This window comes from Malania oleifera, chromosome 4 (assembly GCF_029873635.1).
Source record: "Malania oleifera isolate guangnan ecotype guangnan chromosome 4, ASM2987363v1, whole genome shotgun sequence".
In the NCBI taxonomy this organism is placed as follows: Eukaryota; Viridiplantae; Streptophyta; class Magnoliopsida; order Santalales; family Ximeniaceae; genus Malania; species Malania oleifera.
Window position 1 is genome coordinate 13621926 of NC_080420.1, and position 72089 is coordinate 13694014.

A 72089-nucleotide genomic window follows, 5' to 3' on the forward strand; every position below is an offset into this window, starting at 1 on the left:
TTGTAATGGCCTCTAGAACTTTTTCTGCAAAGTTTGATGTTGTCAAGTTCGATGGAATAGGAAACTTTGGTTTATGGCAGAGAAGGGTGAAGGATCTATTAGTGCAGTAAGGTATGGTGAAGGCTTTATGTAACGATCCGAAGAATAATATTATTTAAATAATAAAGAGGGAGGGAAATGAAAACAGGAACAGAAGGAGGCAGCAGACTTTGTCGACGAACGCGAACAGGGGTTTCGTCGACGAGGGTTCTTCAGGATCTCGTCGATAAGGTCTCGTCTAGTTGATGAGGTCCCGTCTCGTCGACGAGAAGATACCGAGATAGGATTATTGCGAAGTCTGAAATTCATCAACGAGGGGGTAGTTTTGTCGACGAACTTTCTACAGGACTCGTCGACGAGGTGACGTGACTCATCGATGAATCCCGCAGTATAAATAGTACAAAACCTCGGTTAAACACAGAAATTCAGCTCCGCGTTTCCCTCTTTCTCTCTCCTATGGTTCTCCTTCCAACTTTCTTCGATTTCGGCCCCGTCAGTCACCGGATCAACGATCTGAGGCCACCACGACGCTCCTAGCCGAGTTCTCTTCAAGTCTGTTGGGGCGGATCATCGATGGGATTAAGTCGAATTTCTCCCCAGAATCAGGGTAAGGCATTTTATTTAGTTTTTGACCTTATGGCAGTTGTAGGAAATGATGTAGGTCAAGAAATATTGATATTCTGTTCTGACAAATGTGGTTTTCAAGGTGTGGAATAGGCAGCCCTGCAGGTGTAGGATCAGTATACGATAGAGGCTTTTCGACAGTTTAGTAAGGGAAACATGCTATGCTAGGAAAACCTAGTATGATTTCAGTATGAAGTTTATGTTTTTACCAGATTATTATTCAGAGCAGAAATTTATACAATTTATTATTGAGATTAAAGTGTTTAAAATTATTGTGTGGCATAAGAGTATGAATATAGTATAGAAACATGTTTATACAGTATTTTCAATAATATGTTTCACAGAATATACAGACAGTGAAATGCGCTTACAGTATCTTTCAGAATACCATAATTTTACAGTTTTACAGCATCATAACAGGTAGATTTACAGTTATCTCAAAAAAATACAGTTTATATTGTTACGGATTATTACAGCATCATGGTTTAAACAATTATTACAGAATCATGGTAAAACAGTTAGTTGTATATAGAAACGTATTATATAATATCAGACCCTGATGGATCAGACAGCAGTGCATGGTACCGTAGCTACAGATATACAGATAGTCAGTTCAGAGTGCAACCACTTAACTCAGATAGTAAGTGGAATGAGGTCGATCGTGCCTAGTTGTGGACAGGCTCCCCATCAAATATGGGTTGAGGAGGGCCGATATGACCGAGGAGTAGAGTGGTTTACCTTGGTAGGCCAACCAGGATAGATCTAGCCTTCGGGCCGCACAACCCTGTCATGAGGGGTTAAATCATGACATACAACCATCCAGGGAAATATTCTCAGATATTATGATATTATCAGATTTTCCGAAATAGTAGTATTATTACAAAAAGTAATTTCATACAGTTTGATATGTTAAATTATGTAGTTAAAGGTTTTATAATATGTTATGTAGTATTAGAATTTTCAGTTTTAGTTATTTGTACTACTCTTAACTCAGATTAATTTTTACAGATCCACATCTTAGTAGCCACACACTAATGATAGCATGTTTCGTCTTATTGAGCTTTGGCTCATTCCAGTGTTGAATTATTTTTCAGGTGAGTTAGTTAGGCAAGCGGGGTAGGCTCGCAGATAAAGCAGCTGTTAGTATGTTCTTTTTTAGGGTGAGTGTTTTTGGGGTACAATTTTGTTAGCCCTGATATTAGTAAGAGTAGTTCTTGAGGATACAGAGAAATATGTAAGATTTGTAGAATATGTAGACACTCTGGTATTGTATATATATGAGATTGTGTTTCATGTTATTTGCTTTCCGCTGTGGAGGAAATTGTTTTAATTTAAAATAGTAGAGAATTTAAATTTTATAAGGAGGTCATTACACTTTATACGAAGTACAGCCGAATGACATGGATGAAACAAATTGGAAGGAATTGGAAGCAAAGGATGTGACAACTATCAGGCTTTGTTTGGCCGATGATGTTTTGTATCATGTCATGGAAGAGGATTCTCCTGTGGCTGTTTAGCATAAAAACTTGAAAGCCAATATTTGTCCAAGTCTTTTACAAATAAATTATTTCTTAAGAAAAAGTTGTATTAGCTTAAGGTGGTGGAAGGTTCATATTTGAACAAGCACATCAATACATTCAATCAAATTACAAGTGATTTAATACGGATTGATGTGAAACTCGAGGAAGATGACAAGGCATTGATGCTATTGAATTCCCTACTTGCGTCTCACATGTATGAAAATTTGGTTACGACTTTAACATGGGGTAAAGAAACCCTAAATTTGGAAGAAGTAACAAGAACTTTGTTGGGCTTTCATCAAAGAAAGAAAGTCAGCGATGAAATTTCACAAGGTGAAGGGCTTATGATAAAGGGTAACCATGAACGCGGGAGATCAAGTGTTGACTTTGTGAGTTCAATCTTTGTTTTAATACTGACAAAGCACCAGTTTCTTATGTGTGTTTTTAAATGCTTAAACAGGTTTACTATTCAACACACACATAAGGCAAAAAGGAAATGGAAGCCAAAAGACTTAAAGCTTACTTCAACTGGCGCATTCCATGGAGTGAAGAGCAAAAAAAGAAGACATATTGTATTTTAATTGTATTGCATTTAAATTTTTTATATATCTTTGGTCGGTAATAGTGCATGCATCTGTATGATATGTTTTAATGCTCAGATGACCATAAGTTGACCATAGGACACCTAACTTTTCACCAAAAACCCTTTTTTTTCTAAAAAAACTAAAATCATACAAAGTTTTTGGAATAGTTTTAGGGGCAAATTAGGGCTTACAAGATCGACCGACTCTAGAAATTTTGGCTTAATTAAAAGCCTTGGTTGACCAAACCCTTATGGTTCAAATCTGCTCAGTTGACCGAACACACTATAGGCCAAAAGTCAACTTGTTAACCATGCCTCGGGCGACCAACCGTAAAATGAACGTACCTTCCATTGTCGACCGAACCATGGAGCTTAACTTTTCTACTATCCCCGGACGACCAAACTTATAGTTCAGAAACGATTTGGTTGACCGAACCATTCACCAGGCAACCAAAACCACGAAACTTTGGACCCTATGCTTCAATTGGATGCAATTTTTTGTAGCATGCTCTTGAACTCCCATACGATACTTACAAAAAGCTTTTGGATTGAAGTATCACACTATATCTTGAGGCTTCCATAAGATAGGTACTATTTTTCCTTGGACGCCAATTTTCTAAAGAGTTTTGTCAAGGAGACAAGCAACAAGGTGAGCTCTCAATGAGACTTCTGAACTTTGGGAGAGACAATTTCTCAGGTGGGAACATTATACGCTTTCTTGCATTCCTTTACTTTAAGTACTATAAGACTTTGCAGAGGAGGGCGAGGGGCATGTTTAACCTATGATAATCAAAGGATTAGGAAGATTAGATTGGTGTACCTGTGAGGGCTCCTGGTCTGGTAAGGTAAGGTGGAGTAGGATCATGTAAGCAACCAAAGGGCTACCTGAGTTGTCAATAGGATCTTTCCTTTAAATGGCCTTTACAAATTCTGACAAAGTCTTTTCAGTAGCCTCGTCCCTTTTCTCAAGATTGGTAATGCTAGTTAGTTGTAATGGAGCCTCGCCAACATTACAAAGATTCCTTCCTCTAACCTCGATCAATAGCTAAGTCAATTTTTGTTCAAGAACTTCCACCCTTTTCTCCAAGCTAGTTGCCTCTGCCAAGTGATTGCTTGATCCCGCTTCTCGGGGCTCTCTAAAAATGTGCTCAATCATGTTTATTGAGTGCTCTCTCAAGTCTAGCGGTAAGCTAATCCTTACATTTGTTCCTTATTCCCAAGTTGTTTGGAAATGTAAAACCTTGGCATCTATCAAATCTTGTACTTGGTGCCTTACTGCTTTGCATTTTTCTATGAGGTGACTAGGGACATTTATATGAAATTCATAGGATACCTTGGGATTGTTCCACTTTGAAGATGGTCGTATAGTTAGAGGCACTAAATTAATCTTGCCTTGGGAGGCCAGTTGATGGTATATGTGTTGATCAATGACAAGGGTAGTGGATTGAATTCTCCTTTTGGTTTTGGAGTTTTATTGGATGGTGTCAGCCATAGCTTATGGACTGCTAGGGTAGATTGATATTGAGGTTCTAGCTTTGAAAAATATGCTAGGGAAACATATAGTTGAGGATGGATTGGAACTTGAGGATGGATGGTGGGTTGGGCATGAAATTGAAAAATGGATTATGGTTTTGGTCTTGTCTTTCTGCTGCCCCCTTGATTAATAACCCAAACTTCTTCAGCCTCTTCCCTATATGTTGGTTCTTTCATTTTCTCACCTATTTATACAACATTCACATTTGTTTCCCTATTATGTTCCAACAACCTTTCTTATTAGATCCCTTCCAAGGTTCTTATAAAGAGGTCCACCAAATCTTCTTGTGATAAAGAAGAGTCCACTTCAGCTGCTAACCTTCTCCATTATTGCGTGTATTCCCTGAAGATCTCTGATGCCTTCTTCTCTATGTTTTGCAAGTCAAGATGGTTGGAAGTGACATCTAGGTTGAATTTTTATTGCCTTAGGAACTTATTGACCAAATCCTTCCAATTTTGTATGCTATTTTTTTTTTTCCAAAGAGGCATACCACTTCAGTGCTAGACCCGTGAGGCTTTCATGAAAGACATGTATGAGTAGGTTCTCGTCCTTAGAGTAGGTGGTCATATTTCTTGCATACATTTTCAGGTGGGTCTTTAGGCATCCAATTCCATTATACTTGTCGAAATCAGGCATTCTAAATTTGGAAGGGATTCTTAAGTTAGTAAGTAGGCATAGATCTTCAAATTCTACTACTTCCACATCCTGTATGTTTTAAACTGCTCTTAGTTGTTCTTCAATGAAGCCCATGTGTTACTTATTGCTGCTTGCCTGTTCACTTTCTTTATATCATTTTCCTTGTCCTACAGGGGTATCTTGTCCAACTTGGTTCTTTGATGGTGGAAGGGGACCTGTGTAACTCAATGGTGTGTTGCCTTTGCTCAGCAAAACCAACTTTTATACTACTTTCTTCAACGCTTCAAACTATTGACACCCTATTAGGATTCTGGCAGATCTATACTTTGGACTCAAATTTAAAGGATGAAGAGGGATGAGATGGGATTTTTTACACACAGAAAGCCCTAATAGCCTGTGTCGCGACATCCCGGGAGCACGTGTGCCCTGGGCGGCGAAATAAAAATCAATTTTAATTTTCAAGAAAAAATAGGGAATGTCAGAGTCGCCACTAACCTTTTAGTGTGGTTAGAACACATGATTACTACCCCGTTAGGGGTAGAATGGGTCTATGTTACGAGAGTTGGGGTCGGGAGTTCGGTTATGCGAGGGGAAGGTACGAGCACCCCCTACGCGCCCGTTCTTACGAACGGTACCTAATTAATTTAAAATTATCCCTAAGTTAATCTAAAAAGTCTTTAAAATTACTCCTCTAATAAATTTATTAATACACGTGCAAAGTGAATAAATAAAAAAGTAAATAAATAAATAATACAAAAATACATGTAAAATCTAAATATTTACATATTCCCTCAGAACTAAAGGTACGTGAAGCCCGAAGGCTCATATCCCAGCATTAAAATCATAGGAATAAACATACACGAAAATAAATAATACTATAAAATAATAAAAATAAATATCATAATACGTGATACAAAATATAAATATACCCAAGGAACAAAAATACTAAAAATATTTAACATTAGTACTAATTAAAAGTGATGACAATATTGACAATAATAAAAACATATTACTATAATAATAGTCCTATACTAATAATATCATATTAATATTGCGACGCTACACTATAATAGTAGTATATAAAATCATAATAATACCATACTAATATACGAAGTAAATATAATAGAAATAACAACGAATAAATAATAATAGTAAATAATAGATATGATAATAATAGTAAGTAATAAATGATAAGGATAATAATAAATAATGATAGGAATAATAACAATATTTATGGTAATAGTAATATACATATTTTATTTACCTTAATATTGACACTCAATTAAAGATTCAATACACACATATATAAGCAATTAATTAATGGAATAAATCAAATTAAAGACAAACAAATAATGAACTTATGGAAACCTATTCAAGCTATTACTAATATGTAAACAATGAGTATGGTAACTTCTAGACTTATAGTAATAAATCAAATCAAATTCGATATACAATCCTAAATAGTTAACATGATAATAATACAATATTACATGGTCAACCATTATATTACGTACAATACAAAATAATGAATTATATCATATACATGATAATAGAAACAATATAATAAATCCTAATATACCTAAATTATATATGCATAACAACCTTATAACCTAATAAACCATAATAATAAAAATAATATGAAATAATATATTACCATATTACCTAAATATATACATGACAAAAATACCAATAAACATCAATATTACAACATACCCTAAAGAGCACAAATTCAATAATAATATTTAAATATCAAACAAATATCTAATATGAACAAAAATTCTGCACCCAAGAAAAATAAATCAATTAGTATTTAATATGCATAAACAAAAACGATAAAGATTTAAATATGAACAAAAATTCTGCATCCAAGAAGAATAAATCAATTAGTATTTAATATGCATAAATAAAAATGATAAAAATTTAAATGTGAACAAAAAATCCTGCACCCAAAAAAGAATAAATCAATTAGTATTTAATATTATTAAACAAAAATGATAAAAATTTAAATATGAGAAAAAAAATCCTGTACCCAAAAAAAATAAAACAATTAGAAAATAATATTAACAATACTAATATTAACAATCACAATATCAATATATGCATGCTGACTAGAAAATAAGACATACATGAGATGCATACAATAATCATAAAAATATATACACACATATATATATATATATATATACATACCTGTTGGTCGAGGAGAGTTGTGTTGTGTGTGTTCTGGTACAGCAGGAGCTCAGGTCTGGTCTGAGAGTTGCTGTGGCTGGCGGCAGATGGCCGGAGCAGAGGACTCCGCCAGTGGGATGGAGGAGGTGTTGACGGTTGCAGCAGATGGAGATGGAGGCTTGATGTCTGGCAGGAGTAGTAGTGGCCAAATGAAGAGGTGTTGTGGTTGCTGTGATGGGCCACCAGAGATGATGGCTAGGCTGAGGAGTGCTCGGAGGAGGTAAACTTGCAGAGGCCTGTTGATTTCTGCTGAAGTGGCTTCGGCTGGGGATGCTCTGCTCGTGATCTACAGAGGCTACTGCGGTGGTGCTCTGTTCTGCTGTGGAGGAGTGGCTCAGGCTCGTGCAATGCTTGAAGGCAGGGAACAAAAGGATTTCAGGAGAGGTTGGGAAAGGCAGAGAGGATGGACAAAGATGGGAGTTGCAGCGGCTATGAGTCGGTGGAGAGAACTGCTCGGGAAGAAGAAGAAGAAGAAGAAGAACCGTGCTTTTTTTTCTCTCTTTGGCTGTCCTCCGCGCCCCTTATATAAAAAAAAAAATTCTGAAAACCCTAAAAAAAAACTTCCTTTTTGATTTTATTTTTATTTTTCTGCTTTTACTATTATGGTAATAATGAAAATAGTAGTAATAATAATAATTATTATTATAATAATAATATAAGGATCAATAAGATAATAATAATAATAATAATAATAATAATAATAATAATAATAAATAATTATAGTAAAAATAAAAATAATAAAGATACTATCAGTAAAATAATAATAATAATACTAATAATAATAATAATAATACTAATAGTAATAGTACCAATAATAATAATAATAATAATAAAATAATAGTAATAATAATAAGTTACTTATATCAATATGGGAAAATAATTAATAATAATAATAATAGTGAAAATAAAAATAAAAATAATAATATAAATAACAACAATAAAAATCATAGTAGTAGTAATAATAATAATAATAATAATAATAATAATAATAATAATAAAAAAATAATAGTGATAATAAAATAATAATAATAAAAATAAGGTAATAATAATAATAATAATAAAAATAAGAATATACCCCTTGTTCTATCTGACTAGGGCAAAAATAGGGTGTCTACAGCCTGAATGAAGAAAGGGAATATACAAGGGGAAATAGTTAGGACAAAACAAAATAAAGTAAAATATGCAGGCATGAATGAGGTTTTGAAGTCAGTATGTTCACTTGGGTTGCACAATCTCTCAGATTTTTGGTTTTGTAGCCTATACGGGAGCTTTTGCCCTACCAGGGACATACTACTATGTTTCTTGAGTACGAGAAGGGTTTGTGTTACCGCTCAAGACTTCATTACTTTAAGCATTCATGTAATAACATGTAATACTATGATATAATGACCTCAGTCTCTTTATTACAAGCTCCCTAGTGTCCTAACAGTTATGTAAAAGGATGGTCATCTACCTTATAGCTGTTAGGGATAAAGGGTTATTAGTGCAAAGTTCTAGCTCTACTTGAAATTTGAAGGGTTCTCACTATCACTAATGCAAGTTAATAAGGTCCCCAATCCTCGCCCATTACAAGCTTTGAATGGAAAAGGTTTAGTTTGAGTGGAGAGATTTTCATGAGGCCTATACAGAGGATGAATCCCCATGAAGGTCTCCTTACTTCTCACATCTACTAATCCTAATAGGTGGAAGTCAGGGTATAAAACTCATACATTGTCAGTGTATAGTGTGTGTAAGAAGCAAAAGAATGAGCGAATGTAGGCAATGATGCAGAAATATAAGATAACTCTACAAAGTAAAGGAATATCCAATCTAGAAAAGAGAAAGCATAAAAAATGTAGAGCAATAACACATTTGCACTATAAGATAGGCAAAAAACACAAGGCAATCAAAGCTAACTACACACCAGATCACACAATTATTCACAACAAACATGAACAAAAGGAAGGTAGCATATACAAATGGCTTGAGGGAATGTAGTCACTAAGCTAGAAGTGTCCCTAATGGAGTCACTAAGCAGTCAATGTCGGATTCTATTCAAGGTGCCGACGAAGAGGGAATGCGATCCCCAAATGAGAAAGAAAGAGTTTTGATGAAAATGGGGTAAAAATAGTTAAAAATAGAGATGCCACCTTATTTTTTTGAAAATGTAAGGAAAATAAAGAAAAACACTGAAACGGATATGTGAAAACCAAATTTAGAGTTCGAGAGTACATTTGTGTAGGGAAGGTGATTAGCAAATCATCTCAATAATTACTCGTTTGCTGAACGGTTACCATAATTACATAGATGTTACCTTAAAAAACAACATAACATAAAAGAGAAAAGACCCCTTTTGATCCTCAAGTGACCGTATCACTGTTTGAACACTCCAACATGACTCTAAGAAGCCCAAAGTGTCGCTTTAAAAAAGTTGACCTTAGAACCCTAACTTTTAATTAAAACATGATGATGATGATGATGATGATGATAAGATGAAAAATTATTGGTTTAAAAACGCCAGGCTTGTATTATCAACCTAGAAAACCAAAGTTTTGCAAAAAAAAAAACATAAGGCTTGTATAACTAGTATTTGAAAATGGAGAATAAAAGGAGAGCGTGAAAATGATTGTAAGTTGAAAAGTTTGAGGAGATGCATGAGTTTAGGGAAATCTAAGGCTTCATCATCAACCTTTTGAAAACCAAGAAAAACACAATATATATATATATATATATATATATATATTTATTTATTTATTTATTTATTTATTTATTTTATTTTATTGAGATTTTTGTGAAAATATTTTTGGGAAATGGAAATTCTTACACCAAATAAACAACATATGGTTTGTTAAGTCTAATTTTATTTATTGGAACCCAAATCATTTTTAAATCATATGATTCTCAAAGATTGAAACTCCTTCCATACCTAGGGATAAGGGGAAGAAGGCGCTACACAGTTGAATTCCTCCCTTTATCCCATTATCAACCAAAATCGAACTGTGGGGACAATTTTTTTTTTTTTTGTAATTTTCACACTATTTTTATAATTTTAAATGAAAATGAGACAAAACACACACAAAAACACTCACATATGCACAAACACAAATACACATATATAGACATACATACTTGCATGTTCACATACATTGACCTGCATATATATATACACATACTATATATATATATATATACTAACAAAAGTATATTGAATATCTACTTATATACATACACATAAATGTGTACATATTAACATAAATACGTATATAACATACATACATGCTAATGCATATATGTATTCCTTAAAATCGTCATCGACGCCAAAATCATTGTCAAATTTCACCTAACCATCTATACCGTCCTGGATCACCCAAGACAATTAAAAATGGAGAAAAATATAAGAGTAGAAAAAGGCAAAAACACAAAGTAAAAGGTAAGAAAATATAAAAAAGTTAGTCAATCTCTGTTTTGGGCATTCAATCAAAATGACCATCGACTTGTTTATATGCCAATGCTTCATTTTTCTTGATTCTAGCTCCTATTGGTTAGGGATGAGTATAATTCAGGGAAACCCAAATTAACCAAATTAACCGACCGAAATTGGTCGATTCGGTTCTGTTAAGAACATAGGATTGACCGGTTTGGTTATGGTTTTACAAAGTTTAGTTAATTGGTTAATCAGTTTAGTTAAAATGAATGTTAATTTGGTTAACCGAAATAAACGATTTAATAATTAATTAAAATTTAAATATAAATTAGTATATGTTAATTTGTTAATATGTTAATTAGTATATGCTAATTTGTTAATATGTTAATAAGTATATGTTAATTTGTTAATATGTTAATTAGTATATGTTAATTTGTTAAAATGTTAATTAGCATTTGGTAAAAAACAATTATGTTATGTTTTTATTAATTAATTTCAAATTAATTTAGTTAAATTTGGTTAACCGAATTACCCAAAAAGGTAATTCCGTTGGTTCGATTCGGTGAGGCCCCTCTATTTGGTCGATTCGGTTAACAATTCTCATTAATCGAAAATTTTGGTTAATTCGGTTAATTAACTAAATTTGATAGAATCGATCATTTGCTCACCCTTACTGTTGGTTATAACTTAAGAATGTGACCCTATTTTTTTTTTTGGGAATCCTTTCCTTCGAAATTTTCACTTTGATGACTTTATTATGAAATTATGAGTATCACAACTCATTTTGATGTTCTGGAACCTTATTTTTAATTAATGGGACAATGATAAAAACTATATATTCCTAAAATTCAAAACTCAAAACTCAAAATCAAATTGATAATATTAGGCAAGAAGAGAATAGAATCTTCAAAATGCAGTGTTGATGATTGCGCTATTTTGGATCCTATGAAGAAATTTGGGAACCTTGTACTCCAAATGTGAATATAAAGTCATATAATGCGAATTAAGTGGCAATCTTAGGTTATGTTTGGTTTGTGGAATATCATTTTCCAAGAATAGAATGGAATAAGGTGAAAATGAAATAGAAACTGTATAGGTGTATTAGGTATAATAGTTTTATGAGAAAGTCGCTCATACAAAAGCAAAAAGCTTGTATGACTTCATCTAATTTTGAATAGGATAGAAGTAGACATTCCCATGGCAAAATTTAGAATTATTCATAATCCATTCTTTGTTGTGCATTAATAAACATTGCTCCTTTGTCATTTGTTTTATGATGAAAATGCATTTTCTTTTATCAAATATCAAGTTACCATACCATAATAATTCTATTCATAAGAATAAACATTTTGTAAACCAGAGTAACCTTATTGTTGTTAACCATCAATGTAAGAAGGACATAGATTTTACAAAGATTTAGTTGGAATGCAACTATTATGGTAAGCTAAGGACAATAATCCCCACGTAAGTCTGTTTCTAAAAGAAACTTAGGCATGAAGAGAACAGAATGATTTATGTGCATTTCATAGTAATACATAAAAATTGACCTTCTATATGAACAAACAAGAATACCCAAGTGCCATCTTGAGTACTAACGGTTACATAAAATTTTTCACACTATAATATAGGAGAATATCTTGATTAAAGTGTTGTGTAAATTGGAGGACTTAATAATTATGATATCTCTCCCCCTATTTACAATAGATACCAAGTACAGCACAATGATCACATTATCTTCACTAATTAATAGTTAGTTAACAACATAGGTAATAATTCCCAATAACGAAGAATCAATAACACTACCTCTACAGCTAGCATAAATATTATATGCTCCTACCTTGTTACAAATGGGTGGTTTCATTAACCTTTTTCACAACTTTCTCTTGGACAAAATGAGGATCAACTTCAAGGAGTAGGTAGCGCAAATAGCATCTTAATTATCACACATAAAACTCCATAGGATGAGAATGTGTTAAATTAAGCTTTTCCAATATGCTCTTCAGAAAAATCAATTCACATATAGTGTGCGCCATGGCCTAATGTTCAGATTGAGCACTTAATTGTTTATTTCTTACTCTTCCAAGATACTAGGTCACCACCAATGGATGTGAATCATCTAAGGCACATTAGCATGGGGTACTCCTCCAAACACACAATACCTAGTAGTGGATCTCTTATTAAAGGGTTATCCAACTTAATTTCCATCTATATAACCCTGTTTATAAGTCGGACCATAATCCTAATAGGAAAGGCCTCTTCCCGATGCACCTATAAAATACTGGAGTATATGAATTGTAGCATCTGAGTTGCTTGTTCAAGGAGAATCTAGGAACTAGCTTTCAGCAGTTGTTGTAAAATATATGTTTGATTATGTGATTTTGAGGAAATCTAACTTTCCAACAAGCCTATTTTTTCATCCATAATCAGCCAACAAATCACTCGTATATGGTAACAATTTATTTTTTGGTTACATAGATGCAGATTCTTTGGATCTTAATGCAAAATCTTATCTAAAATATTTAAACATACTTTCTATATGATATGATGATTCCTATGCCAGATATGGATACTTCTATCGAAAATTCCACTAGTGATTTTATCTTACATTAGAAAATTTGAGTAAATAATAGGTGCTTATATTCGTATCTGGGCTTAAGACTAATGGTTTAAGCTTTTAGGTTGAGGTGGTGCTCACCCATGTATATTACACCAGCCAATGAGGTCTCTTTTGGTTCTAACAAAAGTGGTAATAGAGTCAATTGCTTGAATTGGGCTTGAGTGTTTCATGTTTGCATTAGTGCAAATGTATACCCATCGAAGATAAGTGGTTGGATCCCACATATGCTAATCCGATAGATGAATGAACTCCTATGAGTTTCATGCCCTTTCCCATGGTTGGGTAATGACTCCTAGTTGATTGCATAACAAGTAATGACTTTCATACAAAGGGAAGTGGTTGGAACTCACAGGGGAGATTGTTGAGAATTCCACTAGTGACTTTGTCCCACATTAGAAAATTTGACTAGATGATGCGTGCTTATACATGGTTGGGAGCATGACCTAATGGTTTAAGCTTTTGGGTCAAGTTAGACCAACCCATTTATATCAAGCTCGCTCGTGAAGACTCCCATTGTCCTAACAACTTCTATATCTAAGAAGTATTAATCAAACCCAAATCTTTAGTTTGACACTTTTTTTTCTAAAAAAAACTGCTTCAGACTCTTGATACCTTGATGATCATTAGTAATCACAATGCCATCAAAATATTTAATTCGAAAAGTCCTACTAGTGACAATATAGAGTAATGCAATATACTATTGTTGAAGGCCAAATTCAAGCACAACTGCATTGAACCTGCCAAACCATGCTATAGTAGATTGCTTTAGACTATATTATGAAATTTTAAATGACACACTAATGTCAATGACTCCCCTTAAGAGAAAAAAAACAAGGTGATTGCTCCATGTAGGCCTCCTCCTAAAGATTACAATATAGGAAGACATTCTTCACACCTAATTGATGCAAATCCTAAAGATAGGTAGCGGCTAAGGATATTAACAAACGAATAAAGGTTAGTTTGGTGCCACGGGGAATAATGTGTCAGAATAATTTAAATGTTTTATGGAACTAGTAAGGTTGACCTTCGCGGTATACACTGAATGACATCCAACCATAGAGAGTTAGGTTTGAGATCATAGTTTTATATAAAAATGGATTAGCTCTCTAAATGACAGATGTTTCACAAATGATAGTAATTAATTATAGATATTACTAAAACCTCAACTAAAACAGCCTTTGATTTTTTATGTTTGAACTTCTTGGAGGTGGGAAAAGGTAAGGGATGGGAGATAAACCTTTTTCCTGTGTGTAGCCCAAGCTTTATGGTTATTCGTGGACCCCCCCCCCCCAAAAGCTCCCACTCAATATTATATTCTCATACAAGTTTTTTAATATTTTTTGAACTTATGCCAATTATTTAGAGCTTTTGTGGGTATGCTATGACACCAATTTTGGATTTCGTCATTGAAGTGCACAAATGAGCGCATAGGTATACTGTACAAAGAAGACATGTTCATAATGGCTATAGAGAGCTACCATGCATCCTATGATCCACAAAAAAATCAACCTTCATACCTATTATGGTAGCTACAATCTAGTTAAAGTGGGTGAGAGACATCCAATGATTATATCCCACAATAATGATTAATTCAACCATCAAATCTCAAGTACTTTGTTATAATTGTTAATGAACAACCAATTGAGAAATTACAATGTACTTGCCTATTATTTAGATGCAAGGTATGTAGAAACCCCACAACCATTGCCCTCTTGCGGCTGTCCGACCCTTAATTGTTAGATAGGCATCCAAGGATTTTCTCAAAGCCTCACTTTACTGTGTGTTCCTTTGTGTAGAAATCCCAATCAGGAAAGGCAATTCAAAAGAGCTTGTAGCCTAAATTGCTAGTTGTCTACATCAACTTATTTAATGTGAGTATCTGATGTACTTCTGACCCATCATAAACTGATGAAATCATTTGTACCACTGTCTTGGAGACTATTTTAAACCATACAACGATTGAACCAGTTTACATACCCATTTTTCTTTTCCAGCAACTTGAAATCCATCTAGTTAAGTCATATAGATTTCCTCTTCCAAATCACCATGAAAAAATGTAGTTTTTACATCGAGCTAAACTAATTCAAGATCAAATTGTGTTACCAAAGCCAACAAAATTCGAATGGAAGAATGTTTAACAATTGGAGAAAATACTTCATTATAATCAATGCCTTCCTTTTTGTGCATAGCCCTTAGCTACCAATCTAGTTTTGAAGTGAACATTATTTGCATATGGAAATCCTTCTTTTTTTTTTTTACATGAACTCATTTGCAACCAATTGCTTTCTTACCCTTGGGCATGTGGGCTAGCTCCCAAGTCTGATTCTAATGAAGAGATTGCATTTCTTCATCCATCACTCTTTTCCACCTATCTGATTCAGAGTTCCTTATTGCTTCTTTGAAAGTGTAAGGAATATTATCCTCCACAGCTGGAAGTGCATAGGCCACCATATCAGTATACCGAGCAGGTTTTCGAATTTCTCGTCTTGGCCTATGAGCAACAATTGATTCTTGTTGCTGTGAAGATTCTCAAATTAAAATCTCCTCTTCTTGTATACTATTCCCTACCATAACTAGAGAGTTACCTTGTGTAGTCTCATTTCTCACTAGGTTTCCCAAAATTGTCTCAACCTCCACCTGTTGTTGAGTACCACTGGTCTTTTCTTCAATTGGTGACTCCTTGCGTATTGTTTTCTTCATCATCACAAGTTCATCAAAAGTCACATCCCTGCTTAAAATCATTTTTTTTGTCTCAAGACACCAAAGATAGTATCCTTTGACTCCTACACTTATCCCCAAGAATATTGCTTTCTTGGCTCTTGGATCCAACTTAGATTCTTTAATATGATAATATGTTATAGTACAAATACATGCAAAGAATCATAATCACTGGCAGGCTTTCCAGACCATACCTCATAAGGTGTTTTTCCCCCCTATTGCAGATGATGGTAGACGGTTGATGAGATGACACGCATATCTAATAGCCTCAGCCCAAAACCTTTTGTCTAACCTAGCATTAGACAACATACATCAAACTTTCTCTAGCAAAGTCCGATTCATGCGCTCTGTCACCCCATTCTGCTATGGCGTATCTCTAACTGAAAAGTGTCAAGCAATACCTTCATCCTGACATACCTTTAAAAACGAGTCACTCGTGTATTCACCACTATTATCTAATCTAAGCCATTTAATCTTTTTTCCAGTTTGAGTTTCAACTAATTTTTTCCACTTAAGGAAAATATCACACACTTCATTTTTATGCTTCATAGAATACACCCAAATTCTTTTAGAAAAATCATCAATAAAAGTGACAAAATAATGCATACCACCTAATGAAGCAGTTTTTGTGGTTACATTCGTATGGATGTAGTCTAAAATACCTTCAGTCTGGTGGATTGTAGTGCCAAATTTCACTTTAGTCTGTTTTCTCATAATACAATGCTCACAAAATTCAAGTTGTACACCTTTGAACCCTTCAACAAACCTTGCTTAACTAATTGTAGCAAAGATTTTTCTCCTGCATGTGCTAATCGCATATGTCATAACCTGATTATATCTGAACCTGTATTTTTCTCAGAAACAACAACTGTTGAGTCAATAACTGTACTACCTTGTAAATAATACAAGTTATTTTTCCTTATTCATTTCATCACCACCAACACACCTGATTTAATCTTTAAGGTTCCATCTTTCAAAATGATAATGAACCCTTTAGATTCCAAGGCACCCAATGAAATTAGATTTTTCTTTGGACTTGGAATATACCGAACATCAGTCAAGGTTTTAATAGTTCCATCTTGACATTTCAACTATATTGATCTTATTCCAGTTGTTTTACAGGTATTATCATTTCCCATAAAAACAACCCCACCATCTAATATTTCAAAATTAGAAAACCATTCCCTATTGGAACACATGTAATAGGAACAACTAGAATCCAAAATCCACTCACCAAAATAATGTGACAAAGATGTTCCAACAAGAGAAAAATATGACTCACTTCCATCATCATTGGCTATATTGACATTAGAATGTGCTTTACCTTTATTCTTCTGCTGTAATTTAGGGCAATCTTTCTTCCAATGCCCTCTCTCATGACAAAAGGTGCATTCATCTTTAGCAGGTCTTTCACGAGATTTACTCCTCCTTCTAGTCTTACGACTCTAAGAACGTCCCCTTATTGTTAGTGCTTTTGCTGTTTCCTTATAGACCCTCTGATCCTTCTTTCTGCTTTCAGTACTAATCAATGCAGTACAAACAACATCAAAAGTAGCTTTATCTTTCCCATACAATAAAGTGGTGGTCAGATGTTCATAATCATCAGGGAGAGAATTCAGTAACAATATGGCTTTATCCTCATCTTTCATCTTTTCATCCAAATTTAACAAATCGGCCAAAATTTTATTAAAAGCATTTATGTGGTCATTAATCAAAATACCTAGTTAATACTAGAAGCAAAACAATTTCTTTTTCAAATAGAGCCGATTTTCCAGACTCTTGGTCATAAATGTATCTTCCAATGTATTCCACAATTTCTTTACAGATGTCTCCTTCATAACACAATATTTTTTATTTTTAGCAAGACACAGACGAATCATACCACGTGTCTGACGATTGATCTTTTCCCAATCTCTGTCACTCATATCCATTGGTTTATCATCCAAAGCAATATCTAACTCTTACTGATACAGGATGCCCATCACCTCACATTGTCACATACCAAAATTATTGGCACCATCAAATTTCTTCACCTCAAATCGAGCATTAGCTATCGTCTTTGATAATGATGCCAAAGTCGAAGGGGTTGGAGTTTGTGTGGACAAAGTTTCTTCTACTGCTGCACTAGTTTCTGCCATCTTCTATATATTCAATAGCAACCAACAAAGCAAAAGGTCTAGAATGAATAGTACGTACTAACTGTGTCTACTTTGTTTTATCCTATGAAATTTCACTTTGACCAAGCTGACCTCCAAGGAGCGACTGAGCCGCAATTGTCTCTGAGCACTCGCCTAGACAAGGTCTTTCTTAAGCATCAAACATGGAACCAAGGATCCTAACATAGGAACACCTCTGTATTAACATTATTCAACCTAACTCTGATACCAATTGTTGTGTTGGGCACCAAACTTGTGCCAAACACCAATACTATAACAAATGTTATTGAATATATAAGAAACTAAAGCAATGCAGAAACTAATAATAAAAAAAGTAAAAAGAATAAGACAAAAAATTAATGAGGTTCAGTATAGAATTACCTACGTCCTCGGGCGCCGACGATCAATACACTACTTCTTGACAAAGTACAACTTTGTGGTGTGTTTTACAAATGGAGAGTTGAGCTCTTTAAATACCTTCAACCTCAAGTCCAAAAAACACTTGTCACCAATGTGGGATAAACAAAGAAAAAAATTCAAAACAACTTTTTATATTAATGTGGAACTATTCTACCAATGAAGGACAAAAAACAACAAGCAGTATAACAACAGTCATGAAGAATCTATAACTTGTGATATTTAATAAACTCATAATAAAGTTGTTTATATTAGTTGAATCAAAATTGTTCAATTGGTCATTATTCTCCGAAGGATTTTTCAGGACCTTCTCATCAATTATTAAATAAAATTTTTCAAAATACTCGATCTTTCAAATGTCATGACAATGTGGGACAAAAAACAACAAGCAATATAACAGCAGTCATGAAGAATCTATAACTTGTGATATTTAATAAACTTATAGTAAAGTTGCTCAAATTAGTTGAATCAAAATTGTTGTTGACTTGATAGGTCATACCCCGTTTTGATTAAGACAAATACTCTTGGTACTAATGATTGTACTGAGAATTGCATGCAGGATCACCTTGTGCGCGCTTCAAGACTAAAAGACATATTATGATGGCGTGCGGTGTTCGTGCCGAAGAATGAAGATCTATGTGTTATATTTTGTATTCATTAATTTATTTCTTCATTCTAGGATGTAATTTATTATGAACTGTGCACTCGTATGGCTTGTAATATTCTGCATCATGCATGGTACTCAAAACGACCATAATTGGACCTTAGGTACCTACACTGGGAACACAAATCCCCTACATCACTTATCAATAATCAGGAAAATCAAATTAATACTAAAATGAACTTAATGGGAAAAGTTGAGAGGGTTCGGGCGACCGATCCTTTGCCATGTAAAGCAGCTCGAGCGACTGAACAAGTCAACATGTTGACTTGGTTCTCGGACACCCGAACCTATTTTGAACATATCTTCGTCGGGCACCTAAAGCTATGTCAGAGCACTTTTCAACTACTCGGGCGACTGAATTACCTAGTTCGGTTAACCGAATTGTGAGCCGGGCACCCAAACTATCGAACAATTGTACTGACTTTGTTTCAGCCAACCGGCTCGCCCTTCAAGCACTCAAACCTCTAAAAGTTGAATTTTTAGCTGTGCCTGTTCGGGCACCCAAACCTCATGGATTAAAATAATTTTTACTGAATTTTTAAATAGGGCAAACTAGGTTAATTTTCTTAATGGCTTTTTAAACAATTTTAATTATACCCATTGTGTCCCAAACAGTCAAAAAGTCCTCCTTGCCTATATATACCCACTCATTTGTCATAATTAGCAAGGATTAGAAAACTTGATTAGCACAAAATTCTCTCAACATTCAAAACCCTATTTTAAGCAAATATTACTTCCAAACACTCGCATACTCATCATTCTTGATTTCTCCAAGCATTGTGAGTATTTTCTAAGGCTATTGTGTTTAATCTTTGTTGCTAAATCTCTCACTTGCGTTATTGTTTGATTGTTTTTATTTGAGAGTTTAGCATTAAAGTTCTTCCACCGATTTCATTTGATAAATCTGGTGTGGAAAGACTTTGAGGGTTATGGTTCTTGCATTGTTTTGCTCTAGTACTTCAAACAATTCCATTGTGTCTTGAAAATTAGAATACATTATTGAGTTTGTTTGTTTGAACTTGCTTAGCACATTTTGAAACCCTAATCTAATATTGTATTATTCACATAGTGTGTTTCAAATATTGCGTAGACATACACTCCATATCAGAACCGAAAACCTATATGTGATTGAGTGTTTAGCACACATTAAAGCACTGAGCATATTTACATATCATTCGTTCTTGCATTATTGATTAAGCTGTATTGGTGCACACATCTACTTGTCTAGAAGAGAACTTTCATGTACACATTTTATACACATTGGTTGTATTCCAGGCACAGGCCTGAAGAGAGAGACTAGCCCTGTGGAATAGCCCCAGATTGGCTTAGACCCGGTTAGGAAATTTAGGTGTGCCATCATGTTAAGGCGTGTTGGTTGAGGTCAGCCCCTTGAATTGACCTGGTTGAATTAGGTGCCGCTCCACCCATTTAAGTGAGCATTATAGTGGTAATCCTTGTGCTGGTGTGGCCAAGGCGGGGATATAGGCATAGTTGGCTGAACCCCAATAACATATCATGCATGTTCTTTACATTTCCGCACTTTACCTTTATTGCACGTGTATGTTTATTTGTTGATTATGTAGACTGACCCTAAGTTGGATTGTACTGTTGACAAAACCAGTTAACCTAGGTGATAAATTTTAAATACCCAATTCACCCCCCTCTTGGGGTTGCACCACATCTATCAATTGATATCAGAGCTTTGTAACCTAGACTTAGACGTCATTTAGTTAAAAGATCATGATGGTTCGTGTTAGTGCATCCCCTTCATATGAGGGAAGATTAGTCACGCACCCACCTGTATTTCGTGGTAATGATTATGCTATATGGAAATTTAAAATGTCTGTGTATATGAAAGCTTTAAATTGAAAATTTTGGAAAGTCATTGATCAGGGTGATTGTGTGCCTATGAAATCTATTGGGTGTACTGATGTTCCTAAATCTTAGTGTGAAATGAATGATCATGATAAGAACTTAGTACAGGTAAATTTTGATGCCATGAATACCTTACTACATGCTTTAAATACTAATGTTTTATGTGAGGTTATGGCTTGTAGTAGTGCTAAGCAGATCTGGGACGAACTTGAGTGGAGATATGGTGCGTCCACGCAAAAGGAAGTCAACTCTTTATGTGACTCAGACTCCACTGATCTCAAGGGAGCTAACCATTGCTATATGGCCTTAACTAATGATGAGGTTATCTCAGTTCCTTCTATCTTAGTAGATATATTTGAACATGATTCATGTGCTAATTTGAATATCGTATCCGATTATGAATCATATGATTATAGTGATAGTGAAAACATGCCATCTTATGAGGAACTGCAAGTTGAATACATTAAGACTCATAAGTTACTTGTAAAATCAAATAAGAAATACTTTGTGCTGAAAAACAAGTATGATGCATGCATTAAATAATGTGACTCAAAAGTTCTTGTTGAAAAAGAAAATAATTTGAAAATTAAAAGACTAGAGAACAAGAATGAATCATTAGAAAAGGAGTTGATTGTTTTGAAATCTAAAGTTTCCAATGATGATAAAAAGAACCATTTGATTGCAGACCTTGAAAGTAAAGCAAGCAATATGTCTAAAGAACTTTTGAAACTTCAAAATGTTTGCAAAAATTTAGAGAACTCAAAAATTCAAGATCTAGAGAAGAAAATAGAATACCAATCTAAGATCATCTACACGTTCACTAGAGGCAAGGAAAATTTTGATAAACTGCTAGGTGCACAAAAGATGACCTTAGATAAGGAAGGTATAGATTATAATGGAATTGAAAATAAGAAAAGAAAGAACCTATACATGTGGTACTTTGTAAAAGAATCAAAACACTATGTTAGTACCTCCTCTAGTCCATACACCCACACCACTTGCGTCTTATGTAAAAAGAAGGGGCACACAAAATTTGATTGCCCATTTAAAAGAAAAGGTGTGAAACAAGCAAGTATGGAAAATTAAAGAATCACCAAATCCTAACCCATTGAAAATAAAAGGAAGAAAAATGATATGAGTTGTTAAGAAAGAAAACCCCTTGAAATTCAAGGAAGAAGTTGCTCAAATAGAAATTACATGATCACACAATTCTTCCTTAGGATTTAGGATTGGCTATAGGGGGTAGTATTCTCTAAGGGGTTAGGAAGTGGCTTGGGGCTGAAAAATGTAAAATCTTAGTATATCCACTATTCAAAATATTACATACTAAGTATTTTGAAGAATCAAGCCAATCAGTGAATTCAAGTACATAACCAATCTGGACTTAATGAATATATTCATTGGTTATAATATAAATTCATTGGTTGTTTAAATAAAAAAACCACTTCCAAATGGACATGGCTTGTCTGCCTTGTATTTAAATTTCAAATTGCCTAACTCAGTCTTAATCATGAATATCTAAAGTTAAGCACACTTTGTCCATTGCACAAGTCAGTGTTTCTTTAGGAAATGATTGACAATCTTGAACTCATCTTGAATCAGTGCCCTAAGTCTTATAGATAAACCATAGGGACTCTAGCATTGAAAAACTAGTCAAAACAAAACAAGTTGACCAAGCTCGGGTGACCGAACCAAACAGTGCATTTGCACTTCGGCCGACCAAACTTGAAGTCTGACCAGGTCGTTGACCACACTTCGGGCAGCTGAACTTTCATGTTCAAACCATCTCGGGCTGCTAAACTGGTCTCGAGTCACCGAACATATCATTCGATAACCGACCTAGGTTTTCGGGCAACTGGTCGAAATAGTTTAATTTCAATTCAGGCTGCCGACCTTCAATAATACAAAATGGCGCCTAAAATTCAGCCGACCGAACCAGTGTTTGGGCTACCTAAAAGACTTAGTGGGTGCTCATATTTAAAGCTGTTCAAGCGACCGAACTTATGCTCAAGAAGGCGCTCAAACTGCACTGATATATATGTTTTTTCTCGAAAATAAGTTCATTTCCTCCCAAAACCTTTAGAACTTCCTCAGTTTTTCTCACATTTCAGCCTAACTTTCCTTCAGAGATTTTTATGGCTAGGGAATAGAGACGTGTCGCCGCGAGTATTTGACTCGAATAGTGGTTTCCCACACCCAATCGACGTATCAAGTATGAAAGAATTTTTAGCCTTAAAGACCCCATTCTAGGAAAAATCCTAGATATTGAATTCATGCAAACCCACTTCAACAATGTTCTAGACATGTTTCGGTATCAAGGGTGGTATGAATTCATCACCTTCTAGCCCAGGGGGATGTACCTCTTGCTTATCTGGCTATTCTATGCTAATCTTGCACAAGATGGCCAAGGCTACTACTCCAGAGTACTCGAGACAAATCTCCATTTTGACGATGCTTATCTAGCAGAGACATTTGAGATCCAGCGTGGCGACTTCATTTGCCCCGATTCTTCCTCCACCTGGATAGGCGAGCAGGACTTCACGGTAAGTACCTTCGTCAATTCAGTTATGACGAATCCAGTAGCTGATTTGACACATACTCCCAGCTACAGATCCTTGACCCTAGAGGAAAAGGTGGCACACGACCTGATTTCTTATAACATCTTGCCTAAGTCAGGATTGAGGGACCATGTATCCTATTTGAATTGTTTTGTGATGTGGTGCCTCTTCACCAAAAAGAAGTTAGATCTCCCTAGACTGATCCTACAATGGATGTTCGTTAAGACCGTAGGAAAGCGGATCATTCTACCCTACAATGGCATTTTGTCTAGGATATTCATTAGGGAAAGGCTTAATAGGTCCCTACTTGCCACCATTAAGAAAGTCAAGCCCTCTGACATCTTTAACTCCACCACACTAAAGTTGATGGGATATGAGCTCACTGGCAACATGTGGTTGCCCACTGCACATGAGAGAGGCCTGGGAGCTCGAGAGATCCTGCAGGAGCTGCCTCGTGCACCATCTAGCGCCGAGATCATGGCAGCCATCATCGATCTCTCTACCTCATTTCAGGAGTTCCGAGTCTCCATGACTGAGCAGGCATCTTCATCGCAGGCTAGACTTGACTCCCTTTACAGCGAGTTCACTGAGTTCCAGTCCGAGGTGCGGGCTAACTTTTATATCCTCAGTAAGCGGTTAAGAGAGATGAATAACAAAGACATTGGGGAGGATGACCAGATGGAGTTGAGTAGTGAGGAGGAGGATGATGATCATGGCGACGGGGAGACCTAGGAGTGCTTCATGAGGATTCATTTTGTCATACTCTAGTTCTTTATTTGATCCACTCTTGTGTTTTATTCAGATACACTCTTATTTGGTCTGTAACTTTAAAATAGCTTTTATATTTGTTTCTGTTAACGATCACACTCACCATACATACACGTAGATACTATGATATATGGTGATTGTTCTTTTGCTCATAATTATATATATCTGACAGTACTTAGACTTGCATGTGTTTTGCACTTGAATGAATATACTGTTGAAATGCATGCTTAGAGTAGAAAGTCTCTTGCATGGCAGATGCAATTGATGAGAATTGTTTGCTGGTAGATTTAGGTTCTCGCATGCCTTACTTTTGAGATACTATTTGTTTGAGAATCATTTTTGTGCAAGTTAATTTTGGGAAATGTCATGTTTATAGCCGGCATGCTGCCGAATTTTCTATAGACATTTGCCCAAAATGCGAAAATGATTGAATATCTTGTGTGCCAATGAAATTTGATCTTAGATTTTAAATATTTACGCTTGGCTCATTTGATTTAAACTTTTAAATATCGTGGAGCTGGTTGTGCGTATATATTTAAAATGCGTAGATTTTGGCAGGTTCTTATAGGTTAATCACATTTTTAGACAAAATGCTGCCAAATTTTTGAAATCATTGCACATAACTTTATATCATTTTGTAAATGCTAAACTTCCTAAAACTTGAGTCGTATTTCTAAAATAACATGTGAATTTTACTCAAGTTGTTTTATAAAGAAAATGCATATTCTTAGGAGAAATCACTTAACATTAAAATCATTAGACCCTAAGAAATAGAAATGTATTGTGCGTTCACTCTATATATCATTTGGAAAATACATTAACAGTTGGTAGCCTCACTATCACGTGAGTATAACACTTGGTATTAGGACGATAAGTTTTCATTATATTATGTCGTGTGGAAATACATGTTTGTTTTGGCAACCAAAGATGATTATGATAAAATTTACATGAAAATATTTTTGAAAGGATGAGTGAAAGCCAAATGAAAATTTAATCTTCATCCTTGCATAATCATCCATTGGGGAAGTATACAACATTAAGATTATCAATATGCTGCATGCTACTCTTACTTCCTTAATGCACTTGCTGCTTAGGTTACATAATTGAAATTTGCTATACATTGTGTATGGAAACTCCAAACAGGTCACTTAGGTACAAGGTTATGATTGGGAATGATTTATTTTCAAAACGGCATGCTGCTGAATTTTTTTCTCCTCCTAATATACCTTCTATGTCTAAATGACATACTTTGCCTTCGTGCTTTATTGCTTAACCCTTATTACTGTTGCCAAAATGGGGAGAAGAGGCAAAAGTGGGGTAAAAGAATGCTTAATCTTTTATTACCCATTACTTTGCTTGGCTGAGCCCACTATTGTATAAAGTATTTGTCATCATCAAAAAGGGGGAGATTGTTGACCTGATAGGTCACACCCAGTTTTGATTATGACAAATACTCTTGGTACTAATGATTGTACTGAGAATTGCATGTAGGATCACCTTGTGCGCGCTTCAGGACTAAAAGACATATCATGATGGCGTGTGGTGTTCGTGCTGAAGAATGAAGATTTATGTGTTATATTTTGTATTCATTAATTTATTTCTTCATTCTGGGATGTAATTTATTATGAACTGTGCACTCATATGGCTTGTAATATTCTGCATCATGCATGGTAGGTAAGTATGCTCAAAACAACCATAGTTGGACCTTAGGTACCTACACTGGGAACACAAATCCCCTACAACACTTATCAATAATCAAGGGAATCAAATTAAGGCTAAAATTAACTTAATGGGAAAAGTTGAGAGAGTTCAGGCGACCGAACATTTGCCGTGTAAAGCGGTTCGGGTGACCGAACAAGTCAACATGTTGACTTGGTTCTTGGGCACCCGAACTTATTTTGAATGTATCTTCCTTGGGCACCCAAAGCTATGTCAGAGCACTTTTCAACTACTTAGCCGACCGAATGATTACATTGAAAAGAGGGGTCAGGCGACCAAATTACCTAGTTCGGTTAATTGAATTGTGAGCCGGGTACCCGAACTATCGAATAATTGCTACTTACTTTGTTTCAGCCGGCTTGCCCTTTAGGCACTCGAATCTCTAAAAGTTGAATTTTTAACTGCGTCTGTTTGGGCACCCGAACTTTTGGCCGGGCACTCGAACCTCATGGGTTAAAATATTTTTTACTAAATTTTTAAATGGGGTAAACTAGGTCAATTTTCTTAATGGCTTTTTAAACAATTTTAATTATACCCATTGTGTCCCGAATGGTCAAAAATTCCTTCTTGCCTATATATACCCACTTATTTGTTATAATTAGCAAGGATTAGCAAACTTGATTAGGGAAAAATTCTCTCAACATTCAAAACCCTATATTAGCCAAATAATACCTCCAAACATTCGCGTACTTCTCATTCTTGATTTCTCCAAGCATTGTGAGTATTTTCTAAGGCTATTGTGTTTAATCTCTGTTGCTAAATCTCTCACTTGCTTTATTGTTTGATTGTTTTTATTTGAGAGTTTAGCATTAAAGTTCTTCCACCGATTTCATTTGATAAATATGGTGTGGAAAGACTTTGAGGGTTATGGTTCTTGCATTGTTGTTGCAAGTTACCTAAACCTAGATTTTGTGTGCAAAATCCTTTTTCAAAAAGCTAGTACTTCAAACAACTCCATTGTGTCTTGAATATTAGAATGCATTATTGAGTTTGTTTGTTTGAACTTGCTTAACATATTTTGAAACCCTAATCTAATATTGTATTATTCATATAGTGTGTTTCAAATATTGCGTGGATATACACTCTAGATCAGAACCGAAAACCTATATGTGATTGAGTGTTTAGCACACATTAAGGCACTGAGCATATTTACATATCATTCACGCTTGCATTATTGATTGAGCTGTATTGGTGCACACATCTGCTTGTCTAGAAGCGAACTTCCGTGTACACATTTTATACACATTGGTTGTATTCCAGGCACGGGCCTGAAGAGGGAGACTATCCCTGTGGAATAGTCCCAAATTGGCTTTGATCCAGTTAGGGAAGTTAGGTACGCCATCATGTTAAGGCGTGTTGGTTGAGGTCAGCCCCTTGAATTGACCTGGTTGTATTAGGTGCCGCTCCACCTGTTTAAGTGAGAATTATAGTGGTAATCCTTGTGTTGGTGTGGCCAAGGCGGGGACGTAAGCACAGTTGGCCGAACCCCAGTAACATATTGTTCATGTTCTTTACATTTCCGCACTTTACCTTTATTACACGTGTATGTTTATTTGTTGATTGTGTAGACTAACCCTAGGTTGGATTGTACTGTTGACAAAACTAGTTAACCTAGGCGATAAATTTTAAATACCAAATTCACCTCCCTCTTGGAGTTGCACCAAATCTATCAATTGTTCAATTGGTCATTATTCTACGAAAGATTTTTTAGGACCTTCTCATCAATTATTCAATAGAATTTTTCAAAATACTCCATCTTTCAAATGTCATGATGATGTCTTTATCACAACAACTTTCATCCATCATCATAAGAAATAATTAAGTCACCAATAAATCACCATAATGTAAAAAATTGAACCAATTGAAATGCTATGACTAGATCGCTAAATTTAATAGAGAATAATAAACAAAGACAGCAAACACAAACAAACCTAGAATACATGATTAATGCAGTTTGGCTTCGATGTGGAACCTACATCCATAGGCGGCAACTGAGAAAATATTCACTATAAACAATAAGATATTACAAAACCAGATCCCAATTACACCCAAGTTCTCTTTCCCACACTCAATAGATTTGTAGGTTACACTATTTATAAAAGTCTTATTGCTAGCACTTGTTATACATAAGTGATATGGGACAAAATACAAGACACCATAATATAAGAAATGTGAAACAAAATACAATACACATTAACAAGTCTCCACATTGTCTTGAATTTTCCTTTTTCATTGCCATGCCCTTTCAAAGAGCTTACCTCAAGCTGAAAAAGTTAATTAAGTCCAAGCAATGCTCAAATTCGATTGGTGGAACTAACTTAGTCAATATACTTGTTGGATTATCTTTTGTCTTAATCTTCTCGACTTTCAATTTACCTTGGATGGTGGACTCTTGAACAAAGTAATACTTGACAACTATGTGCTTAGTCCTATTGTGGTGCATTTGATTTTTGGTCAACTGTGTTAAACTTTGACCATCATAGTAAACTATGCTTCCATCCTTGTTAACTCCCATGTTTCTGACTAAGCTATTTAGCCACAAATCTTCCTTCATTACTTCCACCAGAACCATGTACTCTACCTCTATTGTCGACAAGGCTACTATTGTTTGCAAAATCACCTTCTAACTGACGGTATTTCCAAGAGAAAGTGAAAACATAACTTGTGAAGGACCTACGCTTGTCCAAGTCACCTGTATAATCCAAATCTAAATATCTTATGACACCATCAATTGTCTTTGCTTCGTCATAAATCAAGCTATAACTAGTAGTTCCTCTAAGATACCTACATATCCATTCAACTATTGTCAATACCTATTTTTGACCCAAGGATTCCTTTTACAATGATTAGCAAACTTAGGGGAGGTTTGACATCTCTCTATAGGTTTTAGATTGTTTAATTGTGTTTTAGGGCCCTTAGGGCCTCATTAAGAGTAAAATAGGTTTTCATCCAACTTAAATGGGCTCATTTTGGGCCTACATGGCCCCATAAGTACTCACAAGCACTTTGAGGGTGCAAGGAAGTAATTTTCCTTGCCCTCGGGGATAGTCTAGGAATTTTGAGTCTTTAAAGCCTTTATAGTCTAGCCCTAGTTTTGCCTATAAACAGATACACAATAGGAGAAAGGAAGCATTGGGGAGAGCATACATTGAAAGAAAACAAAGGAGAGAGAGAGAGAGAGAGAGAGAGAGAGAGAGAGAGAGAGAGAGAGGAGTCCAAGTGAAAAAAAAAACCTAGGGGAGTTTGCCCCTATTTGGAAGCACTTAGAAAATGTGCTTATAACACTTATCACTTAAAATAAGTACTTTTACAAAATAATGACATTTAACTTATATACAACAACAAACACTTATTACAAAAAGTGTTTTTCTAGAACCACTTTTTTAATAATTATTTTAGTAAATTTTGAGAAGTAATTAAGATAACTTTTTGCTACTTATAAGTGATACTATTCATAGACAAGGTTAGTTTTATAAATATAAGAAAATTTAGTGACTATTTTATAATTAAAAAAATCAATTAAAAGATAATGTATTATAATATATTAATTATTAATGAAACATAATTTAATTCATTTAAATTAATATTAAAAATAAAAAATACTAATTTAATCAATAATATTGTTTTAACATGAATTAATATAACAATCATATGTTTAAATATAAATTAAAAATTTGAATTTGAATTTAATAATATTAATTTTATCATAGTTTAATATGATAGTAATATGTTATAAGTATACATCAATAATAAGATTATTATTAATTAAAAATAAGAATTTTATATTAATTTTTAATCAAAATATTAAAATTTTAATGATAAATAATTAAAATAATTATTAATAAAATGATTAATTAAAAAAATATTAGTATTTAGTATTTTAAATATTTTTAAAAATAATAATGATATAACATCCTATAATAAAAGTAAGTATTCAAAATATTATTTATTTTAAATATAATTAAAAATTTTTTGTAATTTTTAACGGATTTATTACTTATAATCAACATATATTAATTTCAACGACTTTTTACATCGGTCGTTTCAACCATCCTTTTAACGAAATTAGCGGAGATCTGCAAGGCAGCACTCAGCTATCATAGCTCTTGATTCTTTGTATCTTAATTTCTTCATCTACAAGAAAAGACGCCATTTTTGTCTCTCAAGGCCAATTCGCGTGCTCGATCTCTGCAACGGAGCGATGTCGACGAACACTAGCTCTGACCCGAACTGCAAGTCTAAGTCATCGATTCATCTCCTAAACGTGGATGAAATGAAGAGTGTTTTCAACCGCTTCGACGCCAACGGCGACGGCAAGATCTCTTCCGACGAGCTTGCAGGCGTCCTCAACGCCCTAGGATCCGCCACTTCAAAGGAGGAAATCAGCCGCGTCATGGAGGAGGTTGACTCCGACCGCGACGGCTTCATCAGCTTTGACGAGTTCGCTGCGTTTTACCAGGCCGAGGAGTCCGACGGCGGAGCCTCCAAGCTCCGAGATGCGTTCGATGTGTACGACAAGGACAAGAACGGGCAGATCTCGGCGGAGGAGCTGCGCCTCGTGCTGAACTGCTTGGGCGAGAGGTACACGGCCGATGAATGTTCGAAGATGATCAGGTCCGTTGATTCAGACGGTGATGGGAACGTCAACTTTGAGGAGTTCAAGAAGATGATGTCGACCTCCAAAGGCTCGGGGTCGAAATAATTAATATGCAAAACGGGCGGTGAGCCGAGTGGGTAAGCTTATTACAGTTTGTTAGTCATTATTGCCTGCTTCTAACCTTAATAAGGGTTTGAGTTTTTTCAGCCTTTTCTTATTTCTTCTTTTTAAATTAATAAAAATGATTGAATTTTGATGTGAAAAAAAAAAAAAAAAAACAGAATAAAAAGGGGTTGATGCTATTATAATGTAAGAGCTCTCAACTTCTTGCTTGTCTAATTTAATGCTTGATCATGATAGTAAGCACGCATCAAGTAAATGATTATATTGCGTGTTGTAATTTGAGGTACTCCTTTTGTGCCTGCGTTGCATGTTTAGTTTAACCTGTTGAAGATTTTGCCGAGGTTTGCATGTTTGGGTTTAATGAGTTGATGGCTGATAGGTTCGGATAGTTCTCTTTAGTGTCTCCACTTTTGTCCATTGTGACTCCTCACCTGGCTTATGATGGGACGACAGAGAAGATCTCACTGTATGATGACTTTTTCATTCTCATTCCTAGGTAAGGACAATCGCTCTACCTTAAACCTGTATGGGTGAATTGTAACTGAGGCATGCACCACAGGACGGAGACGTTGAGGGAAAATTTGGAATTTCCTTTTATTCAAAATATCCTTTTTCAAAAAATCCTTCAATTGTTTCTTTATCTGGCTGATGGTGAATTTAGTAAAATTTTCAAAAGGCCTCCCTGTTTTTGTCAAGTATCCATCTTCCAAAAGAAACTTTCATTTTTTGAAATTCAAACATCTCTAATATGACTGATTACCCAATTAAGGAGACTCAATTATTAAAACCTTGATTGACAATAAGGAGATTTTCAAATCTCTCCTTAAGGGTTGGCTTCAATCAAATCCTGATTGACAATCAGGAAAATTTCCTCATTAAGAGTTGACTCCAATCAATCATTAAAACTCCGATTGACAATCAAGAGATTTTCAAATCTCCATTGAGGGTTGACTTCAATCAAACCTTGATTGACAATTAGGAGTTTTTCAAAACTTATTTAAAGGTTGACTCCAATCAATTATTAAAACCCTAATTGACAATCAGAAGATTTTCAAATTTCTCATTAAGGGTTGACTTCAAGCAAACCTTGATTGAAAATCAAAGAGATTTTCAAACCTCATTTAAGCATTGACTCCAATCGATCATTAAAATCCTTATTGGCAATTAGGAGATTTTCAAAATTTCCCATTTAAGGGTTGATTCCAATCAGTCATTAAAATCGTAATTAACAAAAAGGAGATAATCAAATCTCATTTAAGGGTTGAATATGATCAATCATTTAAACCTTGATTGTCAATTAGGAGACTTTTCAAATCATTCATTAAAGGGTTGACTTCAATCAAATCCTGATTGGCAATCAGGATATTTTTAAATCTCTCATTAAGGGTTAACTCTAATCAAATCTTGATCGATAATCAAGAGATTTTCAAATCTCATTTAAGGATTGAATCTAATCATTACTAAACCTTGATTGCCAATCAAGAGAATTTTCAAGAACTTTTCCTTAATTGATTGATTTTAATCAACTATAAACCCTGATTAGCATTTAGAGGATTTTTCAACTACCTCCTTATTAATTGATTGACTTCAACCCTCATAAAACCTTGATATCAATCAGGAGATTGTCAATCCCATCAACATTAAACTTTCTAACTTCAATCATGGAATTGAGACCAAATCTCTATTAATCCAAAACTCAATCAATGATCCCATGCATCTCATACAACAACAACGAGTCTTAAGTCTCACTAGGTGGAGTTAGCTACATGAATCCTTTTCTGCCAATTTGCCTGATCAAGAGCTTTTTCCTCTATTAGATTAAGGGCTGTTAAATCCTTTCTCACTACCTTATTCCAAGTTATTTTAGGCCTACCCCTACTTCTTTTCATGCTAGACACAATAACTAACTCACTACTTCTCACAGGTGCTTTACTAGGTTTGCGTTTCAAATGCTCAAACTATTTGAACTGCCCTTCCCTTATCTTATTTTTAACTGGTGTTATGTCTAAATTATTACGTAGGCTCATTTCTTACTTTATGTTTTAATATTGAATCACTAATCCACCATAATATTCGCATCTTAGCAACTTTTATTTTTTGTACATGTTTTTTAGTTGCCAACATTCTGGACCATAAAGCATATTTGGCTTTATAGTCATCTTATAAAACTTTTCTTTTAATTTTAAGGGCATTCTACGATCATACCATAGTAGTTAACGCGCACCTAGGTGCGACCCGCAGTGGGGTGACGAGGCTAGCGCCTCATTCTTGTTGATGCGAGGCGACCTTTAAGAGGCACAGGCACAGGTAGGCGCACTAAAGTGCACTGATGCTCCAGGCGTAGTGAGTCACGCCTTGAAATTTTTGAACCTATTAATAAAGAAAATGTAGCTAGAACGAGCCCTAGCTCTTTTCTAGCAATCCAGCTTTCGACTTGAACCAGCCCTACTACCGTAGCCTTTCATTTTTGAGCCTTCGACTCTTTGAAGCAGCATGAAACTAGCAGGAGACCTTTTTCAGTTCATCTTCAAGCCTTCAAACTAGCAGGAGCCCTTCGTCTTTGGGGTTCGAGCCTTCATGAGTCGTCAAGCTGCTTCGAAGTTCAAACTAGTAAGTCGTCGTCTTCTTCTTCGATTCTTCTTCCGCTTCTTTTTCATTTTCAATTCTTCTTCAATTCTTTTGTTGCCTGCTGCCAGCTACCTCATCTTATAATATTATATGTAATTAATTATGTAGTTTAATGCAAGTTTATAATTAATATATTGAATTTTTTACTGAATTTAGCTGTTGTTTTGTAATTTGTTTGGATATGCAGTATACAGACTATACATTTTTCAGAAATATATTATACATTGCTTTTTGGTTTAGGGTAATAGGCCTTAATTTTTAAATGGATTTTGGAAGTGGAAACTTTGGCTCTGCAAAGAAAGATCCTGCATGGAAGTATGCACATTTGGATGATCAAAAAAATAGAAATAATTTGACTTGGAATTTTTGTGGCAAAGCTACAAAGGGAGGAATATTTCGGACAAAACGACATATTGTTAGAGGATTTCGAAATGTAAAAGAAAGCTCTAAGTGCCCTGCTCATGTACATGAGGAGATTAGGGAGTATATGTTGAAGAAAGATATAGAGGAGAAAAATGAGTTATTGCTTGGCTTTGATGACATAGATCCTTATGATGAAGAGGATGAAGTTCAGGAAATTGATTCTCATGGCAAGAGAGTGCTTGATAGTGGAAGTCAAAGTTCATACCAACCCACCTGGAATAAACCAAAACAAAAGGGGTCTATAGATTTGTTTTTTACTTCTGATCCTAAGAAAGCGGTTCAAGCTAGGTAAGAAGGGATAATGAAGCATACATAAAAAATGAGGCGTGCAAGAAAGAATTAAGACAAAAGGCAATGACAAATTTTGGTAGGTGGATGTATGATGTTGGAATACCATTTATTGTTGTATGTTTGGACGACTTTGTAGTGGAATTTGAATCGATTGGACAATATGGTCCTGGAATAAAGCCGCTTAGCAATCATGAAGTGAGAATTCATTTCCTAAAGCAGGAAGTTAGTCCAACGAAAGAGTTGATGAAGGTCTATAAGGAGGAATGGGCAAAATATGGATGCTCGATTATGTCTGATGGTTGGAGAGATTCAATTGCTAATAAGGACATAATAAACGTTTTAGTGAACTCTCCAAGTGAATCAGTGTTCATCAAGTTTATTGATACTTCTAATATTGTCAAGAATGCAGATAGAATGTACAAATTACTTGATGAGATGGTGGAGGAAATTGGAGAATCAAATGTGATTCAAGTAGTAATTGATAATGCTTTAAACTATGTTGCAGTAGGTAAGAACTTATTTCTAGAACTACATTCTATAGTGTATATATTGTTTATTTTAATATTTTAATGGCTTCACTCCTTGATTTTTGAACAAGGAGATTGTCGGAAGCAAAGAGGCCACATTTATATTGGACACCGCGTGTTGCCCATTGCCTTGATTTAATATTAGAGGATTTTGGGAAGATGCCTTCAATTCATACAACTTTGAAAAGGGCAATATTTTTGAATGGTTATATTTATAATCGTGTTGGTGTGGACTTGATAAGACAGTTTACTGGAGGAAAGGAATTACGAAGGCTTGCAGTTACAAGATTTGCAACTGCCTTCATCAGTCTCCGTCCGATCGACCTTTAAAAGAACAACTTGAGGAAGGTGTTTACTTCTAAAGATTGGAATACTACCAAATGGGCAAAGGAGGCAGCTGGCAAAAGAGCAGCTAGTATTATTTTGATACCTGCCTTTTGGAGTACCATCGTCTATGCTCTTAAATTGATAGGCCCACTTGTCTGTGTACTTTGTTTGGTTGATGGGGAAAAGAAACCTGCAATGGGATATATTTATGAAGCAATGGATAGGGCTAAGGAAGCCATAGCTAAGGCTTTTGGTGAGAGGGAGGATAAATTCAAGGAGGCATTTGAAATTATTGATACGAGTTGGGGATGCCAACTTCATCAACCTTTGCATACAGTTGCACACTACTTGAACCTGAAATATATAATTTCAAACCCCCACATTTCGCAAGATGAAGAAATCATGACGGGTTTGCACTAATGTATTACAAGGTTGGTGCCAACCCTTGAAGTGCAAGATAAAGTTTTACAAGAGTTGGAAAATTAAACTAGTGCTAGTGGCCCCTTTGGAATTGATTTGGCAGTGAAACAAAGGAAGATAAAAGCACAGGGTGAAGTGGCATTTTTACTACCTCTCTCTATTTAATTTTTTTTTTTTGCTATTTAGCTAGTAGGTATTCATTTAAAATTTATTTTATAACAGCGCAATGGTGGATATCATTTGAATCATCGACTCCAAACTTGCAAAAGTTTGTTGTGAAAGTCCTTAGCCTCACTTGTAGTGTTACTGGTTGTGAAAGAAATTGGAGCATATTCCAACATGTAAGTCATTAGTATATTGTGGATTAAAGAACATGAATTACCAGTCTACTACTTTTTAGAATCATTATTTACTATATTACTTTAAACTTCTTGCAGCTTCATAGAAAAAGGAGAAATCGGCTAGGCCATCAACGCTTGAATGATTTGGTATTTGTGAAATATAATCGAACTTTGTGGCGTCGATACAACAAGCATGACACCATTGATCTCATCCTTCTAAAGGACATTGATAATAGTAATGAGTGCTTGATTAGTAGGATGGATGGCGATTCCGATGAGGATGATGAACTTGTTTTTGAATATGATCTTTTGACTTGGGGTTTTGTTGCCAGAGCTGCTGGAGTGAATAACCCCTTGCATCACACTAGATCGAGAATAAGTGCAAATATTTCATCATCTTCTAGGGGAAGAGCTTCATCTAGCATTGCTAGGGGCTGGATTACAGTGTTGGAACTTGTAGATGAGGATGAGATCCAAGTGGATAGTGCAATGGAGACAGAAGAGGAAAAAGATGTTGGAGAAGAAAATTCTGGTGATGAAGAGGAAGATGATGATATCTTGGAAAACTTTGTTGATGATGAGTGATGGCTGATTATTGAGGAGGATTTTTAGATTTTAGACTTTGAAATATTTTATTGTAGTCTTTTTATTTTTATTTTTTATGTTGAACTATATTGATGCTTTTGGGCATTCGGCTTGGCAATTTCATTAAATTTCCAATTTTGGTAATGAATATTTTGACATTTAAATTCTAATATTACTATCGATGTGTTCATATATCAATTACCCACCAAATAGGCTTTGTACACAATTTTAGTAATTGTGAGCCTAACCTTCGCGAGGTGTGCGCCTTCGCCTCGCGCCCTAGCTCCAAGTACCCTTTGTGCCTCGGTGCGCCTTGCGCCTTTGACTACTATGGATCACATAACATACCTAACACAATCCTCCATTTTACCTAGCCTGTTTTAATTCTATGTACTACATCTTCTTCAATTTCCCTTTAGCTTGCATAATAGGTATAAGATATCTAAATCTGTCAATGCTATTAATCTCTTGATTATCAAGTTTAATCTTCTCTCTATTGCTACTCCTTACATTACTGAAATTACATTTCATATATTCTGTCTTATTCCTACTTATCCTAAACCCTTTAGACTCTAATATGACTCTCCAAAGTTCTAGCTTAGATTCCACTCCGCTCCTATTATCATCAATCAACACGATATCATCTACAAATAACATACACCAAGGGATCTCATTTTGGATATTTTTAGTTACTTCATCAATTACTAAAGTAAAAAGATAAGGAATCAAAGTAAAACCTTGATGTACGCCTATTGTGATTGGAAAATCTCTAGATTCGTCTCGTATAATCCTAACTTTAGTCACTATTCTATCTTATATATCCTTAATGACCTTTGTACATCTACTGCAAACTTCCTTCTTTTCTAAGACCCACCAAAGAACTTTCCTAGATACTCAATCGTAAGCTTTCTCTAGGTCAATAAAAACCATAAGCAAATCCCTCTTCTTTTCCCTAAACTTTTCCATTAAACTTCTTAAAAGATAAATAACTTTTGTTGTTGATCTCGTAGGCATAAAACCAAATTGATTTTCTGAAATCTTTGTTTCTAATTTTATTTTATGTTCAATTATCTTCTCCCATAATTTCATCGTGTGACTCATAATCTTAATTCCATGATAATTATTTCAAATTTGAATATCACCTTTGTTTTTGTACAAAGGTACTAACGTACTTTTCCTTCATTCTTTTGGCATTTTCTCGGTTTTTATGATAGTGTTGAATGGATTAGTAACCAAATAATTCCTTTATCCCCTAAACATTTCCAAACTTCAATCGGTATTTTTTTTAGTCCTATAGATTCCCCACTTTTCATATTTTTTAATGCCATCTTAACTTCAAGAACTCTATTTTGCGAATAAATTTTTTATTTTTAGTCTTTTCCTTATTTGTCACTTCCAAGTTCAATATTTCATTTTGGTTTTCATTAAACAACTTATCAAAGTATCAAAGTGTCTCCTCCTCTCTTTTATGTTTTCTTCTCTAATTAAGATATTATCATTATCGTCCTTTATGCATTTTACATCACCTAAATCTTTATATCCTTTCTCTAGTTCTAGTAAGTTTATAAATGTCTCTTTCTCCTTTTGTATTTAGGTTAGTATATAATGTATCATAAGCTCTATGTTTAGCTTCACTAATAGTCTTTTTTGCATTTTTTTTTCTTGCTTCATTATATTTTTCAAGATTTTCAAAATTTCTACAATTTTGCCATATTTTGTACCAATTTTTCTTTATCTTAACGGCTTTTTGGATTTCTTGATCCCATCACCAACTTTCTTTACTACCCAATTATCTTCCTTTTGACTCACCTAAAACCTCTTTTGCTATCTTTACAATTGAATTTTCCATTCTATTCCAAACAGTATTTGCATCAATCTTATCCCCTATTGTTCTATCACACTCGTTGTTCAATTTATCTTAAATTTTACTATATTTTCTCCCTTCAAGTTTCATCATCTAGTTCTCTTGCGTTGATTTATGCTACTCCTTTTCCATTTTTTAATATGTGTATCTAATACTAAGACCCTATGTTGTATATCCTAACTTTCACTTGGAATAACTTTACAATCTTTACAAGATAGATGATTCCCGTTCTTAGTTAAGAAGAAATCTATTTGGATTTTATTATACCTACTTTGAAGGTTATTAAGCGTTGTTCTCTTTTTATAATGTAAGTATTCAATATAACCAAATTGTAAGATGTGGCAAAATCTAAGATTGTATCACCGGCCTCATTTTTATCTTTATATCCATAGCCTCCATGCATCCTCTTATATCCTATATTATCATTTTCAATGCGACCATTCAAATTAGCTCTTATAAATGTATTTTCAGACATTGGCATCTCCTGTAAAATACTATCCATATCTTCCCAAAATTGTCTTTTAAGATTTTCTGGTAAGCCTATTTGGGGAGCATGCACACTAATAATTTTCACCATCTCCAAGCCTAAAGCTATCCTGATTTTAATGATCCTATTTCGTATTCTTTTAACATCTACTACATTATCTTTTAGGCCTTCGTCTATAATAATACCCATCCCATTTTTATGTTTCTCTTTACTAGTGTACCGAATTTTAAATCTTGATTTTTCAATTTCTCTAGCTTTCTCTCTCCACCCATTTCGTCTCTAGAAGGCAGATTAAGTTAATTTTCCTCCTAAACATTATTTCCACAATTCCATGCTTTTTCCTATAAGAGTCCCTATATTCCAACTTGCTAATCTAATCTTAGTCTCTCGTGCTAATGTATTTATCCTCTCTCTTATATCCCATGCTTCTTATCCAGCCCTTGATTGAGTTTAAGGTATTTTAATGTTGATTTCCCCCCTAATCCTAATTTCCAAAGGAAAGAGTCATCTTTGAGTTTGTTCATGGCTATCAATCAAAACGCTTTCCATCATTTCCTCTTTTAATTTTATGCTTTCAAAATTTAGGGTTACTTGAGGCCAATTCCCCTTCTTTAACAAGAGCATGTTAGGGTTTCCAACTTTGTTGTTTGGCCTTTTGGACAGTGGTGTTTCACTAGATGACTAAAAAGGGGGATCTTCCTCTTTTTTTATTTATTTATTTTTTTCATCTCTAGTTATGACACACATACACACACAACGGTAATTGTTCTTAGAATAGGTGTCGATAAGGATGCTGGTAGACTGATCTCCCTTAGAATGGTTGGTCCATCACCTTCCCTATACACAAGTGTACTTTAGAACCCTTGTTCTCTGTATTGTAGATCTCTTAGGGATTTTCCTAAAAAATTAAAAATAATAATAATAAAGGTGGCGACTCCGCATTTTCAATCTTTGTATTTTCTTCGAGTCTTATCCACTTATCTAACTTTCTTTGTTTGGAGGGGCGGGGGGGGCGGCGCCATGCACACATTCCATTCGCCGGCACACCCCTAGACTAGAATCCCGTGTCGACAACTGCTTCCCAATGCTTCTTCCTAGGACAATGCTTATATTTGCTCACTACACTAACAACCTGGCTAGAGCAAATCATAACATACATAAGAGAACCAACAACACTAGCAGAACTCCTTACATATACCTCTCCTCCTCCTTAGTAGTATGTGATAGAACCGTTGAAATTTTAAGATGTGTAGCCAAAGGAGTACTAACCAGTTCAGATTGGCTCATCCTAAAATGCTCTAGCACCTTCACAACATAGTTGCTTTATGATAGAAATAATGTCCTAGAACTTATGTTTCTAATGATTTCCATTCCTAAAATTTTCTTTGTTGCACCTAGATCTTTCATATCAAACTCGAGGCTTAACTAAGCTTTTATCTTGTTGATCTCAGACATGTTTTTAGAGGCGATCTACATGTTATCTTGTACCATTGTGAGGATGACTACTTTAATCCATATGATGAGTTTTTCAACAAGAACACATGGTGTTCTTTCCCATAAATAGCAAATTGCTAGGTTGATACATATAAATATGTTCACTATACTCATCATACAGTAAGGTTGTTGACATCTAACTGCTCCCAACTCTAAGTCATAAGCAACAACTATAGCAAGTAATACACGAATGGAGGTATGTTTTACAACTGGCTAAAATACTTCATGAAAATTCAATTCCTTGCAGTGTAAAACCATTTGGCACCTACTGTGCTTTGAATCTCATATCCTCCACTCCTGGAACTCCCTTTTTCTTCTTGAAAACCCATTTGCAACCTACAATTTTCTAGTCTTTTGGTGGTTTAGCTAGTTCCCAAGTATGATTCTTGTGAAGTGACTCAAGCTCTTCACTCATGGCCACAAACCACTGTGCTTATTTAATACTAGACATGGCTTCATGATATGTTCGTGGTTCTTCTCCATCAATGTCACTCACCACACTTGATGCAAAACCAACTAAATCAACTTGATCAAACCTTTGTGTTACCTTTGTTTGTCATTTCTTTGGGTCTCATGTTAACTGCTAATCATTTATCTGCTCCTCTGGAACAACATCCTCCTGATCTGAATCATGTTCCTCTAAATACCTGGGCTTATTTGGAGTGCCTGCTTGAGCCCTAGATCTATTGGAATTGGAACCCAATTCAACTTGCAGCTCCACCTGCTTCTTAACACTCTGGTCATGATCAAGATGCTCCTTTTTGGATAACATAGCAAACTCATGGAAAGTAACATCCCAACTAATAATAAACCTGGAATTCTGATTATCCCACAACCGTAATTACCTATCTACATGGCCTAGGAATTTGCATTTTGCCGCTCTTGGCCCTAACTTCCCATTATTGACATGAGCATACACAATACATCCAAAAATTCTCAAATTTGAATAGTCAGCAAGTTTGCCTAAGCACACCTCCATAGGAGTCTTACACTGGATACTTGATGATGACAACTGGTTAACCAAGTATGCAGCTGTCTTTACAGCTTTAGCCCAAAAATCCTTGGTCAACAGTCAACCCGCTATTAAAAATCATACACCTTTCCCTTTTGAGCAATGTTCTATTCATCTGTTCTATGACTCCATTTTTCTGTGGTGGTTTTTAGTGCCTCACAATCCCATTTTCGTAGCAGAACCTGTGAATTCTTCATTAAAGAATTCCAGCCCATTGTGAATTCTCAAGGTCTCAATGGATTTACCACTCTGCTTCTCAATTTTAGTCTTCCATTCCTTGAACCTGCCAAAAACCTCATCCTTGCTCTTTAAAGTGCGCATCCAAACTCATTTAGAGAAGTCATTAATGAAAGTCAACATCCACTACCACCTTTCGATGCAATGTGAGATGGACCCCAAAGATCATAATGAGTATAATCCATAAAAGTCAACATGTATCTACTACCAACCTTTGAAGCAATTTGAGATGGTCCCAAAGATCATAATGAATATAATCCACAATCCCCCTGGTCCGATGCATAGTTGTATTGAATCTTGTCCGCTTCTATTTCTTGAAAAAAAAAAGACTCATAAAAATCCAGCTTCCTTGTCTTCTGCCCACATAGCAAACCTCGCTTACTAAACAATGTCAAACCAATCTCATTCATATGGCCCAAACGCATCTGCCAGAGCACGGTGGTTTCAAATTCTTTGTCTGATGATATGACAGCAGCAGTACGTCTTGTATGAGTATTACCCTATAGGCTATAGCACATCAACTCCATTCTGCTTTACTCCTCTCATAACAACAAGTGCACCATGAGAGACGCACAGAATTCCACCTCAAATCCTAGTGTCACAGCCCAGAGAGTTCAAAACGCCCAAAGAAATCAGACTCTTCCTCAAACCTGGAACATGCCGAACATCTCTCATTGTTCATACAACCCACCCTATCAAACATCTTAATTTGCACAGTACCCAAGTTCTTAAATTTTGATTTCAACTCATATTTCAAAACTCCAAAAGTACAAAAATTTCGATGAAAATTTAGATTTCAATGTCAATTTTGATTTCAATTTGAAAAAATAATCGAAATCAGTAGTAAAGCATGGATTTTTTTATGAAACTTCAGAAATGGTTAATAGATGTAATAATATAAGTTTTAGTACCAATATATTGCAAGTTCAATACATGTATGTTGCGTATGAGGTGTAAAAGTCGTAATATAATTTGTGTATCAAACATATTTGTAAGATAATGTGCATTAAACATATTCGGTTAATACAAATTAAATTCCTAAATCATTTAAATATTATTTATTATACAAATAATTATAATTTAGACATGAATGGTTAGATAAAAAATTTTGTTCTAAGTTTACTTTTTCATATAATTTCCAAAGCCATTGTAATAATCTTTTTGTTTGATAAAAAAAAAAAAAAAATTAAGAGAGAAATTTCGCTTCGCTACTAAATCTCTCATTTAAATTCTGAGGAAGTTTTGTTCTATAGTTAAAATTTCAACAAGTTTCACTAAAATTTTGAGTTTCCAATAACTTTTGGATGATTCTTTGAAATTTCGATGGAAATTATATAAAATGGAAATCAACTGTCATTTCTATTTTGAGGGCGATGAAAATCGGAAATTTCAACAAAAATTTTGACAATTTCATGGAAATTTAAGACCATGACTGTACCTATCGCAATAAAGGTACAAGCATGATTGTTTCCCATGAGAACCTTACCTCTATCTATTTTTGATAAGTGGTAAACCAGTTCTTGCGCAGACACATGTGATAAGAACATCTTGAGTCAAGAGCCCGATCTCTGTTGGAATTGCTAACAGATATAGCAAAGAAATCTACTCCATCTGAGAAATCTGAGCTGTCTTCTGCAACTGTTGCTACTTCCTTTTGTTTATTAGTCTTAGCTTTGTCTAACTTCCTAGTCCTCTTTGGGCAATCCCTTTGATAGTACCCCTTTTTCGCCACACTCAAAAGCATTTCTCTTTTTTATTTTGGCTGCTGCTAACTTCAAATGAGATCTATGCGTACTGCCTTCTGCTTCGACCTGCCCCTAACCACCAATCTTTCAACATCCTATTCATCACATCTCCACTCTTTATCTTCCTGATGAACTCAATGATGCCTTAACTTCCTCCATGCTTATGGTTGATTTACCATGCAACAATGTTTGAACCAGGTGCTTATAATATTTAGGCAAAGAACATAATAGTATTAGGGTTTGATCCTCATCATCAGTCATAACATAAATATCGGCAAGATCCATTACTATTTTATTTAACTTATCAGCATGAGTTTCAATCAGCGTACCTTGTTTCATTTGTAAGGTATACAAGAGTCTCACCTAAATCCGAATTACACCAAGGTTCTCTTTCCCACACTCTACAATTGTAGCTTACACTATTTATAGAAGCCCTATGGCTAGCACTTGCTAGACATAAGCACTGTGGAACAAAATACGAGGCACTGTGACATGAAATTTATTTAATAAAAGCATTTCTGAGAATTTTCTCTAGGCCCTTCTAATATCCCATGAAGGTTCCTTAAATTTGTTCTAGGTAACATTAGGACTACAATAACACCTCAACAACCCATTAGTGAGGAGTTGCTTTCGTTGATTAATCAATTGTGCGAAAAATATCCCTTGAATAATTATTTTGTGCAAGAAAGCACATTTAAAAAAAAAAAGAATTAAGTGTCTTTTTTCTGAAAACTGTTTTTGAATTTTCTTGGTGTTCTGAGAGCTGCATAGTCTTTTCGGCCTTCGGAAATGTCAGTGCATTTTTATACCACAAAATCCATCACGGAAAGAAATGAATTAGCACACCAAATATGAAAAAGATTTTCTTTTTCCTAGATCCAAATTATCAAATTTCATACAAAACCTAAAAGCTCCACATTCACATTTGGGCACTAGCACTTGACCAGCAAGAATTGGTTGTATCCCTAAATTGATCTTTTTAGACAAACTGTTCATTTTTTTTTATAAATTATGCTGTAGCTTTGTAGCCAGTCATCATCACCCTTGGATCATTGTCACTGTCACCTCATTTATAGAACATTCTGATTGATGATTGTTGTGCAAATTGCTTTGGAATGTAAATGTAGGCTGTCTTGGGTTTGGAAGTTCTGTGTCAGTGCTCAGCATGAGAGCCACATCTGGCATGGTTGGCCTCTCTGCAGGATGGTCCTGAACACACAGAAGTCAAACATGAATGCACCTCATCACTTCTGATGGGGAGCATGAATCTGCAATTGCTAGATCCGTGAACTCTAGTCCCTTACATTTGTCCCAAAAGTGCCATACCTGAAACCATATTGCAATTTTCAGTATGAATTTAAAAGGCCATATGAGTGATTTGCTTGGGAGATGCACACTGAGGTGAGATTGATCACTTACGTCGCCAAGAGGGGTTTGGTATTTTTCATGATAATGGAACGTGGTGTTCTTCCTGCTGCTAACATTCTCTAACAGCAAGACCCCAAAGCTGATCACATCAGATTTCTCAGAAAAAATCCCTCCAATTGCATACTCTGGAGACATGTAGCCACTGCATTTGGGTGGAATATATTAATGATTAGGACTTGAATTTTGCGTAAATTTAACATTCCAGTTATTGGTTTTGGACTTTGTGAGGAATGATTGAATATATTCTGTTATCTTATATTTCAAATAAAAAACTGTTTTCAGAGACCTGAATAAGTAGGATTGATTTTCTTGCATGATGAAGGAAAGCACTGCCCTTTGTTGTGAAATGCGCTATTTCAAACTGTCCTCAAATGATTCCCAAACTCATTAAAGCTTGGGGGAGGAGTGGGGGGCCTGTGGGCAGAAGAAATTTCTTTAACATGATTAGTTGTTCTTGTACTTTAATCTGTTTGAAAGGAGAAAGAATACTTATATTTTTCCAACAACCCTCTGAGTATTTGCTAGACCCTAGATCTTGAGTCTCTCTGATTGTTTGTGGCAACCCAAAGTCTGAAATTTTGGGGTTCAAATCTGTCTAGGAGAATGTTTCCGGCCTTAAATCTCTATGAATAACCCTCAAACAAGAATCGCAATGGAGGTAAAGAAGTCCTCTAGCAATACCCTGACTAATGATGAAGCGTTTAGCTCAATCCAGTTGCTTTCTTTTGGTTGGATCTAGTGCATCAAATGTTAATATGAGCACAAGTCAGTTTAGAGTACATAAAAAATTTTTACATAAAAAATTTTTAGATGATGATAAGAAAGATCTAGCATGGATGCAAACTTAGAGTGCCTTATTTAAAAGTGATGATCAGTGATCCACGTTTCGGGTCAAAAATATTTTCAAAGACAGAAGATTAATCCTGAAGTAGTAGAACCAGAACTATAAAAATAAATCAAGTGAGAATGGAGGAGAAAAGTATCAAGACTTTGGTTGGACATGTACTCTTAAGTTAGCAACTTTTCTTCGCCTTCAATTGAGCATCCCAAGAGCTTCAAGAGACTCCTATGCTGGAGTTTGGGTATCAGTATTATCTCATTCTTGAACTCTTCTATGCCTTGTCTTGAGCTTCTTGAAAGCCTTTTGACTGCTATTTATTTTCCATCTTGCAGCTTTCCCTACCAAAAAATGAAGTCTCCAAATTTACTTGTGCTTGCATTTCTACCATTTTTTAGTTTATATTTTTTCGCTTCCATATTTTTAAGATACTTGGCTTATATACTGGGCCAAATCCTGTTTGCCCAAGTTTGTTTGTCATGCTGAAGTTATTGGTGGCATCTAATATGCAGCCAAAATCAAACATTGGTAGCTCTGACAAGTCATGCTCTTTATGTTGTTTTGCCAGCAATTTCCTTGCAAGATGTCGCTTGAAAGGTCCATTAGAGCAGCCAAATTTAATTCACCGTGGGTTTTCTTTATCCTCCCTGGTTTTTAGAATTAAGCACATAAAATAACTTATGAATCAGTTCACCTATATTCAATGCTTTCAAACCTTGCCAAAGCCTTCAGGCATAGGGCTCCCTTCACCTCCCAGTGCACATGATGTAAATAACAACAACAATAAGAAGAACAATAGAGGAGTAAAAAAAATGAAAGGAATGTCTTCGATCCTATTTTCTGATCCTCATTCCAACTGACAGGAATGATTCCTCAGTAGGAACTGAATTCCTTGATCCTCATTCAATTCCGTTGCAGTTAAAGTTCTCTCAATGGTCTACTTTTGTTACTATTGCTAGTAGTTAGTATTGATCTGTTCATAGGGAGCCACTCCAGGGAGAAAGAGAGAACAGTAGAGGCACAAATAATGAGAACTTTTGCTCTCTTTCTTACCCCATTGTTTATCTTTTCATCTCCATACTCCATACGCTGCTGCGCCCAAGATGATGATAACAGGAATAGCTGCATGGCTGAAGATGAATTTTGGTGTGTGCTTATCTTCACCTGATTTTTCTAATATAAAAAAGGGCAAATAAAAATTTAAATTTTCTTGGTCCAAATAGTTAGTTTGCCCGTCTACATTGGAGAAGTGCAAAATAACTAATAATCACCTAGTTCTGAATATACAAGGCAGACAAAAAAATCGTCCTCACTGAAGGGATACTCTTGAATATCTACAAGATCTCCACTCCAAATCATGCATCCCATTGTGCTTACATATGTATAAGCCATGCAAGAACAGTTACTCGAGCACCTATGTTGGCATTCTTCTGCATACAGATTGCTTACATATACAGAATAATCTGGCAGCTTCGCCCATCCATCTTCCAAAATTCATCTTTTCTTCCTTACCATATCTGCAATCCTCTGTTCATGTTCTTCTCACAAAATAGCTCAGTTTGCTTCACCTACCCACCTGTCAATTTCCCTTGTTCATTTCCTCCTGTGATTTTGGTATGAAACCTTTCAAACACATACAAATGGGAAACTCAAATTCATTATAAACCCCAAAAGGTCTAGACTCCATAGAGGTCACAGGCACTCCTTGCCTTTGATTCCCTCTCCCAAAATCTATCTTCTCTTCTTCCCCATATCTGTGATATACTGTTCATGTTCCTTTCATAAAATTGCTCAGTTTGCCTTAACACACCGACCTGTCCAATTTCTCTTGTTCCATTCCTCCTGTGACTTTGGTATAAAGCTGTTCAAACACCTACAAATTGGAGATTTAGATTCATTGCAATCCCCAAAAGGTCCACAGGCTCCATAGAGGTCAATGGCACTCTTTGACATCTCCCAACAACCATCCATTGTTCCTTGCTTCCTTCCCAATCTGAATTCTTCAGAGATCCTCTGGGTGCTGTGACCATATCTGTTTCATCAATGAATCTGGATCTGTACCATCGCTTCCAAGTGACAGCTTGGACTGGTACCTGTGGTGCAATTCCAGTATCAAATTCTCCAGGTGATGGATCATCTTCACTTTTCCACGAAGTTGAGAAGCATTCTACTCCGGTTTTGGTGTTCACCCCTGCCATCATTCCCAGAAGGAAACTATCACAAGGATAATTAAATCTTTCCCACAAAATATCCTTAGTGATACTCTGGACCAAGTTTCCACTGTCTAGGAGCTCTGCAAATGAATTATTGGATATGGCAGAGACATTGGTGGTAGTGAGTTGATTCTCGTCTACAAGCTGTAAATTGCCATTGTTGCCAAATGTTAAAGAGTTGCCAAAGAGTCTGTGACTTAAGTGGTTTCTCTTGGTTTGCCTCCACACAATTGTAGGCTTGGTAATATTCTTATGCCATATACCAATGTATTGTTTACCAGAAACAGCAGGACAGAAGAAGCCTAGTTCAAAGATTTTCGTGGGAGACATTTGTTGGGATGGACTCATGGAATGCATGGCTCCACAATATTTTGATGGAACCAAGTGGTACAAAGAGGAATGCCATTGAAATGAATGCACTAGGAATGGGTGATACACCCATTTGCCTCAATAGGGTTGATGCCATTCAACAAGGATCAAACGATGGCAGCTTGTATATATCAGTGGTTAGAGGTGGTCATCAAAGTGTTTACCTTCCAGTTTGGGCAGCTTGCATTAATTTCTTTTCTCTTTTAGGTGAAAGACAGCATCAGGATACACGCTATGGTTGACCTCATAAACTATTTTGTCACTGTGCACACAAACAACTCTTCTGCTTTCAAACCCAACATATAGAAATTTCCTTGAAACCTCCCGCCCAGCCCCTTAGAAAGGCAAAAAAGAAATCCTCTTTTTGATTGTTGAGAGTGTTTTCATCATTAAATGTAATGCTAAGCACTTTTATTTCTCACCTGGAAGTCAAAGAAGTTTCCAGGAAAGAGAAAAAGGAAATTCCTGGGAAAATTTTTGTCTGTAGTGAAAATAGGAAAGAGTGTCCAATTCATGAGCTGGGATTAATGGATACAGAAAGAAAGTGGTGCAAAAACTATTGGTCAATGTAGATGAAGTACATAATTCTCGATGAAAATGTATAATATTAACATCTCGATTTGTCTACATTATCATCTAACCTAAACTCTTGGATAAGCTCCATGACTGTAATTATGCACGGGTTTGTAAACATGTTAAAATTTTAATAGAATATCTACATGTAGCCAGAAATTTCAAGGAAGCAAGATAGACGCATGAATGTCTACATGTAGTTTAAAATTTTAATAGAATATCTACATGTAGCCAGAAATTTCAAGGAAGCAAGAAAGACACATGAACGTTTTTATCTTTTGTGGGAGAACTGCACATTTAAAATTGAGGGTTCAATGCATACTTCCTAAGAAACGAGCGGTACAGTGTTTAAATTCTGATCCGCAATTTGAAATTTAGCGTGTTGCATGTGGGTTCATTTTTTGTTAAGATTAAATCTTGAATCATGTGCTCTGCGACCTTTATGACTTTATTTTTCGGCTCTGAATGTTGAGCAATTTTGTGAAGTATAATGCTCTTTGGTTGTTCATTCTACTATTCTCATTTCCTCGTTTGTTTAAGTATGTTAAAGTGATGTGGCCGGAATATTGACATTCTTGAATCGTATTATATGAACCCATTCCCATGTGAATCGTATTCTTCAAATTAAATTGTCCTTGTTATTTTAACTTTTGAAAAAAAAAAGACTAATATAATATAATCACCCTCTATCATTATATTTAAAATAAAAAGTTAATAAAATAAAAGAGAAAATTATAAATCATTATAAAAATTAATTATTTTTTAATTCGAGAATGTATAAAATTTTAATTAAAGATATTAACTATAAGTTTTAATTAAAAACTTAATTAATTTTTAATCAGAAAGTAAATCAATTTTCAATGAAAAATTTTAATTAGAAAATATTAAAGTGCAAATTAAAAATATCAATAAAAAATTTAATTAGTTTTAATCAGATAATATTTAGAATGTCTACTAAAAGTGTTTAATGTTTATGTTGATTAATATTCATTTGTTTTATAAAATAAATTGTTTTAAAAAAACTAATATATAAGTTAATATTTATACATTTTATTGCCTTCAATATTAATTTTTTACAAAAAAAAAAATAATATTAATTTTATTTAATAAATTATAAATGTTGATTAAAATTTTAATTAACATAAATAGTAACACTTTTCATAGTCATTTTAAATATTATCTAATTAAAAATCAATTAAATTATCTAAAGAATCTTTGTAATTAACATTCTTAATATCCAATTAGTGCATTAATTAATAGTTTATGTTAATTAATATTTTTAATTGCCATTTTAATATTTTATAATTGAAATTTTAATTAAAACTTTATAATTAATATCTTTAATTAGCATTATATATATATATATATATATATTATAATTAAAATAATTAATATTTATGCTAATCTAAATTTTTACTCTAAACTTATTAATAATTATTATTTTGAATATAATAATAGAGTGTAATTATATTATATTATAGGGACATAATTATCTAAAATTTAAAATAGTGCGGGCAATTTGGTCCAAAAAGTAGGATTTTCATGAAACTTACTCATTGGAGAAGGTGTGGATAGGATGCCCATGTGTCATGAGAATTCTTTCATTCTCCATAATAATGTGAATGTCCACCACTTTAGATTCCAAACACCATGAGCATCATTCCTAAGAATCTTGAAAGATGTGGTGAAACAAATGCCCTCCTAGGTTCCACATGCTGTGGGCATCACATTCCTGAAAATATGGAAAGATGGGAAACAAATGACCTCTTAGTGTCACTTAGAAACTTGTTTTATAATGACAACTCATTTTTTCTTAAGGCTTTCTATGAACCAACCACAATCTTAGTTTCATGATTTCTTTACTTATGCATTGTTTTCGTCGTCATCATCATTATTGATGTTGTTGTTGTTGTTGTTGTTGTTATTATTATTAGAATTTGGGTGAGTCTTTGCATGGGCTTGATATATATGAGTGAGTACCAACTTGACCAAAAACTTAAATCTATTAGGTATTAGGTCTAACCATGTATATCCACACCATCTTCCACTATAAGTTTTTGTTGAGTTATGACTCATATTCAGATGGGTTATCCACTCGAAGTCTCTAACTAATTCTTCCACCAAATCTTTCTTTCATCATCTCCTAAACCACGCAGATTTTTTCTTTAGGAGCCACATTATTTGGAAGGATAGAGTTCTCTTCAAGATTCAGACTTTATCAGAACTTTGACTTCAAACAGGATTGAAATACAGTTTGTTCCAGATTAGAAGGCCGTACAAGACTCTCAATCCTGACATGTGCATGATTTTCTGCGAGTCCAATGAAGAACTAGTGCTCAACCCTTCATACATTGAATAAAGTGCCCTTTTTGTTTTGGTGAAGATTGGTGCCATATGGAACTCTGGGCAATTTTTGCTTGTTAGATATTGGGCGCCGCTAGGAAGTGCAATGAAGAGTCCATTTATCAATTATATTTTTATACACCATTCTAAAGTATGTTGTCTCTTTATCATCTTGTTTTCCTTTGTATCTTTGTTTCCCTTTATGCTGATACATTGCTTTCTTACCTTTTTCTATCATGGTAGACCTCCTCTTATAAACCAAGTGAAGGGTGGAGCATTTTTATCATACATCCTTAGCATGTCATATGTGGACTTAATGAAAAATCAACTTTACCCCACAAAAAATCATTTACACTTTCTCCCTTACAAGGATTTAGTTGGAATGCAGCTCTTATGGCAAGCATAGACACAAGCCTGTTTCTAAAAGAAATTAGCTAGGGAGAAGATAGAGAAATTTTTGTGAATTTCATAGTAGCAGATAAAAATTTGATCTTCTGGTTTGAGCAAACAAGAATATCCATGTCCCATCTTGAGTCCTACTGGTTATGTAAATTATTTTTTTGTCATACTACAATTTAGGAGAATATCCTTAAAGCATTATGTAAATTGGAAGACCTAATAATTATGGTAAGTCTCTCACACTATTTATAATATATGCCAAGCACATCACAATGACCATAATACCTTCACCAATTGTTAGTTACTAACATAGGTAACCTACTAAATAACTAATAATCTATAACACTCCCCTCAACCTAGAGCATAGATATCATACCTCCTAATTTGTTACAAACCTATTTAACCAAACTACCTAAAATTTTAGTTGACACATTGATTAGCGAGTTGGTGTTCGGATTTGACATGATTGGTTACTGTGAGCTCCTACACAACTTTCTCTAGAACAAAATGATAGTCAACTTCATGGAAGATTAGATTGGAGGCAAAGTGAAAAGCATATTGGTTATCACACATATTCTATTAGGCTGAGAATATGGAAAACTATGTTCTTCCCATATGTTTTTCAGCCAAATCAATTCATACGTAGTGTGTGCCATGGCCCTATATTCAAACTATTAGGTCACTACAATTTTTATTTCTTACTCTTCCAAGATTCTAGGTCACCACCAACAAACATACAATACCCTGTTAAGGAACATAGGTTTTGTTAAAGCTAGAATACAAGTGTGACCCCAATCCTAATACAAGAAGCCTCTTCCTGATGCACCTTTAAAATATTGCAAGATACGAACGATAGCATCTTGTGGTAAATTCAAGGTGTATCTAAAAACTGGCTCACTACACTTGCTGCAAAAAGATATGTTTGGTCATGTGATTGTAAAGTAGTTTAACTGTACAACAAGCCTCTAGCACATCACCTATGTTTGTACATAGGTGTATCATTACAATGCCCATGCTTATAAAAAAGGTCTAGAACATACGTCCTTTATCACAAGATGGTTTCCATGCCAAATCTAGATACTTCTACACACAAAAAGACAGACACAGACACACACATATATATCCAATAAGGATTTTAACAAACCCAAATCTTTAGTATCAAAGTTAAACCATTTTAGACTTTGGATACCTTCTCAGTAATCACAATGTCATCTGCATAAACAATTAGAAAAATCCTACCAGCGATAATATGATAATAGAATACAGAGTGATATGCTAGCTAGACATTGTTAAAGGCCAAATTACTCTAGCAAAACAGTAGTGAACCTACCAAACACATGCTTTCGGATATTGATTTAGACCATATAAAGATGTTTTAGACAACATACGTGGTCATGACTCCTCTTAAGCAAAAAACTTAGGTGGTTGCTCCATCTAGACCCCCTCCTAAAGATTCCATGTAAGAAGACATTCTTCACATATAACTAATGCCAATAATAGATGATGGCTAAGGAGATTAAAACGATCTGAGGTAAGTTTGGTAATTGGTAAGAAAGTGTCAGAACATTCTAAACCATATACTTGAGTATATCCTTTAGCCCTAAGACAGACCTTTAGATAAGCTATAGAACCATCAAGTTTGATCTTTGTAGTATCCACCCAACAACAGTTAACCACATACTTGTTAGTAGGAAGAGGTACTTGTTTCCAAGTGTTACCATTCTATAACACACGTCTCAACTACTCATTCCTCTATATAGAATGAGATAAGACCTTAGAGATAGACATAGGAAGAGTAATGGTCTGACAGAATACTGAGAAAACAATAATATGAAGATGACAAGAAATCATAGCAAATGTGTGTGTGAGAGAGAGAGTGTGTGTGTGTGTGTGTTTGTGTATTAGATGTTGGATACCAGTGCATTTACCTTTCCAAACAACATAGAAAGATCAGTATCTTAGGAAATAGGATCACCAAGTGAGGGAACAAAAAGGCAAAGAAGTAGAAGTTGGAGGAGAGGAGGCTCTCCTCCCTTGCATTGTGGTATATGCTTGCAAATCATAATAGTCTTGACAATGAGGAGTTAAAATGGATGAAGATGCAAGATAGTGTTGGAATTGGTGTATTCTCAAGAGGGAGGGTGAATTGGATCTTTAAAGTTTTTCTCATTTAGGTCAAATAGCCAGCAGCAGTATTTCACAAACCTAGGGTCAATCGAGAGCATATATAAAATAAACTAATAAATACAACTGAATTAAATTTGCACAAGTAAATCAACCAAGCATGCACAGTATAGTAGAGCGATTAAAGTAAAGATAACACCAGATATGTTATCGAGGTTCGAAAAACGTGTCTACGTCCCCGCCTCGGCTCGCAAGCCGAAGGATTCCACTACAGCTCACTTAACAAGTAGAGCGGCACTGGTTACAACCAAACCAAATTATTAGGGTTGACCTCAACCTTTACATACAATCCTTCCGGGTTAGATTATCACCCCTTTAGGCCACATCTGGAATACAACAAATAATCAATGCAAATTTCGTGTTCAAAAATACGTGCTTCTCCAATAAGCAGATTTGTACCAGTATGACCAATGCTTTTCAAAATGATAAGTTCTATAAGCTCAGTGAAGACAATATTACAACTTTCAAGATAATGTCAGTGTGACAATCAAAGTGTGAGAGTGTATTATGATAATATCTTTGAAACTATATATATATATATCAACCACAAATAGGGTTTTAAAGATTTCAAAAGTATAATCAAATATCTCAAAAAGATTTCTAGAAACTCAAGTACAAGAGATATTTAGAACATAAGCTTGTCAAAAATTAATTTCTTCAAAGAAAACACAAGACAAGCTCACGAGTCTTGCAATAAAAATGTAAAGACTCACAAGTTAATAAGTTTCCCCACAAAATGAATTTATGAATTAAATCTATGGGGAAAAACTTTTGAGCTTAACTCAATAAAATCAACAAGCAATCACAACAATGAGTGTATAAGCTTGTATAGGAAGTGTAGGATACCTCACAATACTCTCACTAAATATGATTTTTCAAGGGAATGAGTAAAGGAGGAGTATTTAGGCTTGTATGTGAAGGAAAAACACTAGAGAATTCAGAGAGAAATTTTCTTAATCAAATCTTTAATTGATTGTTAATCTTTGCAAATGGGAGCATATATGTGGCCTTCACTCAAAAAGTAACCGTTTGGACACATAGAGGATAATTAAAATTGTTTTAAAACATTTTAACCTTAATTAACCCGAGTTACCGTAGTTAAAAATATGGTAACCCAAGAGTTTCGGTCGCCCGAAGCTTAGGGTTGGTCACCCGAACACTCACAGTTGGAAAAGTTGAATTTTCAACTTCGGGTGCCCGAGGGCGGGTTTAGGTGGCTAAACCAAGGCGATTTTCCAAATGCTCGAGCTTCGGTCGCCTGGTTCATAGTTCAGTCTGCCGAATTTCTCATTTCGGTCGCTTGAGGTATATTTGAACGTAATGTTCGGGCACGCGGGGAAGGTGAAAAAGTTGGTATTCATGGTTCGGTCGACCGTGAAGGTTTAGTTCAACTTCGGTTAGGTTGCCCAAGCCAAGTCATCTATTTTGACTTTTCACTCATTTGGTCGACTGAGGCGTCTTCAATGCACAAGTTTCGGTCGCCTTGAGTCCTTTCAAACTTAACAACTAGGTCCTGTTTTTGAAAAAAGTTTCCCCTGTTTGCATGATTATGATTTGTAGAATAGAGGGAATTTTTCCAAGTGATTGTGTAGGGACCTAGGGTCAATCTAAGGTCTTTGAGCTTATAGTTCCTACCATGCATGTCATGCATTAATTATTACAGACCTTTGATTATTATTACAGACCCAATCAAAATAAAAATGCATTTACAATTTAAACAGTCTTCTTCTTCTTCTTTGCTCGTTCATGGAATGCGCCAGATACATATGATCTTGGTTTTTCTTCTGGCTTCCAAATCCTTTGATTTTATGTGTGCTGAAATTTATACCTGTTCACATACTTAACATACATAAGATACTGGTGTTTTGTCAGCATCAAAACAGAGATCGGACTCAAAAAGTAAATAATACCTGTTCACATACTTAAACATACATAAGATACTAGTGTTTTGTCAGCATCAAAATAGATATCGGACTCAAAAAGTCAGCAATAAGGACTGGGCAGAGAAAGTAAGGTAGAATTTGGAAGGCTAGGTAGAGGAAGACTCATCAAGTTTGGTAAGACTCAAGGAATTATAATAGCATGGTGTAGACTCAAAGAAGGCAACATCAGCACAAACCAAAAAAATGATGTGAAGTAGGCTGTAGCATCGCTATCCCTTTTGAGTGCAAAAGTAGCCTATAAAAATATATTCAATGGTGTTAGGATTCAACTTATGCATTTTGGACATAATTGATGGACAAATGATGACCGTAGATATACAAGGTAGAAGTGAGAACAAAGAGCCCGTTGGAAAACAAAATTTGGTATCTTAGTACCAAGGAAAGGAAGACATTCTATTAATAAGAGAGCAAGTAATGAGCACACATCACCCCAAAAAAACTTTCGAAATATTTTTTGATATAATAGGATGAGTGGCTTTGTTAACATGTTTATTTTTTTTTCACTTTGCGAATCCACTTTCGTAGGGAGTGTAGGCTCAATATTATTGGTGGATTATACTAAAATTAATCCTATAGGTAATGAATTGGGTATTGAAGTACTCCTTGGCATTATTATCACAAAGTGTTGTGACAAGTATATCAATTGATTCCTTATTTCATAACTGAAAGCACCAAATATATTGAATAACTTGGAATGATCTCTCCTTAAAAAAAGTCAAGTCATCAGAGTAGCTATCGAAAAATGTAACAAAATATCTAAACCCCAACTTTGATGTGACACAACTAGGACCCTAAAACATTGGAATGAACTAACATGAAGAAGGCTTGCCACCCATTTATGGAGTTGGCAAGCAACCTAAAAACAAAGGTGCTTTGTTAACTTACGAGACTCATGCTCAGGAATTTATAATAGGGGCTAACTATTTTGATTTTTCTAACAAAAGATTACTGATTGATAGTGGACTTCAAGTGGAGTGCAACAGCAATGCGCAACCGTCCAAGCAATAGAAGGAGAGAGTGACTTAGAGTAGCAAAGTCCACCAACCTTATGTCATTTTCCTATTCCCCCTAACTATAGTAGATAGGTAACTCGAGGTAGCTTTTTAGAATACTAGAGGAAAAACAAAAAGTAGTTATACTTATCATATGGTTAGGGTCAATAAAATTGATGGCCCAAGGAATATGCGAGAGATACTGAATGAGATGCAAGCTGTAGGATTACCTTTTGTGCTAAAGATGTTATGTGATAACATGCTTGTTGTCAAGTGTTGGATACCTTGATGAAACTTGAATGTTCCTCCTCGGAGACGCATATGGTGCATTGTTTGCCAATGGTTGAACAAGTAGCTGTGAAATTTGTGGGGACTGATGAAGGGGAACATACGTTTGGGGTTGATGGACTCTGTCCTAGCACCCACAAAACCAATCAATGAACAAGATAGAAAACATGGGAACAAAACACAAACACAATGATGTAGAACTACTACAGCCCTCACATATGACAAACAACCTCCAACGACATTAACTAAGTCTTATGAGTGAAGACCTTAAAAGATTAGTGGGATCTAACTATTTTTGTAAAGTGATTTGAGGATTTGCGCCAGTTAACAGGAGGTATCTTTTAAAGGGATATTGTGATCCCTAACGATTAGAATAATAACCAACTAAGAATATGTATAAGTAGCCATGCAATATAGGCGTTAATAAAGGCTCGGCAAATAGAATCTAAAGCTAATTGACTATCAATTTGATCTTTGTGCCTCTTTTTATCTGTCTTCCTCTCTTTTTCCTAATATCTCCAACCTTTCTCCTAGACTCTCTTATTTAGTCCCTACCCATTCTAATTAAGTCCATTCACCTCTATTTATATGTATTTTTTTTACCATCCTGTGACTTCTATGTTTTAGGATTCTAATTACTTCTTTCCTAACTTCGCAAGGCATTTCTAGCATTATAGGGTACTCCATACCTCTTAGGTAGATAGGCATAAAACCCCAAAATTCAACATCTCCATATCACCTTTGCGAGCTTAATCTAAAGTATTACAACTGCCATATCAGCATCATCCACCAGAAGTAGATTAATTTTCATCAACTAGTAACTCTTAACACATTTAAAAAGTACCTTGAATTTAAAAAACAATATTTAAAATTTGTAAAAAACTAAAACCCAAACACTAACAACTTGTTTGATTAATAATTGTAAAACTAAAACAAGTTGAATATGTGATGGTGCAAATGCTCATTTTTGTCCTTGAATCAAATAAAAATTGAAAATTTATGATGAAGATTATAAAAGTGCAAAAGAATAAAAATTTAAAATATTTATAATAAAGTATTATTATAATTATTTTACTTATCATATTTTATAATTCACTTTACAAGAACAATATAGTATCTGACAATTGAAAGATAGTTAGAAAGTTTTCTTCAATGGCTTTTATTATTTTAAAAAAAAATTGAAACATTTTATTGATATTTTTATTTTAATTATATTTTAAATTTATGGTATTTAATTTTAATTTTAATTAGAAATTATGTATAATATGAATGCTTTACTTTATAAAATATATTTAGAAATGTTAAAATATTCTGAAATTAATGTATCTAAATAATTAAAAATCATAAAAATATAATTTTACATTAACAATACAACCAAACGCATTTTATAATTCATTTCTTTAGTGTAGAGAAATGAAAACAGAAATAAGAAGGGCACTTGAAATATAGCAATAGGCCTTCTTTGTTCCTTCATCTACGCTCCAGCCTTCGACCCCACAAATCATAGAGTAAGGTCGCCATCCCAAAAATCTCCTTTTGACTCCATGGGCTAGATTCATCGTCTCTGCTTGTTTTCCCTCAAAGTGTTTGATCTCTTCGCATGGAAACTCCCTAGCCTGAACCCATAGTCATCACCGCCATCATCAGTGTAGAATGGATCAGAGCTTAACAGTAAGAAAAGGAAAAGAGAGTCCGACTAGCGACTGAAAACAATACAAAGAAAATCGTAACATAGAGACAAGAATGTGATAATTTACAGTAGCCAAAAGTAATAGAAGTGGCGATAAATTTGTGCATAGTAACCCAAACACGAAAATTAAGGGCATGTTAATCAATTTTTCCTAAAAGCAGCAAAGCTTAATGATTAAATAAGCAACAAAGAAAGATTAGAAGATAGCTAAAAGAGAATTTATATTGTTTGTTCATGCTTGAAATTGTTAAAAATAAAGAAGCAAACATGCCATGAAAAATATATAATAGAAATCCCTGAAAAGATGTAGAGTATGTATGTACACATACACACACACACACACACACACACACACATATGCTCTAACAAAGAAGAAAAAGAGATTAATATACGTAAAATTAAGCCAAAAAAAAGAAGTTATATTAAAGCATGTAAAATTAAACAAAAAATGAATGGTCATAAATTGCCAAAAAAAATCAAAATAAATTTTATTCTAAGCGATATGTATGAATTAGAGCAAAATGTCTTTAATAAACAAAAATGTAGTATCATTTTAACTTTCATATGCAAGGGATGAGAGTAGATAATTACCTGTTCGGTTCCAACTTGAATAGGGTTTTATGTGATGATAAATGGGTTAGTGAAATTTTCTTGATTTTTGATTCCCATTGAGTCTGGCATGGAGAGAGAGAGAGACTTTAAATTATTCAAATAATATTTTAGAAACTTAAAATTACGGAAATTTAGGATTCTAGAGAGAGAGAGAGAGAGAGAGAATTTTGTGCATGTAGCATAAATTTGTGTTTAATGTGAGGATGTGGCATGTGGGTTTGATTTGGATTTGGTTTTAGGGATTCAAGGTTCAAATGAGTTCAATTCAAGATATTAAAGTTCAGCTGAGCATCAATTTCCGTATTTGGAGCCTAATTTGACCTTAATTTTGGAATTAAATGTCCATTAGACTCAAATTTTGAAAAGACTGAGGTTCATTTGGGTTTCAATTAGAAGATTAAAGCCTAATTGAGACTCAATTTGAAAAGATGGGTTAAATTTAGTGGAATTGAAGTAATTCTGTGACTAAGTTTGATGTTTGTGCTAACTTTTTTTATTTTATGTTTTGTTTTCAAACCTAATTTGATGGATTTGGTATGTTTTGCAGGTGGGCTGGCCATAAAGATAGAATTTGAAGATTGTTGTATCTTGTTTACCGTCAGTTTTATGATGTTAAGAATGAATGTGGATATTTTATGTTGCGAAGTTTTAATTTGAGAAGGTGGAGATGTGGTGCAGCCAAGTAGTGAATGAACCCTTTTAATTTTTATTTTGCTGAGAGATGGGAGGAAAATATGGATAAGGACATAAGATCGAGAGAAAACTCCACCTAATGAGGACATCTTCCAAAATTTGCCCTAAGGGACACTTGAAAATCTAGTAAGTTAGGAGGTAAAGAGTTGGAGAATAAGGTGGAGAGAGATTGAATATGCAAGGACCCTAAATAGGTGAAAGAAACACTTCGAGATGGGGGAAAAAAAAAAGAAGTAAAATAAAAGCAAAGATCTATGTGGCATTTTGATATTCAAAGAAGCATATATAAATGGTCAAGAGGCCCTGTTAAAAGAAAATTGGGCTCACAGGCCACTTAAAAGGGGATGGAGAGATCTTGACTCTTGAGTGGGGTCTAGGAGGGTTAAAGTGGGTTGGGACAAAATTAGGTGTGTACACTATATATTTATATTGTGTATTAAAAGAGCTCATACTTATTTTAGAATCCTTAAAATATCGAATCATATATTTTAAAATTTAAATTTAAACTTTGAGTGGTTAACTCTACTTTCCTCTAACATCATTGGCTAAAAATTATAATAACAAAATTTTCACCTATAAAACATATTCTATATTTTGACGATGTAGTAACCTAACTCTATTTTTTATTACACGCAACTCACTAACAAAAAAATTCCCATTCCCCTTCTCTCTCTCTCTCTCTCTCTCTCTCTCTCTCTCTCTCTCTCTCTCTCTCGTGGATTTGGGTTGGTGGTAAAAACTCTCAAATGAGATAGATTTGAGCTAGTTGTTAGGATGAATTTTGTGATTTGAGATAGATTCGGGACAATAAATGGGAACTGGATTTTCTTGCGTGAATATTGCTCTTAACTAGAACCCTAAACATAAATAAATAAATATATATATATATATATATATATATATATATGTGTGTGTGTGTGTGTGTGTGTGTGTGTGTGTGTGTGTGTGTTTAGTTATGCATGTGTCATCAATGTGTGAATGTGTGATAAATATAATATTTTCTTTCATTTATTTATAACTTCTAAATGTGGCATTTTTATATTATCAATACTATTATATTAAAAGTATGATAAGTTATGCTATTTTCATAATATTAATTTTAATTTCTTTTTATATAGTTGATGGGGGTGAATCCCTTGATGAGGCAGGATTAGGATATAAATAATGCTTTGAGGTGGACACGGGGTAGTAGGTGGGTGAGAAATTCTTGGCAAGGCGGATTTGGGTTATGCCCCTCCTGTTCCAAATTTGCCTCGTTTACATCCCTAATTGCAAGCCAAACGCACTATCACAACTCATTCTTTGGTTCTCTCTCTCTCTCTCTCTCTCTCTCTCTCTCTCTCTCTCTCTCTCTCTCTCTCTCTCTCTCTCTCTTACACACACACACAACTAGAAGTCTTCTTCTCAAATCTCTCTCTCAATGTATGTATCTTTTGAAAGTCCTTGTCTCAATCAACATCTTTGCTACCATCTTTCCAAGCTCTCCACAACGCTCATTGTCCAAGCTACTAAGATCCCTTCCTTGATGTGCACATCCATCTTTGTCCTTGCCTTTGCCCAAAGATTCACCTTGCTCGCCACCGCATCTACTACATGCCAACCAACAAAATCAATCTCCTCAATCCCTAGCTAGTGTCAACACCTCCAACAAGAAAACCAAGATCGAACCCTTTAGTATTCTTCTCTAGAAACTCTTTGCTAAAAGCACCCCCTCATTGTTGTGAAACATGCAACAATTATGATGAATAGTACAAAAAATAAAGAGATAGACAAAACAACAAAAACACACGGATTTAACTTGGTTCAACAATATGAGCACATGCACAGGAGTGAGCGGTTGCTTAATTTCGCCATATAAAAGTAGGGCTACATAATGTATATTTATACTAACCCTAGTCGTACAGAGGTATTAAAATTTTTTTTCTTAAATACCCATGTACCGTACCGCAAGGTGTGGCACACTCCCCAATCTATTAATTGTCTCAGCCAATAAAATAATAAATTACAAACCCAAAAGACAGATGCCATCGTTCCACTCCACTCCACTTTCGGTATCAACCTGCTTTCTTTGTACTCGTGTTCCACTCTATATGAGTCATATACTACAACAATCTCCAGCTTGGCAAAAATTCACCCCCTTAGGAGAAAAAAAAAAAAGAAAAAGCATTTACTCACTCTAAAAATGAGCAGCGCAAAGGGTATCCCAAGTATAAGAGTTATGTCATGTAATAATTAGCTTAAAAAGCCAAATAGAGCTTAACAACACCAATGTGGATATGAGTGAATCCCTAGCTGAGGTACTTTCTGGGAAGCTTTGAGGGGAGCTCTTGAGTCATAAGTTGTTTGTTTTGATCTTGTCATTTAAGAAGTCATGTGTAATGACCCGAAGAATAATGAGAGAGGAAAATGGAAATAATAAAAGAGGGCTGCAGCAGATTTTGTCAACGACGTGGCACTTTGGACTCGTCGACGAGGGTGTGCTTCATCGATGAGAAGATATCGAGAGGCTGTTTTTCAAGTTCTGAATTTCGTCGATGAGGAGATAGCATTTGTCGACGAACCTCCTTCTTGACCTCGTCAACAACATGACGTGGTTTGTCGACGAAACCCAGAGTATAAATAGTGCAAACCTTATATTTTTACGTAGAAAAATCAGCAGAAACTTTTTCTCTCTCCTCTCTACGGTTTCTCCCTCCTCTCACTTCGATTTCGGCTGTGTGAGTTGCCGGATCGATGATCTGAGGCGACCACGACACTCCTAAGAAAGTTCTCTCCAAGTCTGCCGGAGTGGATCGTTGGTGGGACGAAATGGAATTTCATCTCAGATTCAGGGTAAGACCTTTTATTCAAAATTAGACGTTCCAGCAGTTGTAAGAAATGTATTAGATGTAGAGATAATGATATTTTGTTATGGGAAATGTTGCTTTTAGGGTGTTGAGTAGGGAATCCTATGGGTATAGACCCATCACAGTAGGGGATTTTCGTTGGAAGCAGGTAAGGGAAATATGCTATACTAGGCAATTCTATTATGATTCAGTACAAATCATATGTTTTTAGCAAATTATTATTCAAACCATATATGCATTTTTTAGAGCTTGATAATATTGATATCTAGTTGTGTGGCATGAGTTTAATATTATATCAGTATAGGGTTTATATAATTTTCAGAATACCATGATTTACAATATGCATACAGAAACTAGTATTTTACAGTATTTTCATATTACTATGATATACAAGTCTCAGAACCATAACATTTAGTTACTACAACTAATCAAATATTTTAGTTATTTAGTTATGCAAATATCCCAAATATTCAGTATTACAGTTTATTTAGATTAGTTTATATAATGTTATGGTTATTTCAGTTGTTACAAATCATGGTAAAAGCAGTATTTTAAAAATATCAGTTATATATATATATATATATATATATATATATATATATATATATATATATAGTATCAGACGTTGATGGACCATATTCAACCAGCAGAGTACGGTATCGTAGCTATATACAGTTTAGAGCGCAACTACATATTCAGATAATATGTGGTATTCAGAGTCGATCGTGTCTATGTTGTGGGCAGGCTCCCCATTAGATATGGGTTGAGGGGGCCGATCTGACTGTCGGAGTATAGTGATTTGTCATAATTGGACAACCAGTGATAGATCTCACCTAGGGCCGCACAACCTTGTCATGAGGGATTAAATCATGACATACAATTATCCATTCAGGGAAGTTTTCCAGTTATTATATGTATATACAGTTTTACAGAAATAGGGAATATATTTATGTATATTAGAAGTATTATAAATAGAAAACTCAAAAGATAGATATGTTAAGCAACGTGGATAAAGGTGGTGTTATATATTATTTGTACCTGTATTTTCAGATTCAGTTATCCATGATTATATGAAATCATATTTGTATAGAAATGTCATTCATTTGTCACACACTAGCAATAACATGTTTTGTCTTACTGAGTGTCGACTCATCCCAATAAATTAACATCTTTCAGGTGATCTAGTTAGGCGAGCAGATCAGACTCGCAGGTAAAGAGACTACAGTGTTGCCCTGTCAGTGGAGTGAGTATTTTTTGGAGATTATCTTTATATAGCTCTAGTTTTAGTTAAGGGTATTTTGGAGGGTAGTTGTTTATGTATGCCTTGGGAATACTCTAGCACTCTAGTATTGTACTGTATATATATGATTGTGGATTTATGTGAATTCAGCTTTTCGCTGCTTAAGCCGTAGTTAGTTTTAAACTAGCCGGTATCAAAGTAGTGTAAACTTTAGTTTATATGTAAATAAATAAATAAATAAAAACTACAAAATGTAGCTTAGGTTATTACAGTTTGGTATCAGAGCCTAGGTTACTGGGTTCTGTAGACTTTAGAGGGCAGCTGAAGCAATACTAGAGTATAGGAAAGGATTTTGGGTATGTTCTGTAGTCTAGGTACATATTTTCTATGGTTGTTTCTGTGTTTTTCCTGGGGTGACAATTTCAGGAAAATCATAGTAAACTATTGTCGAGTCGTGTGTCTAGGTTGCAGAATTGGATTTTGGATTAAGATCAAGGAAGGTAGTTAATTATGAATTGGAATAGAATAAGTTTGCATGAGAGATAAGGTTTTAAAGTGTATTCTTTATTTTTCAGGATGGACCCAAAAAACAGTGGCATGAATGTTGGGGAATACAGGTCAGGACCTTCTAGCATGGGGAGTGGAGATACTAATGTCGTACTGCACAGCGTCACCTAGCAGGTGATGGTTGAAATGGCTAAGAGCTCTGGGGAGCGTAGCTGCACGATGAAGCAGTTTACGCGGATGAAGCCCCCATCTTTTTCTGGAGGAGATGAACTAATTGTAACTAAAAATTGAGTCCAGGATATTGAAGAGGTGTTGGCTGTGCTTCCTTGTACAGATGAACAGAGAGTGGTATTTGCGGCATTTAAACTGACAGGGGAGGCGAAGCGCTAGTGGAGATCAGCGCGTCTGATTGAAGAATAGAGGTCGGTTCTAGTGCCGGTGACGTGGGATCGATTCAAGGAGCTGTTCATCAAGCGATATTTCCCTACTATCGTTCTGATCGTGAAGGTAGCAGAGTTTATGCACTTAGTACAGAGGCAGATAATAGTATTTCAGTACGCAGCTCGATTTATCGAGTTGTTTTTGCCCCTCATCTAGCACCAAATGAAGATAAAAAGACAAGGAAGTTTGAAGAGGGTCTGCGACAGAATTTGTTTGAGCAAGTGATTGGTTTTAGGACTCAGACATTTGCAGAGGTTGTAGACAGAACTGCTATCATTGAGAATGGTATACAAAGAGGTATAGTAGCCTAGAGTCAAAGGAAAAGGCCTGTGCCTCAGAGTTTTCAAGCTGGTTCCAGTAGAGGTCCATAGAGAGGAGGCTGTGACAGGGGAGATCAGAGGCAGACGATAGGACCTCGGGAGAATTAGGACAGACAGTCTTACCCGGAGTGTCAAACATGTGGGAGACGACATTTTGGGGAGTGTCGGGTAGGGAGAGATGTTTGTTATCGCTGTGGGAGACCTGACCACATGGCACATGCATGCCAGACCAGGTCCCAGCTCTCAGGCCCTATCGTGGGGGATATCAGGCGCCTCAAGGAGGTCAGTAAAGAATATGGCCCCGGCGAGAGTGTATGCTTTGACGCCAGGTGATGCTGAGGCTGCTGTGAATGTGGTGACATGTATTTTTATTATTTTATCATATCCAGTTGTCGTTTTTTTTTATTCAGGTGCCACTCATTCCTTTGTCTCTGCATCTTATGTTAAATTATCTTGAAGTAAGACTCAATCATTAGATATAGAACTGTCAGTAGCTGCACCATCAAGGTCAGTGATGAGGTGTTAAAGGGTACTCAGAGGCTATCCAATAGAAATTCAGGAGAGAGTGTTACCAGCTAACCTGATCGTGTTAGATATGTGTGGATTTGATGTAATATTGGGTATGGACTGGTTGGGAGGTAATCACGCCAGTATTGATTGCCATCAGAAAAAAGTGATTTTCAGACCCCCTAGCGAGCAGGAATTCAGATTTACTGGTTCACGTGTACGTGCTCCGTCGTAGTTAGTGTCCGCTATTCAGGCGAGCAGATTGCTCCTGAAGGAGGTTTGGGGTTTGTGGCTTTTATAAAGGAATCGTCAGAAAATGAATAGAAACTTGATAGTACACTAGTAGTACGAGAATTTTCAAATGTTTTTCTAGAGGAGCTACCTAGGTTGCCTTTCGAGCGTGAGGTGGATTTTGCTATAGATTTACTTCCAGGGACAACACCGATTTCTAAGGTTCCCTACCGTATAGCTCCAGCTGAATTAGGAGAATTAAAGGATCTGTTGCAAGACTTATTGGATAGGGGATTTATATGACCCAGTGTATCGCCGTGGGGAGCTCGAGTGTTGTTTGTAAGTAAGAAAGACAGGACTATGAAGATCTGTATTAATTACAGAGAGATAAACAATGTCACTATTAAAAAAAAATATCCTCTGCCCCGTATAGACGACTTGTTTGATCAGATCCATGATACGCAGGTGTATTCCAAGATCGACTTCAAATTAGGTTATCATCAAGTGAGGGTAAAAACAGAGGATGTTGTGAAAACAGCCTTCAGGACCACATATGAGCACTATGAATTCCTCGTTATGCCATTCGGTCTGACGAACGCCTCAACTGTGTTCATAAACTTGATGAATAAAGTCTTTCACCAGTATCTAAATCAGTTCGTAGTGATTTTTATAGATGATATACTGGTTTATTCGAGGAATTTTAAGGATCATGAGGTGCATTTGAGACAGGTACTGTAGACTCTCAGGGAGGAAAAGTTTTATGCTAAGTTTAGCAAGTGTGAGTTCTGGCTTGAGAAAGTTACATTTTTGGGTCATGTGATTTCAGGAGATGGTATTTCAGTGGATCCCAATAAGATTGATGCGGTGGTGAATTGGGTCAAGCCAAAGAATGTGCAATAAGTTAGAAGTTTCTTGGGATTGGTTGGTTATTACCGTCGGTTTGTTGAGAGGTTTTCAGCCTTATCAGGGCCTATCACACGTTTGACCAGGTGATGGGTATGTGATTTATAGTGACACGTCTTTGAAAGGGCTTGGTTGTGTACTGATGCAGCACGATAGGGTGATAGCATATGCTTCCAGACAGTTGAAAGAATATGAAAAGAACTATCTTACTCATGATTTGGAATTAACTGCAGTGGTACACGCACTGAAGATCTGGAGACATTACTTATATGGTGAGAGATGTGAAATATTTTCTGATCATAAGAGTCTAAAGTATTTCTTTACACAAAAAGAGTTGAATATGTGGTAAAGGAGATGGTTAAAACTAATCAAAGATTACGATTGCACCATCAGTTACCACTAAGGTAAAGCAAATGTGGTGACTGATGCATTGAGTCGTAAGTCTGAAGACACAGTGCAGTTAGCAGTAGCAATTCTGCATTTAATTCAGATGGACTTGGAAATGCCTGGTGTGGAGTTAGTTGAAGATGATCCTCAAACGTTTATTGACAGTCTGGTTGTTTAGCCTACACTATATGAAAGGATTAAAGCAGCTAAGGGGAATGATCCAGAATTAGCAGAAGTAATAGTCAGAATACTAGATGGTTAGGGAGAAGAATTCAGTATGTGTGATGACGGGGCTCTGAGATTTTGCACCAGATTGTGCGTGCTTACGAATGATAGTATTAAGAGAACAATTCTAGAAGAGGCACACAGATCTCTATACACTGTTCATCCTGCCAATATGAAAATGTAAATGGATCTACGAGAATATTTCTGGTAGAGTGGTATGAAGAGAGAGATTGCAGAATTTGTGCAGCAGTGCTTGACGTGCCAGTAGGTTAAGGCTGAGCACCAGAGGCCGGCTAGTCAATTATAGCCACTTTTCATTCCTGAATGGAAGTGAGACCATTTATCCATGGATTTTGTTACTGGGCTACCGTCAGCGCCGCGTGGGCAGAATGCTATATGGGTGGTTGTTGATAGGTTAACAAAGACAACTCACTTTCTACCCATAAAAGTTGGCTACCCTATGAACAGACTAGAAGAGATTTATATACAGGAGATTGTTCGACCCTATGGAGTGCCAATATCTATAGTTTTAGACCGTGATCCATGATTTACATCGCGATTCTGGAAGAGTTTGCAAGAGGCTTTGGAGACTCACTTAGCGTTCAACACCGCTTTCCATCCTCAAATAGATGGTCAGACAGAGAGAACGATCTAGGTACTTGAGGATATGCCGCGAGCGTGTGTGTTGGATTTTGGAGGTAGCTGGACCCAGTATATGCCATTAGTAGAATTCGCCTACAACAACAGCTATTAGACTAGTATAGGCATGATACCGTATGAAGCGCTTTATGGTAGGAGGTGTCGTTCTCCTCTCTACTGGAGTGAGCTAGGTGAAAGGCGAGTGATGGGGCCAGAAAGAGTACAACAAGTGTAAGACAAAGTCTAACTTATACGATATAGAATCAGTGCAGCAAAGAGTCGGCGGAAAAACTACGCAGATACCCATTGTCGGGAATTAAAATTTGAAGTGGGTGACCATGTTATTAACTTTGGTGTATTCCCAAGAGGGGGGTGAAGTAGAATTTTAAAACTTATTCCTAGGCTAAACCAGATGTTAGTAGAATATCACAACTTAGGGTTAGTCTATGCAATCTCAAATGCGTAGCTTAATATAATATGCTGAAATTTAAACCATCCGCATCATTCACAATAAAACATACACGTGCAGTAAATAAATTGCAGAAATGTAAAGAACACGCACGATATGTTATCGAGGTTCGGCCAAATGTGCGTACGTCCCCGCCTCTAACTCGCAAGCCCGATGATTCCGCTAATGACTCACTTAACGGGTGGAGCAACACCTAATACAACTAGGTCAATTAGTACATGGTTGATCTTAACCTTTACAAACTCTCCTTGCGAGGCGGAGAAGGTCCTAGGTCAAATTCACAGGGTTCACCCCAACCTGATCCTTCCGGGATGAATCAAACCCCCTAAGGCCATTCTTGGAAAAACAACAGTATTTATCACAATCAACTGGTACAGTGATTATGCTTTCATGTAAAGCATATATGTACCCAATTATGCACAAGTAATAATCAATCCACACCAAACATGTAAGAACTGTAAGCTCAGTGGTATATATGTGCAATTCTACACTTAACAAGATATGATCGCTAATATTCTCAAAAGTGTTCTAATCAAGCTATTTCTTTGAAATGAGTCATAACAAATCTCAATAATGAATCACAGTTTCAAAGATGCTCCAACAATCTTTAAATCAACTCAAAAATGTTTTCTTCAATGAAATATGTTCAAGAGTTGTTTGAAAGAATAATATAACTTGTTATAAATATTTTGCACACAAAAGAATAAGCCCAAATGAGTATTGCAATGATAATGCAAACTCATTTAACTATATGATTTTTCCCAATCAAAGATTTATCAAATGAAATCAGGGGAAAAATCAAGCTAAACCCTCAATATGAAAATCACAAGCACAAGAGCAAGTGAGGGTTTTTAGCAAGATGGAATAATCAATAAAACACTCACACAACTATATTTCTCAAAAGAATTGTCTTGGAATGAATAAATAGGGTTTTGGAAATTTGAGAGATTTTTTATCTAATCCTATTTGCTAATCCTCACTTAATCTTGGCAAATGAACCCCTATATATAGAAAAGGGTAAATTATGACAGTTGGGGGACACACAGGATATTCTTAATTTTTTTTAAAAAGGTTTAGCAAAATTAACCCTATTTACTTGATTTTAACCCCGGTAAGAAATAATTTTACCCGCGAGATTCGGGTGGCTGAACTGAGGTTCAGTCACCTGAATAGACTCATCTTGAAAAAGCCATTTTAAATAGTCCGGTCGCCCATGTGAAGGTTTGGTAGCCCGAACAAAAGTCAGTAGCATTTTGTTCGATAGTTCGGGTGCCCGGCTCACAGTTCGGTTAATTGAACTAGGCACTTCAGTCGCCCGGCCCCTCTTTTGAACGTAAACGTTCAGTCGCCCGAGTAGTTGAAAAGTGCTCTGATAAGTGTTCGGGTGCCTGAGGAAGATACTGTTGGCCTAACAAGGCTTACAATTCTTATTTTGATGATAACAAATCACGATAAGTTTGATATAATTTGTTTCAAGTGAAAGTCTTTTAGGAAAAAGGCAAAGCTTAAAGAAACTCCAAGCTCAAATGGATGATAAAGCTCAAGATGAATGTCCTATACAAAAATTTCAAGAAAGAAAGATGATCAAAAGCTCAAAGATGATATATGATCATAGAAGAACAAAGACTTACTTGAAGATCAAAAGAATAGAGTTTTAAGGATGTGTGTATGTAAGTACTTCATGTAAACTTCAATATAAACTGAATTGAAGCTCTTATAAATCAAAAGAAACTTAGAAATGTATTTTTAGAAAAACCCTATAGTATGTTTGTAAAATCAAAGTAAATAAGGGTTTAAAAAAAGAAAAGTTTTTTAAAAAGAATATAAAGTGAAGCTGAAGAGCCAGGCGATTGCCTACATGTGGCAGGCGACTGCCTAAGCACAGCCAAGCGCCTGGGTGGTCAAGCCAGGTGACTGCGTGGGTTTTGGCAGGCAATTGCCAGTATTCTGGATTGTTAAGTTTCTTCTATGGCAGGCGACTGCCAGGTCGTGGTAGGCGACTGCCACTCGAATAGATTTTTCAAAATTCTCAATGGGAATATTTTTTAAATAGATTTCTTGGGCACTACTCTTTTGAAAAACTTGAGGATTGCTCCAAGTAAACTTGGGGGGGCAAGGAATTACTTTTAAACATCTATAAATACCCCTAAACTTCAAAGATTTCTACACCAAGAAATTTACCAGCAATCAAAGTTCTTTAAAAGCTCTCAAACTCTTTTATATTCATCCTACTTCAAATACTGAATTACTGCTGATAAGAATTCTGAAGTAGAGCCTTCAAAGTCTGAATCTTTCAATACTTGGAAGATATATTTGATGATCTAAATTCAGTTTGAGCTTTAATCTTTTTATATTGATTTACTTTGAAGTATATTTGTGCTGAATCTATGAGAGTGTCTCTTGTACACAAATCTTTCTTTATTTTGTTTCTTGTTTATAGACGATTCAAGGTAATAGAATCGTTGGACCGAACGAGGGAATATCGTTTGGAGAGGCGGGCTCTAGCCTAAAGGAAGGAGTGGTTGTAATCGGTATTGTTCTACCGGTCAACGGAACTGAACTAGTGAATCCTTTGGTAGTTGCCAAAGGCGAGGATGTAGCCTGGGTATAAGCTGAACCTCGTAAAACCTTGTGTCTCTCTCTTCTTTCTTACTCTTTATTTTTCAGTAAAATTTACAACCTGCGTGGATGCTTTAAAATTGATAAATTTTGAGTGTATGATTGTTGAATAGATCAGAAGTTAATTTGTTTTGGCTTGATCAACATTGATTGCGGAAACCGAAAGAGACTACGTTGGTTGATCATCCTAAACTTATTAAACTGAAAGTTTATTTAAAAACTAAACACTAGGAAGAAGTGTGATTGTGAAATAATACGGGGCTTATATAAATTCAGCGTGGTTTACACTTTGTTACAGGGTTATTGATACAAAGATCAAGATATTGATTACTTTGTTTTTTTGGTTGTGGTTGACTTGATTTACTTTTGTGATTGTGTTGGAGGTGTGTTTGTTGTGCTTGTTGTTATAACACAAAAACATTAAAAAGGAAATTTTTTTTTTAAACCCAATTCACCCCCCTCTTGGAAAACTATCCTAATTTCATATACGTTCAAAATAGGTTCGGGTGCCCGAATACCAAATCAACATATTGATTGGTTCGGTCGCTCGAGCCGCTTTACTTTTATTTTAGCCTTATTTTGATTCCCCTGATTATAGTAAGTGATCTAGGCGACTTTGTACACTAAGTGTTGGGACCTAGGGTCTTTTTTAAGGCCTTTTAAAGTATGCCAAAAAAGCTGGCGTCGATCGACCGAAGGTCGATCGAAGGGTGTTCCCTAAGGTCTCTACGGTATTTGAACTTTAGTTCCTACATGCATGCCATGTGTTAATTATTACAGATTGTTCCTATATTACTATTACAAATCCAACTTATACAAAATATAAATTACAATGAATCTTTAGGATCTTTAGACTTTGAGTTTTCATGTGCTATTAGTTGACCTGCTAATTATATACCTGCACACAAACTCGAAAGTCATCAAATACCAAGAGTATTTGTCATTATCAAAACTGGGTATGACCTATTAGGTCAACAATCTCCCTCTTTTTGATGACGACAAATACTTTATGCAAAAATGGGTACAGCC

At 35.2% G+C, this 72089-nt stretch overlaps 1 protein-coding gene across 3 annotated transcripts; it reads left to right on the top strand.

Annotated features, from left to right (window-relative positions):
• Positions 1 to 30070: 30070 nt before the first annotated feature.
• On the top strand, positions 30071 to 59715 carry LOC131152612 (calcium-binding allergen Ole e 8-like). Of its 3 annotated transcripts, none has more exons than XM_058104358.1 (2): positions 30071 to 30794; positions 59581 to 59715. In XM_058104358.1, exon 1 carries the CDS (start codon positions 30262 to 30264, stop codon positions 30760 to 30762), a length of 501 nt encoding a protein of 166 aa, XP_057960341.1. In that variant the 5' UTR covers positions 30071 to 30261; the 3' UTR covers positions 30763 to 30794; positions 59581 to 59715. The 3 variants fall into 3 exon arrangements, with proteins under 3 accessions (XP_057960341.1, XP_057960343.1, XP_057960342.1); XM_058104360.1 differs by lacking the exon at positions 59581 to 59715 and adding an exon at positions 50739 to 51211 and having other exon boundaries at positions 30088 to 30794; XM_058104359.1 differs by lacking the exon at positions 59581 to 59715 and adding an exon at positions 50752 to 51211 and having other exon boundaries at positions 30088 to 30794.
• The last annotated feature ends 12374 nt before the right edge of the window (positions 59716 to 72089 follow it).

Excerpts from the sequence above, each read along its gene's own strand:
- LOC131152612 (XM_058104358.1), top strand. The coding sequence starts at position 30,262 with ATGTCGACGAACACTAGCTCTGACCCGAACTGCAAGTCTAAGTCATCG.